Source organism: Aedes albopictus, chromosome 2, assembly GCF_035046485.1.
Source record: "Aedes albopictus strain Foshan chromosome 2, AalbF5, whole genome shotgun sequence".
NCBI lineage: Eukaryota > Metazoa > Arthropoda > Insecta > Diptera > Culicidae > Aedes > Aedes albopictus.
The window spans coordinates 2102870-2174958 of NC_085137.1; the positions used below are offsets into that span (position 1 = coordinate 2102870).

Genomic DNA, 72089 nt, shown 5'->3' on the forward strand with positions numbered 1-72089 from the left:
GGGGTGGGGTAGACAGTGGTTGTGGAGGGTGGGGTCTACCCCATGAAAAAAAAAAAAATAATAATAAATAAAATAATGTTGAAAAAAAAAACTTGAAAAAAAACACACACACACACACACACACACACACACACACACACACACACACACACACACACACACACACACACACACACACACACACACACTCCCTAGCGCTAACACCGACTAGTAGTGGAATTTCACACCAAACAACCCATCGCCGGCAAGTCCTCCCCCGGTCAAACCATTTTGCCGAAGACACCAAAACTCCCAGTAATCAGGGACCTGCGGTAGTAGTTATATGTATGCAATTCTGCGATTTCGGTGATGTCCGAGACTAACAAACGTAGCACCAACGATGCTTCCTAAAGCGACAAAACCGTTGGTGTCTTCGGGAACGTTGTTCGTGCTGGTCATGATTCGAAATCCCATCGGAGGAGAAGGCACTATAGAGGGCATTTCAATTTTCAATCTCGTTTATCTCAGGTTTCTGATTGTTTAAGAAAGATGGTTGCTGTCAGTTGAACAGCCGTTTGGTTTGACTTTCTGCCACAGGGCGGCGCTAGTTGCAAATGTGCCAAAGCATGCCTGTTTTGTCGATTATCTAGAACATGTTCAACAAGCTGTAACTTTTCATAGATTGCACAAAAAATTCTTAAATTTTGACTGCCAGCTCTACTACTAGATGGCTACAATTGGTTCCAATTTGGGCTTGCTTGGTAGACACTACACGAAGCTAGAGCGTTTCTAGTAAATTGTGTCTTATTTGACTGCTGTTCAATAAACCACTTTATCTCAGGGTTGAGTAAACCGAATCACGTGAAATTTTGGCCACTTGTGGCTGCTACATTGGTCTTTGATTACCATTTGACTCGACCCAAGTATGTCCAGAGGGAAAAACGTTACAGCTTGTTGAACACTTTTTGAGAAATTCTAATCAATTGCAAAACATCGCAAATCTCCAACTAGCGCCGCCTAGTGGCGGAATCCTGCATCGAACCGCAAACCAACTGTAAACCCTTGACATACCAAACAGCTTTGCCGAAGAAACCAACGTTCCAAGTTATCAGGATCCTGCGATATAGGAAGTTGAAAATTTCTAAGGCACATTCTTCGGCCAAACTTCTAAGACTAAGAGAACAAACCCGCCAAACCAACCCAAAGTCTACTTCGACGTTGTCTCACAAATTTTCTTGTTCTGTTTCTCAGGAATCAGAATCCTGATCGAGGGAAGAACCATGGAGCAGTGTTGCCACATTTAAATCTGTATTTTGCCTTTCAAAAATCTTCATAATCTGTATCACCATTTTTTGTCAAAAATCTTTATGAAATCTGTAATATTTCGCGAAAAATCTGTTTGAAATTCTGTAAGTTTCTGAAAAATCAGTTGAGGCCGACAAATCCCACCTTCCACCACCCACCCACCATCTTACCTAACAGCCGCAGCAGTGGTTCATCATCAAAAATTGCAGCCAGGCCAGGACTTGCTTTTGTTCACTTCACTTCACTGAACTGAACTGAAGATAGCTAATAATAGGGTCTTAGACGTTCGTGACTCCCTTTCTCGCATCCCATGTAGCAGTAGCGATGGATTAACTAGCTCTGTTTTATGATCATTTTGACATCGCAATTACGTGTCTGTGTTCGTTGCTAGGGGTTGGGTGCTAGTGATGGACTTTTTATATGTCCCAAAGCGAAATTTTGAAACCTACTTCAACTGATGATGAAAAAAAATAGCGGTGGTATATACGACGCTAGGTTTTCTCATGTTCTAGATCTGCTTAGTAAATAATTAGTAATGAATTTATAGTAAATCTGTAATATGACGATTGTTTTCTTGTCCTTACTGATACTATGTTGTGATTGGATCCCGTAATTTTGAAAATAAACTATTAAACTATCACGGTTCTAGCATTTTATAATCACGCTAAAATCGATCGAAATTGCTGAATCCTATTCTATCCCTTCTGTCACGAGTGCATAATGCAAGAAACAACATTACTGTTTGACAAAAATGATTGACAAGTCAAATATTGGAGCATTTTTTTAATCTAATTACTATTATAACGTCTCTGTAAATACCTACAACAAACCTCTTTCTAGCAGGAATATTATTGAGGTAGGTCGTTTTACCCTAGTGGCGCGTATTGAACCGATTACCCCTACCTATGCCTCATGTCAACCCAACGTATCTAAATACCAAGGGAAGAGATTCCCGCAAATGTCAATAACGAGACTCACCAACACATCTGCGTTTGCTATGAAAAGTTGGTGTTTTTACTCTAAAATGTCATTATTTCAGTAAAGTTTGTAAAGTTCTATCAGTTTGAATGTTTCCAAATGCTGAAAAAAACATGTTTAGAACCAATTAAAAAAAAAATGTCATCGATTTTCAAATGGCGATATTTCCTGTTTTATTGCATGGAAGTCACTTTTAATCCAGTGAGATGCAATTAAATAATTGCCTCTAAGATGGGAGTGCTTAATTTCTTAAGAAAGTTTGCTAAATAGTGATGCGCTCATACAAATCAGTGCAAACTTTATAACTATTTTTTGCTTTTTTCCTTTTCTCACATGAATATTAGCGGGAATCTCTTACCTTGGTATTTAGATACTTTGATGTCAACCTTGCTCGATCGACACGCATCTGCGATCGGATCGGATCGGATCAAAAAGCGAAAGCAACGCAGTTGCGTTTGCGTCGAGCATATCCATCGATAGCGTTTTCTGTTCCCTTCTCAACTGCCTGTAGTACCTGAACCAGTTTAGGGCGGATCCAGTTGAAGATGCCCATCTGGTTTGAATCAAGATCAACATCCATCCTGATGCACTGAGGCAAGAAAACTTAGGAAGATCATATTGCGCTATTGCGCATTGCGCAGTTAAAAGTGCGACGAGGAAGTGCGGAATCTCAAATAAAAGTGCGATTTGGTGTCAGATCGTTTCGGTGTCTTCATCGCACTTATTCATTAGCTCATGATGAATAAGTGCGGTGAAGACACCGGAACGATTTGATGCAATATCGCACTTTTATTTAAGATTCCGCACTCTGTCGCAGTCCAGTTAGCAATGCAATAAACTATAAGATCCCCTTAAGATTTGGTGACACTACGATTATTGTTGAAAGCCATTAATTTCACTTATGATTTAGAGAGGAATTTTTTTATGTCTAGTCAGTAGTCACTTACCAAAATCATAAGTTTCGCTTAGGAATATCATTGGATCAAAACTATAACTATCGTATGTTTGCTCTTATTGAAATCAACTACTGAAACTTATAGAAATCAATATTGGTAATTATGAATGTCATGTCGCAAGCAAAATGGTATTCGTATTCATATGTCGTAGATTTGTTGATGAAATATTGTCGGGCCGCCACCAAACCGGACTTCGCACAATCAAGTCGCGACGCGACCCAACTCGCGACGTTTTTAAATCATGTTCAAAGTAGTGCGCATCCTTCCCGTTATTGTCAGCAACACAGCGCACTAGATGCGAAACAGTTGCGACACTTGTGGACCAAGAAAATGGTCATTTTTGATTGAATGTCGGTCTTGGTTTCAACCGGATAGACAATAATTCTGCTCCAACTCATGTCATGTATCTTAAATTACTACGTAAGTAAAATAATCGATTTCTTTCATCGAGAACATGGAATAAAGACTTTAGTGAAAAGGACTTAGTCAAAAGGAGCGTATTTGACATTCATGAATGCAATTTTGCATGCAAATTATTTTAACCACACAATGTAGTCAAACTTGCTTCTTGTCACTTTTGCGAAAAGCGATGGGATCAATTAAGAGAAATCGATTATTTTACTTACGTATAATTCCATTGTTGTTGTTGATTTCAGAGAATGTATGGACACTTAAAGAAAATCAACTTGATTTTAGAAGTCCGATAGCTCCGAAAACAGATCTGTGAGTAATGCGTGCTTGTCTAAGACGAAGCTAGATGGAATCCATACCCTTATTGTAAAGATTCACCTTAGGTAAAGTGAAGCAAAGTATTGAGATTTAATTATTGATATTATTCTTTTACATGTATTTATTGGGAAAACAACGATAAAGTTTATCCTCACTTTACGTAGGGTATAACTTTTTTCACAGATGTTGGATCACTTTGCGGTCTTCGACAAAGTTGTTTGGCATAGTCACCTACAATAATACCGAAGGGTTTGATTATTGAACGCTTACATCGCCACCTAGTGACAAAATCCGAAAACTTAAAATTTCTGCATATATTTGGCTAAATTTTCCCATACAAACAGCGGCAAAATTCGAAAACTTTAAATTTCATTTGGCCAAGTTTTCCCATACAAACTTCAAGCGTTTTGCTCGCCCCCTTAGGCTTAATTGATTTTGCTCGAATTTTGAACGTAGCTTCTGGGAGTCCAAAACAACTAATTTAGGAGGTAAGACTTGGCATTTTTCGATTTTTTTTGTTTTTTATATAAGTGTGGGCCACCTTAATGTACATATTATACAATGTTAAATCTATTCTTCAAACTTTCAAATAATCACGCCGTTGTATTTTGTACAAAGCGTTGAAACAAATCTAGACTTCTCAGCATTAGCATGATGCTGGCAGTGGTGGCCAACTGACTTAACTGACTGAAGGTTAAAAAATATTTTCTGTTTTCCTTTGAGAATTTCTTAGGAGATTTCTACAAGGATAAATCCCGGAGTTCCATCAATAAACGTAATTTTTTTTTCTAAGAATTATGACGATTTTTTAAACAATTAATTTATGAATTGCATCACCTGTATGAATTCTTGCAAAGATTGCTTTATCATTTTCTATGAAAATATCTTTCTTGAATAATAATTTGTCTTCAAGAATGTTTCAAGTAATTAAGGGTGTCATTCAATATTTCTCTAAACACTCTTTCATGTATTCTTACAGTGTTGTCTCCGAGGATGTTTTCAAAAGTACTTCAGAGTATTTCAAAAGATTCTTACAAAGGATTCAAAGTCCTTTTAGATTTTTTTTTAACATTTCTCCATAGTTTTTATCAGGAGATCCTCCAAATATCCCTTAAATGATTTTATCACGGAAGTAAATCATTTCTCCATTGATTTATCCAAAAATTTATCTTGGCATTTCCTCAAGTATTGATTACTTATCTTGGCGTTCCTTTAAAGATTTCTCAAGAATTTCTTCCAGAGATTTTTGTTTTGTCTATATTAACGAGATTTTTAACCCTTGGCTAGTTCATCTCGGGACCCCCGTTTTACTTTCCTTCCAGAGATTCTTTTAAAAATTCCTCCAAGGATTCCTTCAAGAATTACTACAACGTTTTTTTTTCGAAAGAAATTTGCAAGGACTCTTCAAGGAGTTTCTTTATTGTTTTATTGATAGATTCATCGTAGAAATCCTCCAAGAAATTTCAAAAGAACCCATTGAATAATATTTAAAAAAAATCTACTAAGGATCCCCACAGAAGTTCCTCTAGAAAATTCCGAAAGAAACTTCTGTTGGAATTCTTTCCAAAAATCCTTCAGGATTTCTTCCAACGAATTCTTTAGGATTCATCTATTCTACGAGTTTCCCGAAGGATTCCTTCAGGAATTTTTGCTAGCATTCCTCTAAGAACAATTCTAATAGTTTCTATTGTGACTTTTGATCAGACTCCTTAGAAATTCTTTCGAAAAATTCTCGTGCTCATTCAAAAAAAAAAAAAAAAAAAAAATCACTCAAAGTTACCTTCAAGCATCTCTCTCAGTCAAGCCTTTTTTATTGATTCCTCCAGAAGTTTTTTCTGAAAATTCGTTCAAAAAAATCTTCGAGGATTCCTGGTAGGGTCAACGTGGCTTAGTAATCCTACAATAAGTAAAAAGAAAATCGCGTTAAGTACTGTTCCTTTGAATTCCACTAAGAATTTGCATCCTTTGACAGATACGTATTTCGACCTCAACTGTAAGGTCGTCTTCAGTGTCTTGTACTTGACTCGACTCAAGTACAAGACACTGAAGACGACCTTACAATTGAGGTCGAAATACGTATCTGTCAAAGGATGCAAATTTTTAGTGGAATTCAAAGGAACAGTACTTAACGCGATTTTCTTTTTACTTACAGATATTCCCCTAACAAGCCCAGGTTAATCATCATAATCGTACAATTCCAAATTCATCCTTTTCGAAAACAAAGCGCTTCATTCCTTTGTTATCAGTAGGATGAAAATTGGATCGTATATGCTTACATAATAAGGGAATAGATCCCTGATTTGATAAGATAAAATCAATTGATTTCTTCAGAAGTTTCTACAAGGATTCCTCCTAAGACTGTTTTGTCACTTTCTTCAAGAATTCCTTAAGAATGCCTAGTGTCGTGACCTTGATAGTCTGTCGACCAAAATGCCGACACATTCTTGTCGACTCCGCTGCTCCTCGACGCTCCGGCTAGCAGGGGGCGGTGCCACCCGCTTACCCGCTGCCGGAACGGAGATCCCGGCTGGCTCCGCTGCTCCTCGACGCTCCGGCTAGCAGGGGGCGGTGCCACCCGCTTACCCGCTGCCGGAACGGAGATCCCGGCTGGTTCCGCTGCTCCTCGACGCTCCGGCTAGCAGGGGGCGGTGCCACCCGCTTACCCGCTGCCGGAACGGAGATCCCGGCTGGCTCCGCTGTTCCTCGACGCTCCGGCTAGCAGGGGGCGGTGCCACCCGCTTACCCGCTGCCGGAACGGAGATCCCGGCTGGTTCCGCTGCTCCTCGACGCTCCGGCAAGCAGGGGGCGGTGCCACCCGCTTACCCGCTGCCGGAACGGAGATGCCGGCTGGCTCCGCTGCTCCTCGACGCTCCGGCTAGCAGGGGGCGGTGCCACCCGCTTACCCGCTGCCGGAACGGAGATCCCGGCTGGTTCCGCTGCTCCTCGACGCTCCGGCAAGCAGGGGGCGGTGCCACCCGCTTACCCGCTGCCGGAACGGAGATGCCGGCTGGCTCCGCTGCTCCTCGACGCTCCGGCTAGCAGGGGGCGGTGCCACCCGCTTACCCGCTGCCGGAACGGAGATCCCGGCTGGTTCCGCTGCTCCTCGTCTGCTGCTCCTGGTCCAATTCTGCTCCTGATGTGATTCGCCTCATATCTGCCAATAAACTCTAATGCAAAGTTTCAGATATTTTTGAAATGGTCGCTCAGGATCGACTGACATGACTCCGTGGAATTCCTCACCTAGATTAGTAAGAATTGAATTTGGTCTTGGAGTAGATTGATATGAAATGGCTTTTGGATTAGACTGGATTTGATTTCAACTTGTATTATACATTGTAATAAAATATGTATTTGATTGATTTTGGAATTCAATTCTAATTATAATTGAATAACAATTCAACAGTATTCAAATCAAGTGTCATATTGATTAGGGTTAGCATTGGATTCGATTTGAATTTAGTATGGATTTCAATATGTTTGGATTGTATACCAATAAATTTAGTTTTATTCAATTTGAGCTGGTTCGAAATTTGATTACCATTGGGTTTAGACTAGGTTCGGAACAGATTTTTTATTGGATGTGATCAAATTGATATTGGATTTGGATTTTCGTTAGACTGTATAAATAAGTAAAAATGAACTCACTAGTGGGAAAGAACACAAATCGAATGTTGATTAGTTAGTTTTAGTTGAAAGTACGACACGCAAAAACAAACGTGAACCAAACTATGTAATGGTATGTATCAGTGATTGAGATTTAGATGAGATAAGAGATGAGTGGATGTGGATTTGAATTGAATTGTATTTTGGTGGTTTGAATTTGTATAAGATTTGTAGTTGGGTTTGATTACATTTCAACTCGAATTTTATCTGCAGTGGATTATGCTTGGATTGAATTTGGATTTGTACAGATACCCAAAGGTGTGTGATTGATTTTCAACAAAATTAAAAAAATGCTTTTCATAAGATTTTGCTTGGGATAATGTTAAATTCAATTTGAGTTTGAATGAATTTGAATAAATTTGGTTTGGATTTCAAAGGAATTTGGATTTAAATTTAAGGGGATTCGAATTAGAATCGCATTGAATTCAATTGTGATTTTGGTAACACTTAACAAGATTGGAAAACTCACGAACGAGCTATGTGAAATTGCAAAGAATCAACCGCCTGAAACGGCTGTCATCCCCATATAACTGGAGTGAAGCCAAACAATTGGGTGCTGCGCGTAGTGCTGATTGGAATAGGCTGTTGCATTAAGGACATACTTGTTAGAATCCCAACATGGCCGCCACAATGGCCGACTTTGGCACCTACTCACGATTTCGAGAGCACAAATCTCTTCGTAAACAAAACCAGCGCACCTGATCTTTTTATTTGATGCTTATTACATGTGAGCAAGCACAGAATAATATAATGCACTGTTGTTTGGAGCTTGCTTTTTGAGATTTGTGCGTCTGAAGTTCTGATGTACTGTTGAAACGGGATTATAAGACGTTTGTCCTTAAGCTGGGAACAGTGATTTTTTTTTCTGCGGAAGCAGGCGCTATTTCCACACTTAATTAACTTCTGCGTTGTTTTGAATGAGTTGAATGTATTTATTTCCATGTGTTCATGTATTGTAAATTTTACAAAGAAGACAATGCATTGTATAATATGTGAAAACTATCGTTTCACAATTATAAGAGTTTATCTTAGTACGACAAAGTCCGCTTTCGCACGTAGTGAAAGTGTGCAGAGCCTGAACATTCCGAAAGTTTCGTAAACACCTGGCGCAACATCGAACGTGGCGGCTTCAAAAACTAGTACTTTCTTCAGCGGGTTTAAAGAACGCCAGCTAATTAATATTTTGTGAAAGTGCGATGCAGGAAGACAAACATGCACAGTAACATGAAGCCGAAAAAAAAAACTATGATAAAAATCTTATTGAGTTTGGATTGGATTTGGATATGGGCATCGATGTGATTTATATGATCTTCAGATTGGCCTTTGGATTTTGTATGGATTCCAATGAATTTTGGATTGGATTGGAATTTAAATTGAAATAAACAGGATGCAGATACCTTTAATTTGAGTTTGAACACATGTAGCTCGAATGTGAATGAAGTCGGATTGTATCTGAAATTACTTTGAAGTGGGTGTGGATACCAAATTGATTAAGCCATTTTACGAACCGACAACAATAGGGGTACTCACTAAACAGATTAAATTGCTACGTAAGCCATGATTTTCTGCTTATTTGAAATGTTTCATGATTTTGCGAATGAAATAATCGAAGATTGCCTTGGTGATCGCGACGTTTAATCAGTTTAATCAGTTTACGCTGTTAAGTGAATCCCCCTAATGTTAATGATGATATTGATTTTTACGTTATGACTATCTCCTTTCAAACTTGTATTCAATATGAATTCAATTTTAGTTGGAAATGAATTGTGATAGGATAAGATTTGGATTTGGCACGAATTCCAATAGGTGTGTAAGATCGATTTCCAATAGATTGAGAATAAGATTTGGATTAAACTTTGAACGGACTTTAATAATAATCGTATTGAATTTGAATTGGGTTTTGGTTGGACTTGTCAAGTAGAAACAATTTTATGAACAAGCTATGTAATAAAGCATAAGAACGCCAACTAACCAATATGAGAGTAAAACTTGGGAAATAACGCAATCCATGTCGGAAGATGTTTATCTGAGGGAGAAACAAATCGCTTCAGCGTGTGCGCAAAGTTAAATGAGAAATTCAAAATCTAAAAATTGTGGGATTTGTTTGTCATCATGTTGAGAAATCTCATTTGATCGGAGTTTGGTTTGTGCTGAATAAACATGCACTTGAAAAAAAACTTGAATATGATTTGGATTAAAAAATAGAACGGACTTGGATTTTGATTGGAATTTATTGGGACTGAATTTGTGATGTAAAACTGTTTGATTGAGACTAAACAAAGATTGCTTTATGACATAAAATGAATTTTACGTTAAAAAAAAAAAAGTAATAATTAATATTAGATAAAGAGTAAACTATTCTATAACTTTGAACAACTTTTTTCATTCGGAAAATATTTATAACATTAAACATTACCAAATATTTGGAGAGTAGAAGAAGGGGCGAATGTAGTAGATAGAATAAGTAATAAATTAAGATAAAATTATAGGAACGATTCATAAACTGATATGCATATAATCTCGCATGTGGTTCAAAAAGAACAAAACAGAAAAAGATATCTTGGAAAAAAAAATAATAAAATAAAAACTATTACGATCAGCATTTGCACCCACTGTGCCACGAATAGAGCAAAGACGTCACCGATGAAAATCGAACGACACGCGGAACGACATCATGTTATCCATCACAAACGGAACACGTTTGTGTCGGGCATAAATATGCCTAATCGGACAAAGTTTCTTCAGTTTATTGGCAGATATGAGGCGAATCACATCAGGAGCAGAATTGGACCAGGAGCAGCAGACGAGGAGCAGCGGAACCAGCCGGGATCTCCGTTCCGGCAGCGGGTAAGCGGGTGGCACCGCCCCCTGCTAGCCGGAGCGTCGAGGAGCAGCGGAGCCAGCCGGCATCTCCGTTCCGGCAGCGGGTAAGCGGGTGGCACCGCCCCCTGCTTGCCGGAGCGTCGAGGAGCAGCGGAACCAGCCGGGATCTCCGTTCCGGCAGCGGGTAAGCGGGTGGCACCGCCCCCTGCTAGCCGGAGCGTCGAGGAGCAGCGGAGCCAGCCGGCATCTCCGTTCCGGCAGCGGGTAAGCGGGTGGCACCGCCCCCTGCTTGCCGGAGCGTCGAGGAGCAGCGGAACCAGCCGGGATCTCCGTTCCGGCAGCGGGTAAGCGGGTGGCACCGCCCCCTGCTAGCCGGAGCGTCGAGGAACAGCGGAGCCAGCCGGGATCTCCGTTCCGGCAGCGGGTAAGCGGGTGGCACCGCCCCCTGCTAGCCGGAGCGTCGAGGAGCAGCGGAACCAGCCGGGATCTCCGTTCCGGCAGCGGGTAAGCGGGTGGCACCGCCCCCTGCTAGCCGGAGCGTCGAGGAGCAGCGGAGCCAGCCGGGATCTCCGTTCCGGCAGCGGGTAAGCGGGTGGCACCGCCCCCTGCTAGCCGGAGCGTCGAGGAGCAGCGGAGTCGACAAGAATGTGTCGGCATTTTGGTCGACAGACTATCAAGGTCACGACAATGGCGCAACAGGTAGGATTGTTAAAAAAAAAAGAAACGATAGAAAAAATGAGTTCCGGTGGAGAAAGACGGAACTTAAACTAAAGATTTGCCTCCGGTGGAGATAGACGGGGTGCGCAAAGAAAATGAATATACGAGTTCCGGTGGAGATAGACGGAACTCGAAGTAAAAAAAAAAAAAGTTGCCTCCGGTGGAGATAGACGGAGAGAACAAAGAAAATGAAGATAGAGTTTCGGTGGAGATAGACGGAACTCGAAGAAACATTTTGCCTCCGGTGGAGATAGACGGAGAGCAAATGAGAGACACAACTAAACGGTTTTTCGTTGGAGCACGACGAAAGCTTGAATAGCTATGTGGCCTCCGGTAGAGATCAGAACAAGAAAAAAACAGTTTTGTTCGATATTTCCTATGATGTAAGAATGCTTGAAAACTACTCAAATTTAAAATGAAGGTGAAGACAAGAATTATTTTTCTATAAAGAAGTAGAAGTACGTTAGTATTTAAAGGAAGTATGAAAGTTCAAAATTAGTAATTGATTCTCGTGAGTGTCATCGTCAAAATCTTGAGATTTCTATTAGGCTGGATTGAGATCGAACCAATATTGTACGGGTGAAAATTTGGGCGAAATTGATTCGGAATTGATTGAAAGTGGATGTGGATTGAATAGAATCGAGACCTGAGCGATTCCAAGCAACAGCATCAAAATTAAGGAAAATTTTTAATTCATGATTTTCTATTGAACTGAAACTTTGCACAGTTTTTCAGTTCCATCTAAATCGCCATTTTTCGATATCAAATTTTTATTTAGAGCCACGACTAACTTTTCAAAAGGGTGTATGTGAAAATGGTTCAAAAATATTCAAAAATATGCACAGCAAAAACGGATTGTTCGATTGTTATGAATTTTTCAGCAAAGTTAGATAGCTAAATGGTGATTTCTAAGAAAATATACACTGTGAAAAAAAATCTATTTTATCATTGAAAAACATCATTTTTGTCACAAAAACTCAAATATCTCAAAACCCTATCTTTTTACCAACTTGAATTTTTTAGGGAAAACGGTCCATTGTATTAGCAATCTACCATAAAAATTTGGTGATGGTAAACTAATAAACAAAAAAGTTATAACATTTCAAAAATTTCACAATTTTTACATTTAGTAAAAAAAATTTTTCTGTGTAAATTATTTCGGCCGGGAATCGCGATTTGATGCTGATTTTATTGTTCAGCAAAGTTAGATAACTAAATGGCGATTCCTAAGAAAATATACACTGTAAAAAAAATCTTTTTTAACATTAAAAAATATCATTTTTGTCACAAAAACTCAAATATCTCAAAACCCTATCTTTTTACCAACGTAATTTTTTAGAGAAAACGGTCCATTGTATTAGCAATCTACCATGAAAATAAACAAAAAAGTTATGACAATTCAAACATTTCACAATTTTCACATTTAGTAATAATTTTTTTTAGTGTAAATTATTTCGGCCGGAAATTGAAGTTTGATGCTGATTTTATTGTTAATGGCCTTGCGTGAGTAAAACAAGTTGTTTTTATTATATATTAGTTCTGGAACGGAGATGCCGGCTGGCTCCGCTGCTCCTCGACGCTCCGGCTAGCAGGGGGCGGTGCCACCCGCTTACCCGCTGCCGGAACGGAGATCCCGGCTGGTTCCGCTGCTCCTCGACGCTCCGGCAAGCAGGGGGCGGTGCCACCCGCTTACCCGCTGCCGGAACGGAGATCCCGGCTGGTTCCGCTGCTCCTCGACGCTCCGGCAAGCAGGGGGCGGTGCCACCCGCTTACCCGCTGCCGGAACGGAGATGCCGGCTGGCTCCGCTGCTCCTCGACGCTCCGGCTAGCAGGGGGCGGTGCCACCCGCTTACCCGCTGCCGGAACGGAGATCCCGGCTGGTTCCGCTGCTCCTCGTCTGCTGCTCCTGGTCCAATTCTGCTCCTGATGTGATTCGCCTCATATCTGCCAATAAACTGAAGAAACTTTGTCCGATTAGGCATATTTATGCCCGACACAAACGTGTTCCGTTTGTGATGGATAACATGATGTCGTTCCGCGTGTCGTTCGATTTTCATCGGTGACGTCTTTGCTCTATTCGTGGCACAGTGGGTGCAAATGCTGATCGTAATAGTTTTTATTTTATTATTTTTTTTTCCAAGATATCTTTTTCTGTTTTGTTCTTTTTGAACCACATGCGAGATTATATGCATATCAGTTTATGAATCGTTCCTATAATTTTATCTTAATTTATTACTTATTCTATCTACTACACCTAGAAGCATCTTTTAAGTGATTAATGCATGTTTAAGATTTCATATAGGGTACCCATCGAGAATTCTTCAGGAATCGCTTCAAAAATTCCCATGGGATTTTTTCTAAGAATTTCTTAATTTTTTCTTCAAACAAATCTTTTGGAATTTCTTCAAAGATCTTATTAGGAACCTATGCGAAGGTTTTATCAATCGGATAAAGCAGTCTTTGCTTAATTTATTCAATAATTTCTCCAAGAGCTCTATAGAAGATTTCTTTTGGGCTTTTTCCAGGGCTTGCTTTAGGAATTCTACCAAGGATTTATCAAAAATTGTGAAAGAATTCCTTCAAAGAAGCCTTTAAACCCTCCTAAACTTTCTTCATGAGTTTTTCTAAAGATTTCTTTATTAGTTCATCCAATAAATTCTCTTGCACTTTCTTCAAAGATTCAACTGATTCTAATGAAAAATTGTAAGAATGCTTTCAAGAATTCTCACAGAAATTCCCCAAAGAACAGTGGCAAATAAAAAAAACTACTGGTACTCCTTCAAACAATTTTTGTGTTTTTTTTAGGAAATTGTTTGTGAATTTCCTTAGATTTTCGGAACTTTCTTAGGTAATTCGTTAAGATTTTTTTCGGCCGATCCATTGTAAATGCTTGTTTTTTTTTTTAATTCACAAGAGAGTATCTCATAAAATCTCAAAAGTAACAATAGACGGAAATCCGTGAGGAATTATCAAATAAAATTTCCACTGAAACTACCGAAGATTTTTTTTTGAGAAATTAACGGAGAAATTTTCTAAAATTGCCGCCCCAATTAACGAATTAACTAAGGAATTTTCAAAGTACCTGCCTAATGAATTTCGAAAGGAACTATTGAAAGAATTACAAAAGTCAAGTTAATTAGCAAAGGGACTGCCGTTGAAACTACCAAAGATATTTCTGAAGGGAATATCGTAGGGATTATCTGAAAAATTTTTAAAGCTATCGCCCAAAGAATTTCGAAAAGTTATGCCGTAGATATTTTTAAAAATAAAAGCCTAAATCAGTTTTGAATATTATTGCCCAGAAACTTTCGAATGAGTTACCGAACCAAATTTCAAAGGAACTGCCGATATAGTTTTCGAAGACAAAATTCCAAGAAACCCCCAAAAATATAAGATTATTTTTGGGGGTTTCTTGGAATTTTGTCTTTGAAAACTATATCGGCAGTTCCTTTGAATTTTAGGATCAAATCCAATAAAAATGGCTAGAAGGATTTCCAAAAGTTTTGTCAAAAAAAAAAAACTTCGCCAAAGGTAATATAAAAAATTTCCACGGGGTAGCTCACAGGAAATTCGCCGAATGCATTTCCAAAGTAAGTGATTCCCAAGGTAATTACCAGAGGATTTTTCAAACGAATTGTCAAAAAGAAAAACCAGCGAGAAGTTGTAAATGGAATTTCCAAAGAAATTCCTGTAGAATGAATATTCTGAAAAAGTTCGCAAAGCCATTGCTGAAGCATTGCCGAAAACTTATCAAAGAAGTTTCCAAAGGAACTAACAATTTCTCAAAAGAATTGCCGTAGAAATTTTCAATGAAACTTGTAACAAAGTTTCTAAAGAAAAATCTCGAAAATTTTTACCAAAGGAATTGCGAACACAATAGCTGAAACAATTGCCAAAGAATTTCTTTAAAAATAATGAAGGATGTCTGTTACGAACAAAATTTGCTAAGCATACATTTTTACTCGGGCACCGCACGCGCCCGACGTCGAGCCAACCGTCGTTGCCACGTGAGCGGGCTGCCGTCGTTGTCGTAGCAATTAACGAGCCAACCGCAATCGCAGCAAGCGTGGGCTGAATTTGAATTTTTGAGATAGAAGTGGAAATTTTCTCGTGCGGACAGGACGCGCATTGTCGAAGCTTAGAATATAAAATTAAATTGCAAAGACATTTGTTTTTATTGTAATTAAACTTGTAATAAATTGAATTAGTTAAAATCAAATGTGCAATTCGTGAGTCATAAAACCCGAACCGTGTGAAAACGTGTCTCTCTGTGGCGGAAAAGTTAGTGCGAAAACCTAGTTTTGACGGTGCGCGACTGTTGAGCTAGGCGATTAGCAATTTGAAAGAAGTCGAATCTGGTGCTTCCCCCCAACACGCTGCCAAGAAACCACACATCCGCCTCGCAGGTGAGCACTGGCGATTTCGAGGTCGAGCGAACCTTCTGGAACAATGTCGAAATAGTTTCCAAATAAATTTTCAAAGATATTCCCTAACGAATTGCTGCATGGGTTTCCAAAGCAATTACTGAAAAAGATGCAAAAGAAATTTCCAAAGGAAAAATTCTAATAAAAGATGTAGAAGTTCTTTCAAGAATTCTCAATAAAATTCGTCTAAGAAATTTAATTGAATTTTATTCAATGAATTCTTAAGGCATTCTTTCGAGGTTCCCATCTATTGATACCAATAAGGATTTACTTAGCGATAACACCAACTTCGTCCGAATTTTCTTCACGAAGCTTTCAAGATTTTTTTCTAAGGATTTCATCAAGCATTTGTTCTAAATTAGGAACTCCAAGAACTCTTTCTTAGATATCTTTCACGACTCATCTAGGAATAACTTTAAGGACTTCTTTACAAATTCCTCCAAGATCTGTTTCGAAAGTTGCTACAGCGTTTCCGATGGAATTTCTTCAGTAATATGTATTCCCAAGAATTTCATAAAGAGTTTCTTAAATATTTCAACAAACGATTCCTTTGGGGCTACCGCACATGATCCCTTGAGCAAATTTCTCAGAGGAATTATTTAGGAATTCTTTTTTGATTTGTTTTTAGAACTGCAAGAATTCTTGTTGCAATGACACAAATGGTTTTTCTTGAAGTCCTTTCAAGGATTTCTTACGAAGCATTGTTCAAGCTTTTCAAAGATTTCTTCAGAAGTTCTTCCAATAATTGCTGTATGAAATCGTCCAAAGATTCCTTAGGCATTTTTTTCAATTGCCCTTTCACGATTCGATCATGAATTCTTTAAGAAGTTCCAGTGAAGACTTTTTTACAAAGATTCCTTCAGGGTTATCTCAACGTTTTCCTTCAGATAACCCTGCAAGGGTGAACACATTCATTTCCAACGGATTCCTGCACAAACTCCCTCAGGGGGTCTTAAAGAAATTCCACCAAGGCTTCCATCAGAAATTTTTCCACGGAAATCTATAGAAATTGTTGTGCAAATCAACATCAACGAATTTGAGAGGAATTATTTGGGGTTTATGCCATTGATTTCTTTGAAAAATAATCTAGGCATTCCCCAGCATTCCCTCGTTTGTGGTACTGAATCTGCATTGTTATTCGACTAGACTTCCAATGCATGCTAGTATCACATGGTCTGCCAAATGCACATCAAGCAATCTAGTAGGCGCGCAAACTGTCGTCTCGTGCGTCACTATTTCGCGAACGTCAAAGTGTAAACACAAGTTCCTGGGGGCACCCGCTTGTCCACAATTATTCCAAGCTCCATGTTTGGCGATCCTGCCAGGAGAATAACGAATCTTCTGGGTGATGACAGGCGGGTGCAGACCCGGACGAGAGTGCTCGTTTGTTTTAGTACGGTTTAGTTTTCCTGGCGTGTGTGTGAAAAAAGTTAGTGAAAATGGAAAGTGTTCCGGAAGATCGGAAAGGATGCCTAGAGCAAACGGCCTAGGCAGTGGTGAGTAGGGTAAAAAATATAATTTGGACATGTATATAATTTGGCCATGCACTGCGATGTATGCCTTGTTCCGTAGAGCTAATAAAAGTAGATGCTTCTGAATATCGATTATTGGATCAAACAGACCCTATTCTGATGAATTACGTTGAAAATACGCTTAACAATTGAGAATTTACTTCAAAATTATCGAAAATGTTTCACTAAAACCCCTCAAATGCACTGCACAGGTATGCTAGACGACATACACTACACAATCACATACAATACATATTCACCTCAAAATTGTTGAATTGATAATTGTAAAAAATTTAAATGCCTTATTGCAATGAAAACTGTTCAATAAAGAAGCATTGGGTAGCCAATCTCTTAACATTCATCTAGAACGCCTAAAATAGGTGGTGTCCAAAATACATTACAAGTTTCCTACTGTAAATATATTTTGGTCATCTGACGAACTACATGGGGATGCTGTGCAACTGCATACTTGGAGGCGTTTTATAAATTTGATTATTTACAAGAAACTATTTGTTAATTCTTGCTACTTGCATGATAAAGCAGTATTGATGGCTAAACATGGATATAATTGCCCTGTCCATATTATATACACTACCCGTCATAAGTACGGACTCACAAAAAGTATTGCAACAATATTGCATCACCCTGACTCACCTCGGTATCTCCAAAACCTGAGGACTTACAAAGATGCTGTCTTCAGCAAAGTTATTCAGGAGCCAAAAAGCAACAACTTTTCTGAAGGCGGCATTTTTGTAGGTGAACTGGTTTTAGAGATATCGAGGTGAGTCAGGGTGATGCAATATTGTTGCAATACTTTTTGTGAGTCCGTACTTATGACGGGTAGTGTATACCTGAGGGTGTCCAAAACATGCATATATTCGGTGTCCAAAATGCAATTCTTACAGGCAATCGGAAATTGTGATTTCCTCAGCACAAAATGCTTACGTTAAGGTTTTTGTCACCAGGATCGCAAAGTACAATCATATTATAAGAGTATTGGTAACTTTGCAACATAATTGGCATGGGGAGCGTTAGGGGATTTCTTCTTTCTTCAGACAACATGGAGAGAAACATCATGAATTATTTCACGTTTTTAAGATACGTTACATAAACACTGCTGTTATTAGCTCAATACGATAAGTTTATTTATTTATTTGATTGCGTGTACATATAAAAAACAAAAACAATTCTGCACATCTTCAACGAAAAACACAGAAGAAATCATATTTTGTTCATGAGATTTTTGGCCTCTAAGTCTATTTAAAAATGTCCAACCCTGTTTTTGGCCCTGGCACTGATTATTTGGTGTTAAAAGAAGCATGTTTTGTTATGATGATGCTTTACAGGTTTACATTATGGGATGTTATGATAAAATTGTCGGAGTGAAGACTTGATGTTGTTGATCAATGTCTTCATAATTCGAAGGATTATTTCCAGTTGTTTCCGTTGCCAAACTCAAACTTCCTCCACGATCAGTTAGTTCTCGATGCAACAAAAGAAGAGTGAATGGTCGTAGTGCTAAATTAAATATCGCAAAAACAGCTGATAAAATAGCGCCTTTACTCGGGAAGTACAATATAATGCCGAATAAATCCAATAGGAACCCAATCACATTGATAAAGCACGCCTAGAATAGAAAAATAAATAAAATGACCAATAACTTAGAAACTAATACTTTTTGAATTTCACTCACGATTTGAACAGCATCTGATGATTGCCTTGAATGTATTGCCCAAAACAACGTTATGATAAATATGATATTATAAAACTGATATGCTGCGGGCAACCAATAGCTGTTCAGTGCTGCAGCAATTAAACATGTGTGAATCAATGCTATCAGCTAAAAATAAGATTTATAAGAATTGAAAACAACTAGAAATAAAAAAAAAACTACCTTGACTCTTGTATGTGGAGTATTTATAGCACTTTGGACATCCATATCCGATAAAATTATGATGTTTTGATAATAGTTTTTGCAACGTAGTAAACAACAAGATTTATTTTTTAATACTTCATCTCAACTTTCTGACATTTGCTACTACGCTATTGAAAGAGATTCCAAATGTTTTGATTCACTTACGAAAAACCCTGCAAGGAAGTGTCAGAGTGTGTGTGTGAAAGAACCCCCGCGCAAATTTCATATGTAGTTGTGAATAGGCCTTTTCATGCGACCAGATCGAGCGATGTGTACTAGCACAGGTGTGGTGCATGGTGTGGTAATCTACTATTTTATTCCTATGGCGTTGGTGGTCCATATCGAAAGTAAGTACCGCACAGTGATCAAAAATATCTTTTTTTTATTTTGTTACTCAACACATTTGAATTTACGTTTGGGTATTTTAAATACCCAGTGCTATGGTGATTTATTGTACAAGAGTTTGGTGAGAAAAATGTCGGTCCAATTGTAGTTGAATGTTAAAATGTCACAATACAGTAGGTACGTACTGTATTGCTTATCGAGAGAAACCGTCCAGCCTGGTGGAGTGAAGAAGACAAAAAATACTTGTTCCGCAATCGTCAAACTGCTGCACACTTGCAACAAAAATAAAATGTCAAAAATTTGAATTATGCTACACCAAGTTCAGTTTAAAAATAAGTTACATATTGTAGCAGTTATTGTGATGACTTAAACCAAAAATGGAAAATTTTTCATTTGCAACCGAATGAGTGAGCGCTTTTTTGCGTGCACCGAGCACTTTCACATTTGCGGAACAACTGCGGCGGTCGAAACCACCGCAACCCCGTTGGATTTTTTCCGCAATAAAGTCGACTTCTAATTACCGCAAGAGAAACTACACGTAACCGCAAATTAGCCCAAAATTAACTTTTTACACACTCAAACATAATCTGACATGATATTTCTTAATGGCTGGCATACCAATTTCAGTACTTCTTCATTTTTTCTACTTTTTTAATTGATTTCCATTGAAAATTTAACTCCTTTTGGTCAAAGGATGTTACTGCAGTTGCAGTTATGTGGCTTTTAGACACTTACTGTAGACTGTTTACTGTACTGCCCGAATAAAAAATACAGTAGAAAAACCGAACGTTGTATTGTAACAGTACTATTTAGAACCATATTTTTACAATAGACACCACTGTAAAAATAAAAATACAAAAACAATAAGATGTAATGTAGACACCCATACCGTGAATTGTAATAGTAGTTTACGCAACAAGGTGCAGAATGAAGATTTTTACAGTACGAGTCGTACATTTATCCAACGAGGCTTGCCGAGTTGGATAATTACGACGAGTGCTGTAAAAATCGAGTTCTGCATCGAGTTGCGTACAACGTTTTTTGCAATTTCATAAATTACTATTAGAGGATAGTTTATTACCAGAACTTTTTCATCAAACTGCACACTGATGTATATAGCCATGTTTATGCAAGTCTGATCATAGCAAGTTATACTGTGCAGTTTTCACAATTTTTTAAACCTGTGTCCAGAAAGCATCAAGAAGTTGATCATAACTGAAAACAGTGCTGTAATGGTTCAATACGCAACGCAAATCAGTGCTGTAATGAACCATTACAGCACTGCAGTTTGGTGTGGGAAAGTAGGCCTTTTCCTGTCAGATTTGCGTGAGGTAAAACAGCCTATTACGATGAGAAATTGCAAAAATAAGATTTTTACAATATATTATACAGGTTGTTAAGTATCGTAACAATATAAAAAAATATTTTTCCCCATATATATTTTTTTGCAAAACCATACATTTTATTGTTAAAGAATTGTTCAAAATACTGATACGTGGGTTTAAATATACCATACGTTGTATGGTACATGAATGGTTTCAAACAATAAAATGTACCGTAAATAAATTGTTTTTAATTGTAATTTCACTACTGGTTGTACATTTAATCAAATGGTTTTGGAATGGTTCTCTTTTGTTATGTTGTATTGTTTTACATTACATAAGCCATATATAGTTATATTATCTTGTCATTTTCCTTCTCTTAATGGCATCTTAGGCTTACTAGATTTATTAGAATGCGCTTTGGGAATTCTCCAGAGTGTTTTAGATAACCCTTCATATATAGGATCGCTCACGTCTAAGTCTGAGTAGTCTCTGATTGCATTAACAGTTGAAGCTTAGGCTCCCTTTGCCCCACCAGCCAGATAACCGGGTTTTGCAAACTAAGCATTATTTGTGGCAACACTATGAGCGGCATGATGGAACTATGCCGAGCGTGCTAAGTGTTATTAGACCACTAATGTAGTTGCATGAAGTGGGTGACGAGGTACATAAGTATCATTACAGCGTGCTTAACCGTTATTGCAATATTGAGGCACCAGTTTGACTAAAGTTTGAAACACATAACAACTCATGAGAAAACTGTCAAGTTCGATTCAAATATAAGTTAGGTTAAAAAGCGAACCCGCAGACGAACCTATATTAGAAGTCATTTCAGTGTTCAGTCCAGTCCATATGTTAAAGATGGCTCTACGTCAAAGATAAAGTTTGTCAACCGCATTTGATTCGATTGTGGTCGAAAGCAAGTTCACATGAGAGAAGAGGAGAAAACTCCCCTAAATGCAAATACAGAAAGAATAGTGTTGAACTCATCCACTGATTTACGGTAATCTAACCTGCATCTTTCCGGGTTGGCCTACATCCGTATTTCTCTCATCGCACTCTACACACCTAGCCCGCCATATCTCTTGGACCCCTGCTTGGACCTGCAGTTCTTAGGACATCTGGTTTACCACTGATTTAAACATTTTATTGACTTTAAATTGATGTTTATACTTATTCACTTTTTTCTCTTTCCTTTCCTTTGCATAAAAAAAGTCATAAACATCAACAAAACAAAGCACGGAAAAAAATCTTAAACTGAATAAATAATTAAAAATTCACGGAAAAATAATGTTTCGGAAAAGTGAATGGCTCAAACGTAAGAAAAACAGTATAATATATTGTTACATAAAAATTCAATGTAAATGTATAGTATAGCGAACCATTTCATTACAATACACTTTATTGTAGCTGGTACACTGTATGGTGCAGGAATGGTTTTCACCAAACACCCTATGATTAGTTTTTATCCGGGTGCCCTATTACATCGTTACGTACTTGATTTGCGGTCAAACTATGAACTCCAACTGATATCCACCTTCATTTAAAATTGGTAGTGGTAAAATTTAATTGTTCGTTCGAGTTACATTGTTTTGGTTACCGTACTGGCAATTCATCCTAAAGATATATTATTTTCTTATAGCAATAGGCTATTCTTCCGAGGCCTGTTTTTCTATTGGTCTAGTATTGATCTAGCCTAGCCTCTAGGCTTTCTATTGTTCTAGTAATGATCTAGATTTTAGCCTAATGATGATCTAGATTTAGCATGATGATACCATGACCAAATGTCTTTTTGGCCTTATGGGGCAGAAATGTCATCATTACCTTAGTTAGAATTCGAATGGCCTTTTCTGTTAGCTATATCTTATATTTGTGCAAGTCGCCCTTTAGTCAAATGAGTAGTTAGGTAAAAAGTTGAGTTACGACTTGCATTGGACTTGTTATCTACAAAATGGGAGAAACAATGGAAGGTTAAGAATAATTTGCTCTTGAAAAATTTTGAAAGTTTTCGACCTTTCATTATTTTAGTGAAGCGGGAATCTCAGTGAATCTTTATATCTGAATTTATGAAAAACTTATCAGCTCTTTCAAATCTTCAATCATGTGAAATGTTGTGGACACTCCTAATATGGAGGATAACGTGCCTCTGAGCCGGCTTTCTGATATCACCTAATATATCAGGGCTCGTGTCTATGCCTGCAATTAGGTAAAAAGAACTTAGTTTTAACCAGACACGAATGCCACATAAGTGGTAAAGTGTCTTTAATAAATATTAATAATAATAACTTATTTTTAAGTACTTTTGCCATATAGCAATTAATAACAAGATTACATAAATGTTCCATTGTTTCTGTAATTCGCAATTTAAAGAATTTTGTCTCGTGGAATAAAACGTAGTATATTTTCGTTAGAAAAAAAATCGACTGCAACTTATTTTATTCGACGTAATAAAACGTAATTAAATTTCCATTTCTTTCCAGTGGTGGATCGACACAAAGAATTTTGAAGTAATTAGTGATGTGGCGTTTCCTAACTATGGTTATCCAGTGTGATAAATAAGTATAAAGACAGAGCCATACAAAATATTCATGTTTAGAGATAAAAATCTCTTTTTCTAGCGATTAGATTATAATGAAATTTTGGCTGCAACCTTAAAATAACTAGAATTTTGGCTAGTAATATAAATCATCACCCATGCAAACCTTTACATCGACTTTTTAGATTCAAATAAGTATAAAGACACTTTTTTTGTATGAAAATCGTGTCTTTATATTTATTTGAATCTGAAAAGTCGATGTAAACGTTTGCATTGATGATGATTTATATTACTAGTCAAAATTCTAGTTAGGTTCCAGCCAAAATTTCATTATAATCTAATCGCAAGAAAGAGAGATTGTATTTCTTATTTCTCGTACTGTACAGATATAAAAAACTATTTTTCATTAAATTTAATTTGATGAGCTCCATAACGACCATATCACGGTATCAAATTAATTTACATTTATTAACATACACATACAAAAAACATTCCGTTCCACTTACAAAAACTTTAACCCACTATGATGCTATGTACATATTGCATCAACGATAGGTTTGCCATCTGGGCTAATCATTTTCTTGCTTTATTCATTCCTTCGGAACAAGCGTGTTCCTTCTGTCGCTGATTCATCAATTCGTTTTGACGGAGTTGGCTGAGCCGCAATGCCTTATTTCTTCCCACAGGCCCACAGGGATTCTCATATAAGTGTGTGTAAAATAAAAACAAAAAACCTTCCGTCCTTCACTTTCTCACGGAAAACCACAAACAGAATCGATGACACCGTCAATGCGAATGCTTGACAGCAGCGTTCATTGTCAAACGTAGAATGTTAATGTGTACATTTTCATACCTCATCTACAAATCTATCTGGAAGAGGAAAGTTTGTTATATATTTGACTATTTTCGGTAATACATGAAATTTTTTGAATGCTTTACACTTTTGATTGAGTAAGTATCACCTTTCGCACAATGTTGTACATTAATATATAAGAATAACGTTAACATTAAGGTGAGTTTTGGTCTTGAATTGTTGATGATGATCTGTGATGACTATTTGACTTAATAATTATTTTCAATGGTCTAAAAAAACAAATTTGTTTTGCAAATTCATGATTAAATGAAATTGTCGGACGTGATATCGTAAAATAGGTCACAATTAAATACAATATTGATATGAGTGGAAATGTTTGGAAGATCATCACATCGCAGCGCAGATTTCTTTTCCATTTTTGGCTACGTCATTAGTCTGCCAAGTTAGATATGATGAATTGTTTTGATTGATTGGAACAATGCTAACTTTTACAATAACATCAACACAGAAATTCATGATACTTTCTTATGTTTACAGGTAGACCAATATGGCATCCAGTGAAAATAACAGCGATGAAGGGGGTACGTTATTAAAGAAAAAAATAAAAATTAAAGTGAAATACAAATTATTTTTCTTTATAGGAACCGCTGCTGATTATGAGCACATGATTCAATTCGAGTATTTAAAGGAAAAATATCGTGAAGTCCTTTCAAAACTAAAAAGTGTTTCTAATGACAAAGAAAGGTATATATGCAATGTCACCACATATCATTCATTTATTATTTCAACTATATGTATCACATATGCTATTGAAGATAGGCATTCGTTTTGCTCATTAAATTCTGAGTATTTCTATTTATCTCGTTTCATGCTAAGACAATAACTTTTGATGTAAAACTTTTTTATTTTGATTTATACGAATTTGAATTTGAAAGGTAAACTTGATAGAATTGTTTTTTTTTTAAACCGGGGTGGGCTTATCGCGCTGGTAGAGAACAGAATTACCATATTTCTGTTGGGGAGACTTTTGCCTAGTTCAGTTACAAAAATAAATTTATTTATCTGATTTTAAATTTCTTCTTTACATGCTTTGCGTTGTATAATTTGTTACAGAGTATTTTTTTTTCTTAAAAATGCATTGAAATTTCCAGTTTTTTTCAAAAGATGGGAACACTGTATGTAATCAGTTATTGCCTGGTGCTGAAATTGAAGTAATCCGTGTTAAGGCGAAACTGGAAGCATTTTCTCATTTTTTCTGTTTTTGATTTTTTATTAAATAACGAAGCAATATTTTCAAAATCGGTTTTCGTGCACATGGATCAAGGTATCTTCTGAATTTTTTTGAGGTGGAAAATGTTTTCCATTTTTGCGGACCCCATTTTTTCGTGAAATTTTGTTCAAAAATGGTTTCTGCAAAAACGAAAAACATTTTTCACTACAAAAAAAATCAGAAGATACCTTGATCCATACTCTACATGTGCACGAAAACCGATTTTGAAAATATTGCTTCGTTATTTAATTAAAAATCAAAAACCAAAAAGTGAGGAAATGCTTCCAGTTTCGCCTTAATCCGTGGGATTAACTTTAAGGACTTCGATGCCTAATTATTATCTAGCTCTGTGTATTCTGTGTGTCAGTGTTACAAGAGTTTATCATGTCGATAAATAACTTAAGTGTATTTATTAAATGTTTCACTTTGTTGTTTATTATTTCAGGTTGGAAAAGGACTATCAGTTGGTTAAAAAAGAGTTGGATACCAGTAAAGGAGACTTCTTCAACACATGTCATGATTATAACATGTTGAAACAAAAATATGATAATCTTCGTCTACGCTTTGATGAGTTTTCCCATGATCCCCCTGATTGCACACATTGTGAGGAATTGAAAAAAGAAATTCAAACCGTTTATTCAGAAAGAGAATCAGTGTTCAAAGATATTCAATGCCTGGAGCGTAAACTACAAGCAGCAGTTCGCAGTCGTGATGACTCGTTAAAAAACTATGCTGCACTGCAAGAAAAGTTGGAAATGATAAAAAGAGGAGATTTTCATACAAATGATAGTAGTTGGAACAGAGATCGTGCTGAAAGTAAAGATAAATTTGAAATTGTTTCTGAAAATTTGGAATCCGCAAGCAGAGAAATTGAAAGGTTGAAAAAAGCCCTGGATAAGGCGAAAGCTGAAATAGCAAGATCAGTACAGGAAACTGAAATAGCTAAAGGACGAAGAGATTGGGCAATATCTGAACGAGAAAAAATAGTACAAGAAAGAGATAGCGTTCGAAATCTGTGTGATGAAATTCGAAAAGAGCGCGATACAGCAACATCAAAACTGCTGGCTGCTATACGAGACAAAGATGAGGCATGCAAAGAAATTGAACAACTTACCGAGCGATTGGATTCACATAATTTGATGAAGGATAATTTGAGCAACAATAACGCAAACCCTGGAAAGCTGTTCAACTCGATTGATGATACAGAAAATAATTCACTGTATAACACATCCAGTTTAGATTCAGTATATGATTTAGATATGCTTTTACAGTATGAAACTAAAGTGATTGAAATTGATTCATCTTTACTTGAAAATAATACTTCCAATTGGGGATTAATTCTTAGAGAAAACATCGACGAGTATAACGACAATAATGTAAAGGGTCGTGTAGCAGGCCCATCGGTTCTATCTGTAGAGCATAACTCTATATTTTTCGGAAGATTGTTGCCGAATGACATTATTTGTCAAATTGATGGTTTAGATTGTGCCAAGTTTCCCAAGCGGAAAATATTTAAGGCAATCAGATGTAGTCTTCCAACATGTATTATCACGATAAAACGTCCAATCAAGCGACTGCTTCCAATACAAGTCAATTACATAAATGGAAATAAAAATCACGGCCTATATTTGGAAACTGGAATATTTATATCAAAAATAGAGTCCAATTCTCTTGTGGATTGCGATGGCAGACTTAGTACAGGTGATCGCATAATATCTATAAATGGAAAACCCACTAGTGGAATGAAGAATGTTAACGAAATCAACACAATTATCAACGACATGAGACACAACTGCTTGAGTTTAATTGTTGTTAAAGATTTGATGGGGTGTTCTAATGATATGAGATATTTTGATTCGAGAAACAAGCTTCTGCATTGCAGTAGCAGCTCCACTCAAACGGAAAATATAACGGACAATGTTGGAAGTGCGCATAAAGAGGCAATGAATCAACTTAGTTTAGATTTGGAAAAATACCACTTTCTACCATCAGCTATGCCGTTAAGTATTCTTACTACAGCCAGTACACCAAATTCAATAATTGCCAGCACACCCACGTCTTCCAAGTCTGCTTCTATATTGACAGGAATGCTCCAGAAATTGAAAGGCAGAATGAATATAAGCACACATAAAGATTGTCAAGAAAACGACGCCATCGCAGCTTTGGATTCTGTGCTTGACAGTGATGATCAGGACTCTAATCTTCCGATGTACTCTAAGGTTCGTGAAAAGAAAACCAAGAAGAAATCTAAGGAATCTCAAGATGTACCCCGAGGAACCTGGCCACGAGTAACAATGACTGTTCACTCAAATGATAATCACGTGGGTACAGTTTTACATCGACCTAAACGAGAACGTCCAAAGTTAAGCATTCCGGTGGATAAATTAGATAGTACCAACTATTACAATGTTAATTTACCTACTGATGAATGTGGCCTTATATCACCACAATCTTTAACAAATAATCCAACTAGTGGTGTGAAAAAACGAAACTCAAACCCAGGCAATAATTTTGATGCGAGTAGAACAGTACAATCTTCCAAATATGGATATGACTTCAATGTATCAAAGTCAAATAAATTCCCACATTCAAGAACTTTTGCGTATGATACCCACAACAATAATCATATTTCAAACATCAATAGACATAGTTTGAATCTATCATCACTGAACAAGCAACAGTTACAACACCAGCATACACAACATTTGAATACCACTGATTTCATGCCAAGGAAAAGCAATAATTCAATCGACTCTACAATATTGCCCTCTAAAAATACAACAAGTTACACATTCAGCAATAAGACCTCTATGAAGGATCCTTCAGATTGTTATCTGTCCACTAAGATATCAAAGCATTCATCCAAGTATTCGAGCGATACCGATAGTATTGATATAGAAAATGTTTCTCTTTCAATGGCAGTACATACACATACGTTGCCCCACTCTCACTCAAGAAGGCAATCAATAAGTAATACTAGCAATGCGTCCTCAACGAATAAAACTAATTCAGCTATTGGTGCTAGTGGAATGAACTTCCCTAATGCTTGCGGTTCATCTGCGTATTCTACAATAACTCCGTATCATCAAAGCACATGTTCTCCACAGGGAGGTACAATGCGTCCAACGAGCACCATCATACCGTCTGCAGAATATACCATTTTGCCACAGGCACCCCATCATTCACAGGGATCGTCTATTGATTATCCATTTAACCGATACAGTCAAATTCAATCTTCGAAGGAAGAGGTTCCTTCTGGTTTGTTGGGACATAGCTTTGAAGGCGGAACTTTTCCACGAAATAAAGTACATCAGGGATATCGAATCCCTTCAAATCAAAGTGTAACCAGCCGCTGGAGTGGATTCAAAATTAGTAATGGATCGATTGATTACTGCAGCTCCGGACGTGCCTCGCCAACATTTCAAGTGCAAGTGATTGATCCTGGCCGTATATCAACTTCGAGCAAGCGTACTTCAATGCAAGACTACAATGCCAGATGCAAGCCAAACATTGGAGAAGTACGACGTGTGCACATTGATAAAAGTGAAATGTCACTTGGCATTAAAATATGTAGCCGTGGAAATGGAGGAGGAGTTTTTGTCTCAAATGTTGGAGAAAATAGTCTTGCTAGTAAAGTAGGGCTTCAAATTGGTGATCGTTTATTAGAAGTTTGTGGTATCAATTTGAGAAAAGCAACTTATGATTTAGCCGCTAATGTTCTAAGGCAATGCGGTAACTCTATTACAATGCTAGTGCAATACAATCCAGACGTTTATAGCAATCTTACCACGAGTGAAGATAACATTGTACATTCAAGTTCACCAACACCACAGAATTCACCACGTACTATAGGAAGGGCTATAATGTCCTCTGTCAACACAACAACAGTCAATTCTGTATCAACAATTGCACCAAAAACAATATCGACTAATGATAATCATCCATCTCAGTTGTCAAGCTCATCTCAAAGCAGTCATTACAAAGAACAGCCGAGATTAATATTCATAGAAACAAGAAAAAGCTCAAACCTCGGCATAAGCCTAGTTGGAGGAAACGCGAATGGTATTTTTGTACACGGGGTACAGAAGGACTCGATAGCTGATAATGCTGGATTGCGAATAGGAGATCAGATTTTGGAGTTCAACGGAACTGATTTGAGAAGGTCTACTGCAGAACACGCTGCTCTGGAAATCGCTAAGCCGGCAGAGAACGTTGCGGTGCTTGTTTTCTACAATTTACAAAGTAAGTTGCACATATGAAACACGCGTTGGTTTTTGTTTTCTGTATTTATCTTCATATTCATTTTATTTTATATTTAATCACTGATAGTTTAATGCTCGTCCCTCAGTACCCCACTATTTGCTTGTCTGAAACGCTTTTCAAATTTAACTTGATTTGATTAGATAATGGTATGATGGTATGGGCACTCGAGTAGTTATTGTGGTTATCATACTAGTACATAAGCTTTGTCTCTTGGCTGTAAGCCTAGAAATTTAAGTTAACTTTGGAAGAAAGTTAGGCATAATTTGCATCTAAACAAATCATTAACAAATTTTGAAAACGACGTATAATCAATGGTGTAGCATTGATTATACGTCGTTTTCAAAATTTGTTACTGAAATGAACTTTAAAAAAGTTTTCTGAATTATTCTTACTACTAGTACATACATTCAACACTTTCTGCTCTGGCATTTGTAAGCATTACCAAGTTACGACAAATATTACGCAATGTTAGGCTACTCTGACAAATTTTTACTTTAACACTTTTTTTACACTCAACCGCAATATGGGGTTAATACGACTGCGTTGTATTTTGTTTTTCCGTTCGTGCGTGTTGTGGCAACAGGAAACTTTGAATCGGTGGAAAACTTATTATTTAACAATTTCAAAAGGCTTTTATTCTGCTTACATGCTATACAATTTAAGACTGCAAATACAATCTACTTCCATATTATATTGAGTGTAATAATAACAATTAGTTATTCTGTACAATAACACACATTTCTTTTTTTTTTTTTTGCAGAATTCAATCAAATTAAAGATAAACCTGGAGATGCATTGTATATTAGGGTAGGGTTCGACAGAAATTGCGATCTAGGCGAGTCTGAATTACCATTTAACAAGGACGAAGTTTTATATGTTGACAACACAATGTTCGGCGGCGTCCCTGGACGATGGCGTGCTTGGAAATTGGATGAATATGGCCACAAACTCCAATGTGGAATTATTCCAAACAAGCTAAAGTAAGCACAAAGGTTATGTATTTGTACAATTTCAATAATGTTAATCCGTATTCTAGGGTGGAGGAAGAACTGCGATTATTCGGTGACATCCAGGATGTGGAAACAACTAGGCGAGGCTCTACATCGGCACGGCGTTCTTTCTTCAAACGAATCAAACCACAAAGAAGCTCGTCAAGGGACTCGAAAGAGTTGGCTAGTTTCAGTAACACTCACCTAAGCTTGTATTTGGAGACAGGCAATATCGGGGAAGATGGATTTACAAGCTATCAACGGGTTGAACGACTTGAGTGTAAGTACCAATACTTGCGTGAAATGTACCCTCCCGATGATTTTTTCATCTTTTTAAACTTTTCAGATAAATTTCGCCCAATTCTGATTGTGGGGCCGTTATCTGAATGCGTAATTGAAAAGCTATGTATAGACTTTCCTGAGCATTTCCATCGTTCACAACTACGTCAAATGCGGTGCACAAAAGAGGATATGGAAAGCGGAGTTCAAAATAATGCAATCGCTGATTATCGAAGGAGGGGTAGTGTATTTGAATACACCACAATCCAGTCAATTCTTGAAAACAAAGTATGTAATTTTTGGGTCTTCAGCGATTTTGTATTACATTAGTAAATTTATTTTTTTTAGCAACACCATTATATACTGGACGTTTGTATTTCGGCAGTTGAACGTTTGCAGCGAAATCAGATATATCCTATAGTTTTGCTATTACATTTTAAATCATCGAAACAAATTAAAGAAATAAAGGATTCTCGTCATTCTACTGACAAAATTTCTGCCAAAGCTGCGAAGGAAATGTATGAACATGCGCTTAAGCTAGAATCGGATTATCGACAGTATATCTCAGGTAAGTCTTAAATTGTTTAAAGCGTTTCAAATGTGACCGTTCCTCATGTATTTCAGTTGTAATATCTGGAGTGAATATTGCGCATATGTGTACGCAAATCAAATCAGCTGTTGATAGCGAACAGAAGAAATTACTATGGGTGCCAGTTACATCAATGGCGTAGAAGTTAAGGTGTGCGTGTGTTGTCGTATTTTACCATGTTTTATACCTGCATAGCTATATGATAAGTATGGATCAAATCTTCCGTATTGATTCGGACCCCGATTATATAAACTGATTTTTCACTGACAGCAATGAGTAAGTAATAAAAGTCATGCCCAGGAAATATATATACTGTGATTCTTATGATGCACCATTTTTTTTATTTAAATATCACAAAATAAGTATACATGAATATGCATAAACGTGACTTTCACGTGGGATTTGATTACGTTTTGATTTTTTGTCTCTGATTGAGAACTACAAAGGTGATGAATTTGTTTGCGGTTTTCTGTGAGAAAGTGAAGGAGGAAGAAAGAGTGCTTCCCGGCTCATCAAGCTTACTTCTAGCAAGTAAGTGTTTATTTGTTAGAAATAAGTCACAGTGACTTCTGCGCAACAAAAACTTGCGCCGCCGCTACTCTTTTGTGACAAGTGTGTTATTGGGATGCGTAGTCGCGAATAGCACAGACAAACCTGTCAAGGGATTGACGACTTTCTTTCATCAGTACTAAGCTCACGTCTAACATCAAGGTTTCACTTGATACTAGAAACGGCCATCGTGTAAATGTCCAGCATGGAAACAAAGATCTACTCACTTCGATACAGTTTAAAGATCTATATATAAGTTGATCATTTAATATCTTTATAATGTTGTTCAACGATTGCACATCAAATCGCGACGATTTAAACAATAATAACATCAATACCTTTATTAGAGAGACTTCCCAAGTAACCTCGCTACTCAAGCCGCAATGACTGCATAAATAGGGTTCAAAAAATGCAAGCATTACTATGTGTATAAACAATTCAAGTTGAAATGAAGTGGACAAGGGCTCAAATAAAGCCAAATTTAAGATAGCTACATTGTGACTGCATTGGGGCCCTTTCCTACTTTAATCCAACTTTAAGGACAGACTTGTAAGAATCCCAAAATGGCCGCCACAATGGCCGACTTTGGTACCTACTCACGATTTTGAGCGCACAAATCTCTTCGTAAACGAAACCAGTGCACCAGATCTTCTTATTTAAAGCTTATTGGAAGTGAGCAAGAACAGAGTAACGAAATGCACTGTTGTCTGCAGTTTGCATCTTGAGATTTGTGCGTCTGAAGTTCTGATGCACTGTTCAAGCGGGATTTCAAGACGTTTGTCCTTAATTGTGCAATGTACAATGTACATACACAGAAATGCTTGCTTCATTTTATGTATGCATTGTGGCTTGAGGAGCGTGATAACATGGGTTTCAGCCCTTAACTAAGTTAAAATTCACGCAAAGGAAACGATAAAGAAAAGTTTTGGTACAATTAATTTGATTTTGACCGTGAAAAAATTAAAAAAAAATACTTCAGACATTAATGATTATGTTGTTTCAGTTTTGTGGAGTGGATATGGTGTGTTAGAACACGCGACTATCACGTTGAGGACCTAGGATTGAATCCCACTCCCGACATACTCACAAAATATGAGTTCTTCCTTCTGGAGGAAAATAAAGAGTAGGTCCCGAGACAAACTACATCCGGGTTGAAAATCTCATTATTAAACATTTAAAAAAAAAAAATAGTTTCAGTTTAATCGTTTCATAAATGTGAGAACAAGTATCTTAGAGTCAGAACATGGCGGTCATAATGGCTGACGGAGGCTATTTACGTTATTTCAGTGCACAAACCTCAACAACTCATATATCAGCGCACCTGATCTTCATTTCTCCATGTGTTCCGAAATCTATCAGCAATTGTCTGTCATCCGCAAGTGAGTAAAGTCAGAATGAGAAAACGTACTGATTTCGAATATTTCATAACGAGTGAAACGACGACCTTTAAATATTTCATAACGAGTAGAATGGATTTCATAAGGTTGTTCTATGATGCAAAACTGACTTACAGCTTAGTTTTCATACGTACATATTTAGCAACACGGTATCTTCAAGCGTCGATACCCGTGTGGATTGGACACGAGCTCAATGATATCATCAACAACATCATTTAACGATTGTTCTGCTCTTTTCATAAGTCTATCTTATTCAATTAGTTATAATAAGCACAACCAGTTGTCATAAGGTAGGTCATACGTCACGGTGAAAATGTATAAGGTATTTTGATGAATTTCGCTAGTTCACTTCACTAAGAGTAAAGTTTTACGATTTTATCACGGTAAAATAAAAAGAAATACCGCGAAATTACCGAATAAATTTTATTACTCATTTTGTTTACAAAAATAGTAGTTTTATGATTACATTTCAATGTTCTTTGCTATTCTGTGATATTCTTAATGGACATAATATTTTCTGGATGAATCTGTGGAGGAATTCCTGGAGGAATCCCGGGAGAAAATCTTGGATAAGTTCCTAAATTCCTGGGGGAATTCATGGAGAAAACCCGTAAAAAATCATCGAGGAAAAATCCTGGAGAAATTGCTGGACAATAGTAATACGACTGGACGTTACGTCTCATAAATATAAGGACTTTTATACAAATAAGCGTTACGGAGGGTGAGACGTGGTCATAAAATGTAAATTTTAGCGTTAAGTCGTCTAATATTTTTTTCATGGAAAATTTTGAAAATTTATATGGACCACATTACTCAAAAACCTTCCCACCCCGTATTTTTTAAGTTTAAGCTGGAAATCCTTTCGATCATAATTACTACCATTAATGCAAGTATGGCGTTGCATAGCGCACTACCGGCGTTCTTGAATGGGGTTACGGTGGCAAACTACAAATCACTCTTTAGGAAAATCTGCTTATGGATATTTGGTCGAATGGAATTTCGGTCGAAAGTAACCTATTTTATGACATTTGGTTGGAAGTACGTATAATCGAGGGGACATATGGTCGTCATGCTTAATAACATTAAACTAAAAGCAAATGTTCCATTCAAGTGTGTTCATTATTTTCCGTCATATTGTAGCTTGTTTCCCAGAAGTAGTTTAGCGTTGTTAAAATAGCTGACTTTTCATTGGAAATTTCTGCTTCTTTTTAACAGTGGATTTTCATTCGAGTTTCCTCATTTCATTGTGCTTTTGCGTAGTCATTGTGTTCTGACATTGGCGTAGCTAGTTTTTTTTTTACTTTTTTTCACTCATTCTTCTTGATCGACACCAGAAAGAGCGGGATGAAAAAGGGAGCCTTGGCCCTCTCTTTTATTTTTCTCTTTCTCGTTTTTGTTTAGGAGAGTGAGTAAGAAAAAAGAAAAAGCTAGCTACGCCAATGCAAACTGACTTCAATGATTCCTCCTTTGTTTGAGCATATATTTTTCTTTCAAGTTTTTTAAGTATGTTATATAGTTGTTAATTTTTTATCAGAGATTTTCTTCCTCTGTTCTGATCATAGGCTGTTCCCTGAAGTTTCGTTATTGTACTGAGTTTGAATGTAAAATCTATTTATTAGATACATTTTCTTCTGTTAAACATTGGCTGTTTTTTTCAAATTTACAGTCAGGTTTTTTTTACGCGGTTTTCATTTACGCGGCCGCGTAAATGAAAACTCCATACAAAAAAAAATTTCATCGTCTTATTTTTGCATGATTCGTCGAGAAATGGTGAGACTTTTTTTACGCGGTTTTTCGGATTTTGAACTGAGTTTTTTTTACGCGGTACGTATCCCCCGCGTAAAAAAAAAACCTGACTGTACTAACTTCATTGCGTGATTTTTTTACCATGGATTCCTCCTTATTTTGTACACAGGCTGTTCTTCCGTACTTTGATTGGATGTTATAGCTGCAGATTTTTTCATTATAAGTTTTTCCTTCTTCTGGATTTTCCTTCATGTTTCCTAATTTAACCATTTCACAGCGTAACAAAAATTAACTTTTGGTCTGTCTCTAGAGCAAACTTATGTGTCTCTGACAGATTTTGGGTCGCTGAATCCGAATCCAGGCTCAGATTTGCTCTAGCACGTCACAATCTTGAGCTATACTCTAATTTATAGGGTAAAATATGCAATTTTGGGCTTTTTTGACTGCAACGCATTAAGCATGGAAATATTTTTTAAGCAATCAAAAGGTAAATTGCTCAATTAACATCTAAACTAACGACTCATGCAAAATATTTTATTTTTTTCCAAATCAAATTTGACTGTTTTAAGCGATTTATGTTAGGTACGATATTTCCCATACAAGTCACCCTCCAAAAGTTGCTTGCAAGTTTCGATACTAACATAAAATGCTTAAATCTATCAAATTAGATTTGGTAAAATGAAATATTTTGCATGAGTCGTTAATTTAGATGTTAATTGAGCAATGTACCTTTTGATTGCTTAAAAAAAATATGTCCAAGCTTTATAGCTCAAAATTGTGACGTGCTAGAGCAAATCTGAGCCCAGATTCGGATTCAGCGGCCCAAAATCCTTCGGAGACACATAAGCTTGCTCTTGAGACAAAAAATGTTGCGCTGTGTTTTCATTCATGGATTAGCTGACGCTCATCACACTGGCGTTATACATATCAGCGATCATGTCGTGGTCCTAATGCACGACTAGGGTTGTTAAGTCTATAGACTGTTTCAGAAATTATAAATACACTTTGTTTATTCAATTAAATGTACTGTTCTAATGTTTTTTACCAACTTGTTTCAGAGTATAGCATATTGTACTCCATATTTTTATATTCCCTTTCAATTGTCTTGATATTTTAAAGAACGGTCGAGTTTTCTAACAAATAACTTAATTTTTCAAATTTGCATTTGCACAAAGGTGTTTTTTAATGATTTCAACATTATTTCTCACTAAATACCAAAAATTATCTAAATTTTTATCACATTCGCTTTCTCAACAAGTTGTCTAAGTAATGCCTTGATCAAAATTTGGGAAAAATCGATAAAGGCATTCCCACAACATTTTTTTGGAGATCAAGTTTCTTATTTTTTAAGGTTTTCTACGGAACATAAGAACTACCACACAGTTTCTTAGCTTTCCTGAACGCATTTAATCTAAACAAACTTATTTTTTCAGCTTATTCGATCGTTCAGATGGCAAAGCTTGTCATACCATAAAAACGAATGCAGTAAGCAGTAATTAAGGGATTCGTTTGCTTAACGTTTGTTGCTACTGGTGTTGTTGAGAAATTTGAAACAAAAAATTTTGCATTGAGAAGGCCCGTAATGGTGGCTCTGGATCAAATATTCCAGTAAAAATTACTCTTACCAATCGAGAAATATCTTTTCCTATCAATACAGCCATTTTTATTGTGTTTGGAAATTAAATATTTTATCTGTGAGATTTTTTTCTTTCCTACTATGCTACATTTTTTGACCACTTTGTGCAACTTCAAATTTTAATCATCTAGTTTACAGAGCCTCATTTTTTAACTTTTACCAGAAACATCAACAAAATTGGTATTATTTGCTTCGTTAGCATGTTTGCAATAAGAGCTAGAAGAAACTTTTTTGGATATTATGGTCAAATTGAAATGGCAGTTAATCGTTAGTGTATTTATAATTTCTGAAACAGTCTATATGGTTGAACTGTTGTAGCAGCAGTTGTAGGGTGCGATACCGTTTGGGTAGTGGGTCCAATTTGGATCACTTTCTGCTTTCAGGCGAATTGGTATAAAATCAAAGTAATTAAAAATCGTCCCTTGGCGTCAAAAAAAAAAAAAAAAAACAAAACAAAAATTCAGGCATTTTTCTGAGACGGATTATCTTCACTGCCACTTTTGACATTACATTAAATTACATTAACTTGCTTGCAACATTTGGAGGCCGACTTGTATGGCAAATGTTCTACCTTGCAAAAAACCTTAACACTATAAAATTTGATTTGTTTTTTTTTTTTGTTATAAATCGTTATTTTAGATATTAAACCAATTTATCCTTCGACTACTGAAAAAGATACTTCAATGCCTTGTGCCCTGCAGTCAAAAAAGCCTAAAATACGTATTATGCCCAATAAATTGGTGGCAGGGTTCGGAGTTAGATTCAACGACTCAAAATTTGTCAGTGAAACAGAAACTTGGTTTTGTAGCAACGCAAAATGTGAGTGCTTCCTTTAGAAGGGAAGTAAAGCGTGGGTCCCGAGATGAACTAGCCTAGAGCTAATATCTCGTACAGATAAAAAAAAGTTAATTTTTGTTTAGCTGTTATCGACCGGAACACTAATGATGTTTGGATATTGGCCTTCAAGATCTAGGGTCAATCTAAACGGCTAGTTTAGGATTCAGTCGTTTTTTTTGCCCCTTATCAAGGGAAGAATATTTTATTGATTTTTGCATGACAAATGGGCCTAATGAAACCGGCAGAAATGTCGAGTAATCAAAAACGAGCCATTAAGGTAAATCCTATATGGAGAAATTCAATATCCAAACACTTTAAAATCAATTTCATTACATTGTAATGCTCAATTGAAAATAAAATAAAGATGTCTTTTCTGACCTTATTAGTTTTTTGTCAAGAAGCATTATAAACTTGTTCGATTTTAACCCTAGTCGTGCATTGGGGCCATTATGACCCAGACACAGGGCCGGATTTAGAAATGTGGGAGCCCGGGCCGTAGTGTTGTGGGAGCCTTTTTATAAAGGAATTTTTTTTAATCTTTATTAACGTGTTTTTTAACAGATGTTAGTTCAACACGGGATACTTATAAAGGAAGTACTTTTGAAAAATTTCTAAAAAATATTAGTTTGTTTTCAAATATGTTAAAGAAGGAAAGTATTGATATCTTTAGGAATGAATTTGAATATAGAACAAAAGACAATGCTAGGAATGTTCTTGATATCCACTAAATTTATTCATAACAGAATTAATAATCTAGCGTAGAAATTTATATGAAGTAAAATATGCTTTTGCTTTTCACGAGTGTATTCACAGCATTAGATTCTAGATTTAGAGGAAATTCATGCCAGAGTTCATAGAAAAACTGCAAGAAGATTTTATAGCTAAAATTTTCAAAAAAATCCTAGCAAAGTTTGTAGCACAGTCGGCCTTGTCGTTTTTGCGAAATCCCAAAAGATTTTCTAGTGGATTCTTCTGCAATCTCTGGAGAAGTAGCCATCACCATGAAAAAAGACCACTTAACAAAAACTTTTTCTAACGCGGATGCTTGGGGAGGTTCTGGTGACCTCTCAAAAGTCTCCACAAAAATCTGAAATCAAAGAGGAAATTATAATAGCAAATGCTGAAGAAATTTTAGAGGGAATCCATGATATGTTACTGATTGAATTTCAGACTTAATTTTTAATAGAATTTTTAGTTTACCTTAGTAAGATGGGGGCTGTCCATAAACCACGTGGTCATTTTTTTGGGACTTTTCAACCCCTCCCCCCCCCCCCGCGTGGTCATTAGTCCATACAATTTTTTTATTTGTCCATACAAAATGGTCATTGGCCGAATCCCCCCCCCCCTTATGACCACGTGGTTTATGGACAGCCCCATGTTGGGGTCAATGTGACCCAGACAGGCACGCTGGGTGTGCACTACGTCAGTGTGGTGCACCAATCCTAACATCCTAGAAGGGTTAAATTTCTTGAAAATATTTAGCGGAAAACCCGGATAAATTTTTAAACAATTTCTTCATAAATTTATTCTGATATGTTCTCTAGGATGTTATGGATTTTATCAGTTCGCAATGGATTCATCTTTATTTCAGCAAGCAAATCTCTGAGGTCCTGGACCCCTCCCCTCCCTCCCTAAATCCGGCACTGCCCAGACAGGCACGCTTAGCGTGTACTGCATCAGTGGGGTGAAGTTTTCCTAATACACGAAAAAAGCTAATGGTTATTGCAAATTTATATTATTTTTTGGTTTGGTTTTGTCATAGTAGTTTACGCAACAAGGTGCAGAATGAAGATTTTTTCAGCACGAGTTGTACATTTATCCAACGAGGCTTGCCGAGTTGGATAATTAGGACGAGTGCTGTAAAAATCGAGTTCTGCACCGAGTTTCGTGCAACGTTTTTTGCAACTTCATAAACTATCACTTGAGGATAGTTTTTAACAAAACTTTTTCATCAGACTGCACACTGATGTTCATTGCCATGATTAAGGAAGTCTGATCATAGCATGTTATACTGTGCAGTTGTCACAATTTTTCAAACCAGCGTCAAGAAAGCATCAATAAGTTGATCAAAATTGAAAACAGTGCTGTAATGGTTCATTACGCAATGCAAATCAGTGCTGTAATGAACCATTACAGCACTGATAATTTGGTGTGGGAAAGTAGGCCTTTTCCTGGCAGATTTGCGTGAGGTAAAATGGCCTATTACGATGAGAAGTTGCAAAAAATAATAAACAGACTATCGTACAAATCGAATGGTATAGTAGTTTACGCAACAAGGTGCAGAATGACGATTTTTACAGCATGAGTCGTACATTTATCCAACGAGGCTTGCCGAGTTGGATAATTAGGACGAGTGCTGTAAAAATCAAGTTCTGCACCGAGTTGCGTACAACGTTTTTTGCAAGTTCATAAATTACCGCTTGAACAAAATTTTTCATCAAACTGCATACTGATGCTCATAGCCATGTTTAAGAAAATCTGATCATAGACTGGTTATACTGTACAGTTGTCACAATTTTTCAATACTGCATCCAGAAAGCATCAAGAAGTTGATCAAAACTGAAAACAGTGCTGTAATGGTTCATTACGCAACGCAAATCAGTGCTGTAATGAACCATTACAGCACTGTTAATTTGGTGTGGGAAAGTAGGCCTTTTCCTGTCAGATTTGCGTGAGGTAAAACAGCCTATTACGATGAGGAATTGCAAAAAAATATTAACAGGTTTATTATAATAATCTGAAGTTAGGTGTTACTGGAAAGTAGCCAAATAAAACAAAATATATAAGTTTAATTGATCAGACGTTTTCCAGTTAGACCAAGCATACTTAAAATAGTTTCCTTTCAAGTATCGTGCTGTTAGAATCAGAAACTAAATGATATTCGTAAGGAAACTATTTAACCCTCGTGCGATCGCGCTGTTGTATTTATAATGAACCATTACAGCACTGATAATTTGGTGTGGGAAAGTAGGCCTTTTCCTGGCAGATTTGCGTGAGGTAAAATGGCCTATTACGATGAGAAGTTGCAAAAAATAATAAACAGACTATCGTACAAATCGAAAGGTATAGTAGTTTACGCAACAAGGTGCAGAATGACGATTTTTACAGCATGAGTCGTACATTTATCCAACGAGGCTTGCCGAGTTGGATAATTAGGACGAGTGCTGTAAAAATCAAGTTCTGCACCGAGTTGCGTACAACGTTTTTTGCAAGTTCATAAATTACCGCTTGAACAAAATTTTTCATCAAACTGCATACTGATGCTCATAGCCATGTTTAAGAAAATCTGATCATATACTGGTTATACTGTACAGTTGTCACAATTTTTCAATACTGCATCCAGAAAGCATCAAGAAGTTGATCAAAACTGAAAACAGTGCTGTAATGGTTCATTACGCAACGCAAATCAGTGCTGTAATGAACCATTACAGCACTGTTAATTTGGTGTGGGAAAGTAGGCCTTTTCCTGTCAGATTTGCGTGAGGTAAAACAGCCTATTACGATGAGGAATTGCAAAAAAATATTAACAGGTTTATTATAATAATCTGAAGTTAGGTGTTACTGGAAAGTAGCCAAATAAAACAAAATATATAAGTTTAATTGATCAGACGTTTTCCAGTTAGACCAAGCATACTTAAAATAGTTTCCTTTCAAGTATCGTGCTGTTAGAATCAGAAACTAAATGATATTCGTAAGGAAACTATTTAACCCTCGTGCGATCGCGCTGTTGTATTTTGTACAACATGTTGAAAAAATCTCGCTTTTTGTACTCAGCATTAGCGTGGTGCTGACGCAGGTAGTCAACCGCGCGAGTTACGGAAGGTTAAAGTAGGCTTTGTCTAATGGAAAACCAACTGATCAATTTCGACCCAGAGATTAATTTGACCCCGGTATACGGTACCATAATTCATTTCATTCCCATAATAAGTTAATACAAAGAAACATACAAGAATCTCAATACCATTTCGTTAAGTTTAATTTGTAATCTATTTTAAAGTGACATATTTATGTTGAAAAGGTTTTGTCGAAAGCACGTGTCTTAACGTTTCATACTTGTGCAAGTTGTCCAAACGAAATCGATATTGGTGATATTTTTACCTCATCAAAAAATCACGTGTTAGCCTGTATGAGAAAATTTCTCTTGTAAATATTTGATAGATTATTCAGTTGTTTTCACTTTTCTACCATATCATACGAACACGCACGCCAAACAACGATTACGTTCGCAAAGTGCAACGAGCACCGATCACATCGGCGGATTGACGGCAAAGCGAGAGCGCTACTACTGACCTACTAAATAAACTTCTCCAGTATATCGTATTTTCTCCCGTCTCTCGTGCTTTCAAGTTGTCAGTACCAACATTATGTCTTGTACAACAGTTAATTTTGAACATTCAAGACGTGTGTATCGCATTGGAAGATATTTTATATTACGAATGTCATTCGCGAAATATTTTGGATACAGTGTTTCGGATTGTGAATAAATACGACAAGAAGCATTCTAAACGACAATCGTTATCATAATTGCTTCTAAGCCTAATTAGTGATCTGAATCATTGCAAGAAATATACACGTGCTCTATTATCCATTGTAGTGGTTTGTGCAGTATGAAAACGTTGGTTTGGGTAGTGTATTAAGCTATGTTTGTGCTGAGAAGGTGTGAATAGAAAGCAAGATTATGTGAGATGTTTAAAATACGAAGAAATGAAACGAAAAGGAGAAAGTTGAAAGTGTGCATCTTCTTGCTCAACTGCCCTGAGTGGATGTTGCAGTAACTTTTCATTTCTACTGCAAACCATGCCAAAATCAGCTGTGTCTGGAATCGTAATTCTGGAACTCTAACAAGTAAATTCTTGGTGTTTGGCATATAAAATATCGAAACCTGAAATGTACAGATATTGGGAGAAGAAATTATTTTTTTTATTTTACGATTGTGACTAACGATCGATGATATGAACCAGCAAAAACGAGCAGAAGTGGTAAGTTTACAAGTTCAGCATTGATAAATAATAATATAATAAGTTAAATCGAAAATTAATAGCTAGGCTACTAAAACGTCCTACAATTTCGTACAATCTTCATTTACCTTGGAAACTTCTGAATCCCACAGTTTATTATTTTATATTTTAAAGATTCAAGTGACTTTTTTAGTTAAAGTGAGATTGAAACATTCTAAGGGGAGGATGAAGAAGCATGGACATGAATGTATTGTTATCTTTAAACGCTTAATTTGATTGATTAAAATGTGCTTCTAAATTGTAACAAATTTGGAAAAACAATAAGAAGTGAAGCTTGAGAGAAAATTATATACAAATTTGTTAACACAATGAAATTTAAGAAAATAAATTTTCTTGTTAAAGACATGATGTTTTTCAAGTATTGCTAAAATCTGTGCATTCTTTAGTGTAGTCTTATTTTTTTAGTATAACATAATAGACCCTCATTTTTTCAGTGAAATACAATCTAATGATGATTAGATAACGAATTCAATGTTTCTTACACATGTTGAGTACAAAAGTGAAAAGATATTGGTGCAGAGCACTGACTACAAATTAAAATTCACAAACAATGTTGAAAAAAAAAATGAATATAAATTTGAAGACTAGTTCAAACAAATGTTTATAAAACATACTAATCTCTATTATGTTTTTTTTAAATATACAGGGGATTCCATAAACAGCTTAAGTCGCTGCGTAAGTGATATGCTGCTCAAATGTTTCCGGAAATTGCGAACGAAAAATTTCGGACTTCTAAAAATTGTCGTTTGAATAATCAATAATAGTCTTTGTGTAATGCTATGATGATGCAGGATAATATTATTCTAGTGAAATCCCCAGTAATCGTGGTCAGTGGAAATCTACATTATATACCGCATCAATTACATGGTTTAAAAATAGAAAACCCCAGAAATACTCGGGTTCAGTTGAGACGCATGGAAATTTTGTTGGCCTCTTCATACATTTTTACACTTAAGTTATTATTATTCTAGTCTATTGAAAGTAGAGTTCACCTATCGAACCAAACAGTCGTGGGAGCCACTAACATAAGCAATAAAAGTACAACATGGGGAAGAGATAACTTTTAAATTGTTCTACCAATTGTGTGAGTGTCAAAAACAAACTTGTTGGGATATATGTAAAGCCTGTATCCGCAATAATCGGGACACAGAAGTACGGCTGTAGCTTTGTAATGAAGCGGTAAAATTGGCCAAATAATTGACTGAGAACTCTTTGGTGTACACTGAAAATATTCTACACTTTTGAATTTAACGTGTCAAACTAGTCGTAGATACACTTTTCGAAATCATGTGTAAAACACGTTAATATGCCATCGTTAATGTCAATTTTCTTCAGAATATTGGTAACAGGCACCCAGCTTTGGGCTCCTGTTCTCCAAAAATGAAGCATGTTAAGACATACTCGACGCGAGCGAGTTTGGTGATGTACATTAAGTAATAGGCGAACCATGTCCATTATCGATACATAAACACACTGTCAAACACGATCAAATCATGTGTAAAAGACAGTGGTTCAGAACCTAAACTATTCAACATCTGATTCAAAAGAATTACACGTTAATATAGCGTGCTGTTTTAAACGATAAATTAACGTGTAAAAGAACATGGATGAGGCGTGTCGATTATTTTCAGTGTATGATTATTATTTGTGCCAAATTTCATAAAAATCAATGCATTACTTTTAACTTTGGATGAAACACAAACAGACGTGATTTTAAGCATTTTGTACAATAATGGCCAATTCGCACAATAGATGGTTCTTTTACGCTACAGTTCAAAGGTCTGTGATGATAATTATGAAATTTCGTTAGCAGTTATGATACTTATAGAGACACTTTCTTGCCCAATTTCATTAACTTTGATCAATTGTCTTTATTTATTTGTCTTTATTCAAGAGGCTTTCAACTTGATCAATTGGTTTGAAAGCTACTGGTGTTAATAGGAGTAAGTGTTAGTGAAAATTTTTCGTGTTTTTCATGTGCGATGTTTGCCTATTCATAACTTTTGAATTTCTCTGCCAATTTTCATGAAATTTCCTCAGAAGCTAGTTGATTATGTGTATATTATGTTTGCGAAATTTGATGATTATTGATATAGTACTTTCAATAGTACAATCGAAACAATAAAGGGTGCTGACTAATTGCTGTCTGAGGGGCTAAAATCGCGATCAGTTCCAATACATGATTCGACTATAAAATTGTTGATAGTACATCGATTATTTTGAAATTTTGCCTATAAAACAAATGTAGATTGAGAGGTTTGTGTTCAAAATGTCAGCCATTTCCTTTGTCAAATTCAGAAGTTACAGCGTTGACAAGCAAAACAAAGGGCTGTACAAAATTCAATGGCGCACATTCTACTCTTTCATTGCTACAACATCAAGTAGTGCACCGATTCACATTATCATCACAGACCTTTGTACTTGTAGGTGAAATGAACACAGCGTAAGATGTTATTAGGTCAAATTTGAGCAATTTTAATGTATTGTATTGCAAAGCTGCAGCTGTATTTCTGTGTCCCGATTATAGCGGATACAGGCTTTATGAGCTGAAACAAACGTTGTGTTGTTGATGCAACATCACGAATAACTTCTGTAAAAAGCGCATTATCTCGCATATTTTAAGACCCATTGATATTAGAAAAACTTTTTCAATAATAAATAAAAGAAAATCGGGTTAAGTACGGTTCCTTTGAATTCCACTAAGAATTTGCATCCTTTGACAGATACGTATTTCGACCTCAACTGTAAGGTCAATGCAAATGCAAATGCAAATTCTTAGTGGAATTCAAAGGAACCGTACTTAACCCGATTTTCTTTTATTTACAGATATTCCCCTAACAAGCCCAGGTTAATCATAATTTTTCAATAATGTTTGCTCAAGGTTACACTTATCCTTAAAGCATCCGCCTTTCTTTCAAAATTATGCCCTGAAAAATAAAAGAAAAATACCGTATGACCGTTTTTGTGCTTATATTTCGTAGAATAGCAAATATTTATTTCAGTGTATATTTTTTATCACAAATCGCTAGCATTCTCTCTTTGACAATCTTGAGTCTGAACCTTTAAGGTGTCTTACTGCATCACTAAGTTTTCAAACGAATCATTGACTTTTTGCTTTTCAATGATTGTTTGCCTCGCATTTTTGAAGTGATAAAAAACTGTCAATTCTGCAGCAACGTAGCAGAAAAAGTATCATCTACATCACTGCGAGTGAGCATATAGGATGGTACTTTTTCATACGAATATTTGTTTTGGTGACAGAGAATTATCACTTTGAAATTTTGAGGCGCATATCCAACATGGCTGCCGATGCTGATGATGCCGTAAAATGCCTTAAACGAACTTCTCTCACATCAAAAGACTTATTTATTAGTAGTTTACGCAACAAGGTGCAGAATGAAGATTTTTACAGCACGAGTTGTACACTTATCCAACGAGGCTTGCCGAGTTGGATAAGTACGACGAGTGCTGTAAAAATCGAGTTCTGCACCGAGATGCGTACAACGTTTTTTGCGATTTCATAAACTACCACTTGAGGATAGTTTTTAACAAAACTTTTTCATCGAACTGCACACTGATGTTCATAGCTATGTTTAAGAAAGTCTGATCATAGCAGGTTATACTGTGCAGTTGTCACAATTTTCCAAACCTGCGTCCAGAAAGCATCAAGAAGTTGATCAAAACTGAAAACAGTGCTGCAATGGTTCATTACGCAACGCAAAACAGTGCTGTAATGAACCATTACAGCACTGATAATTTGGTGTGGGAAAGTAGGCCTTTTCCTGTCAGATTTGCGTGAGGTAAAACAGTCTATTACGATGAGAAATTGCAAAAAATATTATACTAAACTAGCTGTCCCGGCAAACTTTGTCTTGCCAATCTTGTGGTGGTTTGACAGCTTTTGAGCTCATTTAAGCACCGCACTCTAGATTGGGTTTCTTGCAATCATGTTGAATTTCTTCCCCACTCATGAGAAAATCAGTAATTTCACATTTTTTATGTTTTTTAACTGTTTTTCATAACTATTTCTACATATAAACACAACCACCACGAATACGAATCGAACCATGCAAGAGTCATGCTGATCGGTTCATCCGTTCTTGAGTTTTGTTGCCTCAAAGGAACTTCAAACTCATTTTTATATATATAGATAGATAGACTAGCTGTCCCCGGTCCCCGGCAAACTTCGTCTTGCCTACTGTGTTTTTTGATGTTCCAAGGCCAAGTCCCCGATCAAAATGCATGAACAATTTTTTTCGGAAAATCTCAATTTCTCCATGTTTTTTTTCCTCATAAACCTTCCTTGGGTGAAAACTTACAGAACAAAACAAAGACGACCCAAATTCGACGTTCCATTCATGAGTTTTGCGCACAAATTTGGAGCCATGGGGACATTTCTATTCCGATGGACGTCTGGGTCAAGAGGGGTATTAGGCCCCATTAGTTCAAATTTGGGGTCTCTAACACAGTTCAAATTTGGGGGTCTAACAAGGGATTAAATTCAAATATTTTTGTATTTCACGACAAGCCCTGAGATTCACTTTTTAAAGACATCAAAAACGGCAGCCTATTTAATGCACCCATAGATCAATGAAAATCCAACATAGAAAAATAAAAATGCACCATAAATAGTTAAGAAATGTACCTAGAAAGTGCACAGCTTTCTTCATTCGAAATGTTCCATAATCAATTAAAAATGAAGCGGTAAACCAAATGAAAATCTAGTTTAAAATGAAACATTGTATCGATAAATAAAGTCAATAAAACACCATAAACAAACAAGTTTGCTTCATAAAACAATTAAAAAATATTCATGAATAATAAACATTTCCTCCATAATGATACCATATATGCTCCATAAAAATTGAAATTACACCATAAATATCATCAAGTAGCACCTTAAAGTAGTCGTCATTTTGTGGATTTTTGTAGATTTATCATTCTTTGTGGGGAAATTAACATTTTTTATGGTGCAATTAGATGATGTTACAATTATAATGGGCCAAGGGCTGAAAGTCTCTTAAATAAAGACAAATTAATCATTTAGTCTCTTTAATAAAGACAAATCAATCAATCAATCAACAAATCAATCAATCAAACACAATTATAATGGAGCAAATATGGCATAAGAATGGAGCAAATGTTTACTATTTATAAACATTTTTTAAAAGCATAAACAAACAATATGGTGATTGATTGCTATTTTTTTTTTATTGATATAATGTTTCACTTTTAACTAGATTTTTTTTGGTTTACGACTACATTTTTAATCAATTATGGAAAATTTCGATTTATTTATGGAGAAAACCGTGCATAATATCGGTACCATTGCTTAATTACTTATGGTGCATTTTATAATTATTATAACCGCAAAAGCCTTTTACCCCTCTGTGGTAGTTTAGCAGCTCGATGAGTAGGCCGAGCTCTTGGAATTATAATTATCAGTATTTATAACTGTCGTTTGCTTTCGAGCCTTCGAGCCTTCGGTGGGCTACAGAAGTACCAAACCCCTTCTGGCCAAAGTCTACGCTCCATGCAAATTTCGTAAATTTTGTGTGAACAAAAGTCTGCGAGGGGAGAGGGGTGTCTGAGATGGCCAAAAATAAGTCTACGTAGTTTATGGACAGTGCCTATTAGGAGACGCAAAGCTTTCAATTGGTGGCAGGCTTCTAGTGATACTGATTTTTAAAATAGGGAATCGCGCCACTTGGGCGGTGGCTTCTATATTCGTCTGTTTTCCACTATAACTCAGTCAAATTTGAACCAATTGACACAACTTTTGGAATGTGGTGAGATAGGTATAGTATCTATCCGAGTACAACATTCGCGCCCATGTGTCGCGATACCCTATGTAAACCAAGTTACACGACAAAGTAGCGATGGAGACAAAATTAAGATTTAGTAAAAATTGTAAGAATTTACGGATATAGAAAAAAAAACTGGCTCCTGTCTTCAACTAATTTTAAAATGTTTAGGAACTAAAAGTCGACAATTTAGCAATCTTAATAATCATAATAAAATCTTTTTCACTTACAGTTATTGTTTCACTTTCTAATTTTGGTGACGCTGATACCAATACTGACTACAAATGGGCTAGGATATGATTCGGCATCATCATGCGATCCAAATGTTTCACGGAAAGGGCGTTCGGCACAATTAATTCAAACAATTCCATGTGATTTAAGCATTCAAGCTTATTGCAATCTTCCAGGAACATCATATCCTTGGCATGCTGTGCGTCGATTTGTGCATGAAAATCAAGGCCTTATGCGTAGAATGTATGGAGATATACGACACATATCTGTGCTGAAAGAAGAGATTGATGATAATGAAATTTATTTGGACGACATTCAGCATACCGCCGAAAAGTATTCTCGCCTGAATGCAGGAAAAAAAGTCAAACACCTATATTCTCCTCATCATGAGTATAATCGTGAGAAAGTGAATGACATCCTTACCGAGCCTCATTTCAGACCAACGCAGAAAACTACAACAACTACTGCTGCGTCTACTACTACCACCGCTACTACTACCACTACTACTTCTGTTCCCCCTACTTCAAGCGCAAGTACAACGGAAACACATACTGCCAAACCATCATCGAGTACACCAACAATCACAAGTGCCAAATTTGTTCCAATAAAAACCACCAGCAAGCCAACATTTTTAAATATCACATTAAACAATATAAAAACAGATACTACAGAATCAACAGCAAAGCAGAACAAAACTAAAATAGTAATGAATACAGTCAACGGAAGTTCAATCGACATCGAAAAACTTTCAACTATAGCTATCCTTGAAACAAATGAAACTTTGCTTGGTAACTTGACGATTACCGAGAGGCACGAAAATAAAGTTTCAAATCTAACGGTGCCCACTGAAAACAATGATATTCCAGATGATGCAAGTACTCCATCATATTCCACAACGGAAACTACGAATAATGGAGATAAACCACCGGAGGATGTTGTGGACACTTCAAAAGAAAATATGATAAGTAATATGCCAGAGAGAAACACTACAACAAAAGATTCTGTAAAAAACTCAAAACCAACGAGCGGGCAGCTTTTTCAAGATGTTGCCCAAAAAGAGCAACCTCCGGTTGGAGTTAAGGGAGTGTAAGTAAAACGCAAAACAAAAATATAATATCACGATAATCTATCTCAGGGTCCATAGGGAAGAGTTGAACTGCGCCGGAATTCAGCAAGACCATGCTGAGGATGACGGGTTCAATTCCCGGTCGATCCAGGAGCTTTTATGTAAGGAAAATTTTCTTGAGTATCTTCGATCCTGCCATCCTTATAGTATCAATGTGAAATAGGGTATCGCGCCACTTGGGCGGTGGCTTCTATGTTCGTCTGTTTTCCACTATAACTCAGTCAATTTTGAACCAATTGACTTGAAATGCTGTACACGGGTAGATACTATACCTATCTCACCACATTCCAAAAGTTGTGTGGTTCAAATTGGACTGAGTTATAGTGGAAAACAGACGAATATAGAAGACTTCGCCCAAGTAGCGCGATTCCCTACCTGCAAAATTAACTACTTTGAAAGCTATGTAAGGTGTTTGAGCAGAAGTAGTCTGTGGTTATTTTATTCTACGGTTGGCGTGGTAATTTGGACAATGTTCTTCAATATAATTTGTCTTATTTACTGTGAACTTATCATTGCCAATATCAGGGCGTTATTGAAGCAGCAATGAGAATTTAAAGAAATAACAAGATTTTATGTGATTTTCATCGGGTGCTCATATGGCCGCATTTTCCGACTACTTCTATGTAAAACGATTATTTTTCCCAGAGCGTAGGGTAGTGGACGTATTTAGGCCCGGGGTAAATATTTCGACCCACCTTGGGAATTTTATTACACTTATCATAAAATCTCTACAAAATCTTTGCAAATTATTATTGGAATTTCCAATAAAAAATGGCAAGGATTTTGTAATATTATATGATAAATGTAATAAAATTCCCAAAGTGGGCCAAAATACCTGACCCGGGCCAAAATACGTCTACTACCCTATTTCATATTTGTTGCCCTCGTCGCACGATGCTTTCAACCGTGGCGTATTTAGGGATTGCATCAGAACGATTGATACCCGGTTTTCCTAGATGCTCCCGGATCCCACATCCCGGTTTCAACATATTAATACATTGTACGCCAACAGTAATGTGAAAAACCACAGAGTGATTACACGAAGCTGCATCGTCGCTAGCGAGACTTCTGATTAGATTGCAAATTTGCAGGCAGTAAAGTCAGATTCTTGTTGGCGCTATTGCAAATACTCTGTAAAAGTTCCTAGATTTCCATTTGTCCCCTTTTCACAGATGTATCGAAGAATGTTATTGCTTACCTGAAATATGGTGGAACCACAGAAAGCCAAGCTGCCTGTTCGTTTCTCAAAATAATGTGGCAATGATTTTTCTGCTTCATGTGCATCTGCGAATGTTTGGCAGCTACTGAAGCGGACTTTGGTGTTTTGGTTTCATAACAACGAAAACTTAGTAAAATAAAATAGTGTAGATTTAGCTTATGTTAAAATACACATAAATAAAAAAAGTACAATGAAATTGATTATTAATAGTCGGTTATTGCGGATTTTTTCACTTTCTCGGTAAACTGTTGATGCTACTGAAAAAAAAAAACAGATCCTTAACTTACCAAACTCTTTAAAATATTGTTTATTTTGCTGAAATTCGTTTTCTCGACGACAGAATTACTGATGCATCGCCAAATCTGTGGAGTACAATTCGAGCCCAGTTCAAAAAATTACCGAACTCTTAAATCTAAAATATGTGGTCACGCGGTTGGTATTTAACTTAGTTAACTTAGCGAGGACAGCTACAAACTGTTCAGGTCAAAAGCGTAGGAGATAAATCAGTGCAAATAGGTATAGCATAAAACGATAAAACGCGTGCCAAAAAGCTAGATTTTTATGGTTACTACGATACAGTAGCTCGCAATCATTGCGCAACACGTGCACCGCATCGGGCGCCATCTCGAAAAATATGCACTTAGACTAAAAAACTTTAATTCCATATTATTCATTGTTTAAATATCAAAAGTGTGTTGAAAAGTGCAGTGGCGCTCACATCGACGAGATTTTTAGCCCCAGGCTAGTTCATCTCGGGACCCACGCTTTATTTCCCTTCCGAAGTAATAACTTATACTCTGCGAGTTTGTCGGGAGTAGGTTTCAACCTCAGGTCTTTAGCGTGATAGTTACCTGCTTCAACCAACTCCAAATCAGTTAAGAATCTGTTTGTTGTGATGTTTCTGCGCAATTAATTGTTTTGTAACCATACTTTGATTCTGCCATCTGTTTCAATGATTTTCACGGCTGCGATAGGACATTGACAGTTGCGGACACTCGGCTACCGCAGAGTGTAACCTTATATTGCCCGTTGTGAAGATTTATAGATTCCAACGCAAACAAATGATTAGGCTCATTTTCAGCGTAGGTGCGTTATAAATGTTTGTTCACAATGCAAAACTATTACCACATGTGTACCTAACAACACAGCGTAAAATATTCAACAGGACGCGGTCTGGTTTTATATCTGTGGACCCACGCAAGAAAAATCCACGCAACTAATTTTCGCGCAGGAGTCTAAACAGGTGGAATCTCCGCAATATGAAATTCAGCAATAAATTGCCCATTGCACGGTGACGTCATCAAGAAATCGCTCTCTTTCTCTCCTACGGGAAATTAGAAAACAACAGGACCAACACCTGTCAAATTTGACAGGTACTGGTCCTGTTGTTTTTAAACTCTCTGAAGGAGCAAAAGAGATAGAATTTCGCCGTGAGGTGGTCTATTGTAATTAGGGGAACTGGGGGTAAGACGCCCACGTTAAGGAAGAGTCCAATTTTAACCACGAAACGCTTCAAAATACACACTTTTTTTGTACTTACATGAAGCACCAACATGTTTCCTTCCGAATGGAAGAAACCATCAACCATTTTTATGTTTTACTACTGAAAAATTCAAATTTGAAAAAAGTTTGATTTTCAGAATTTTTGTTTTAATGCGGGGTAAAACGCGCCACTAGCCACAGCTAACGCCAGGATGCCAAATTGTGTACATATACTTGCGCGCCTGGTTTATTGTCAACTGTTTGTGGGGGTAGCGAGAAAAAAAATCTTTTAAATTATGTAAAAAAGTGCAAAAAAATGACAGGCTAAAATTACATCAAAAGTAACAAAAATCTTTTTTTGGAGTTTTTATACAATTTTTTTTAGTAAAAATATGTAAATTTATATGTAAAGAAGCATTTTTCTTCTTATTTCAATGGTTGCAGTCGAAAAAAGTACTGAAAACAACGTGGTTTGTCTAAAACGAGGGTGGCACAACTTGCCCCCTATGGGCGTTATGGCCGCAGTTCCCCTATATAGTTTGGGGTAAAATGCACAATATCTCATGTTACTATAAAATAATGTTGACCAATGAATTTGAAATTGGAATCGCGGGAGATTTCTACGTTTTGTAATTCAACAATAAAGTGGTCTAATGGTATTTTCTTTTATTTTTTAGTAACGCTTGTCCTGTAAAAGAAGAAGTCGTAGCTCCGTTTTGGGCCAATAACACTAGAGGAGAGGTGCTTGCACTATTGAATCTTTATCCTTTTGAGCAATACGTACACTGGGAGAAATGTGCTTATGAATTAAAGCAAATGTACTGCAGAGAAGGATGCCGTTGTGAACAACAGTACAGACTCCATCGTCTATTAGCGTACGATCCGCACAACGAATGTCGTGGTATATTCTCTGATTGGTTTAGATTTCCATCTTGCTGTATTTGCAAATGTTACGACATTCCGTTCGATTTCCGTGTAACATCAAGAAGCCCAAGGACAATAAATAAAGAATCAATACAAATAGTGGAAGACGAGCTACAAAACGCTATTTACGATCACGCCGCCGACGAATGGTATCGACCAAAAAACAATGATGGTTTTTGATATTAAAGGATTCATGTAATAAGTACTTCTAATTAAATTTCAATTTATTTGAAAGAAAATGTCCATTTCACGCCGAGAATCTGTAGGATCATAATAGGAACAAGCCTCAAACGTTTAAAGTGAAAGGTGTTTAAAACTAAGATTCTCAGTCATCTAAAATTGTAAAATAAAAATACAAATTTACAGGTAATATTTTTAATAAATTTTTCAAATTGTTTTGGGAGACCACGTTTAGTCGAGATTTCCCATTGTATACCGTAATTTTCACTGAAGTCACCAAAATTCATATTCTGCTTGGAATTTCTGTCCTAAATTGGGAATTCAATATTCGTATTATTTTTATTATGATTCTTCTGGCAGATTCTTGACAAACATGTTAAAATAACAAAATGCAAATGCAAATATTTAATGCCCTCTTCCTCCCTCCGTACTGGTTTTTCCTATAAAATAGGCTTGTCGTGATTACACTAGTTTCTCTCTCTCGTTTGTCGGATGAAGATCACTGCGTCCAGATTTTAGAACTATTGTGATATACCCTTTTGCTGTGAGGTACGCAAGTTATCTCAGTAACATATTTGTCACTGAGATACCTTGGTATCGACTGAACTCAAGACCATCTATTATTGAATAGAGATCCTGACTTACAGTATGTGACTCCCCCATTCTGGCGAGACTAGCTTTATGAAGCCAACCACGTCCTTGGGAGATAAGATAGTCTACAAAATAAAACAAAAGTTGTGAACTTCTATCAACGATAAAAATTTTTGAAGCACAATTTAGCACTGATTTTGAAACCGCGCTTCAAAAATTTTTAAGTAGAGCAGTTTTTGAGTTTTAGTTCAATATCGAGTTTTACAACTTTTAAAAGTATGGAATTTACTAAAATTCAAATAGGTATCTTGCGTTTTGTTCAACCAATTTCAAATCTTTTTCCATAAATTAAAAGCTGAATACAATACCATTCGATCATCTGAATGCAGGTTTTGCGTTATATTGATGAAATTCAAGATATTGGCGAGTTTTAGGGACGATCTCCTTAAATTTTAGTCAAATTTCCAAAAAATATATGAAGAAATGTATTTTTTTCAATAAGAAAGAAAACAATCTAACAATTCTTTCTCAACGTTTATTTGACATACATATGATGCGAGTTACAGTAAAAAATTCAGCTCAATCGGAGCATTGATAAAGAAGAATGAGATGTGTGAAGTGAGCGACGTTGCTTAAAAATAGAACAAAAATCGATTTCAAATCATCAACCTTGTATGGAAAGTCGAAAAAATTTGCGCTCTACTGTATTTTTTTTCCTTCACGTTTTCGAACTCAGGGCATGATTCTACACCAAAAAAGATCATCAGCTTACCGAGTTCAAAAATGCTGTTAGCTAGTGTTATTGATTATTTTTATAAAAATGATTTCCCTTAGACTGGCTAAAACCGTTGTCCGCACTCTATAACTTTTTCATTTGTATCATGAAGTTTTGAGGCGATTGATTAATTGTATAACAGTTACTATTCTGAATGACGTATTACGGATTTCATTTTGGGTCATAGACATCCCAACAGTTGCAATGGATGATAGATTCAACTAATTCAATATAGATCTTTAGAAACAAGTGTTCGATTGATACATATAATTAGAAAATTTGTCAAATATTTATTCCTCAATGCCGCAGTAGTCCCCTCTTTACAGAAGTTTGTGTTCTTTATGTGTTGTGTTATGTTTTAACGAAGGCGTATTCTACAAAATATATTTTTCCTTCTATTTTCTTATTTAAATATTATTAATGATTTGTGCTAAAACTTTTTGAAAATGTGAAATATGCTCACAAGGCGAACCAGCGACCAGGCTGAAAGCCTCTCAAATACAGACAAAAAAAAAAAAAAAAATATGCTCACTTGTTCCATATATTATGTAAACCAGACTGCCACTAACTCTTGCAAAAGAAAGTATTTATGAAGATGACTCACGGCTGCTAAAATATCTCAGAATCTAAAATACGACCTACCAACGATGCTCCAGAGTAGAAATATTAGCATTAAATACACAGTTTACACCCTGGGCCATCTAATGATGCTTGCATATAAAACATTGTAATATAAATGAGTTTTTAAGTGAACAAAAAACTGTAAATACACATCCTTAATTTACAACCTGTTGGTCAGTCTGAGCTATTCAACTTGGTTACTCTAAATAGTAACTGTGAATAATGTGTTTGTTAAAAATTGAAGCCACTCAGGTACAATTGACGGTATTTTTTCAGATTTCGAGGCTTTAACAAAAAAACACTTATATACAAAGGTAGATGATGTGGAGCGGACTTGGTGTGATGGTTAGAACACTTGACTATCACGCCGAGGACCTGGGATCGAATCCCACTCCCGACAAACTCGCAAAATGTGAGTTCTTCCTTCGGAAGGGAAGTAAAGCGTGGGTCCCGAGATGAACTAGCCCAGGGCTAAAAATCTCGTTAATACAGATAAAAAAAAAGGTAGATGACAATGAAACTGTCACTGCACCTTCAGGAATATGATAATCTTTTTCGGCGATGTTCAAGAAATATTACAGTCACTGTTTACAAATTATCATCTTTTATCTTTCTTTGAAATATAAGAACTTTTACATTCATTTCCTTTAATTTCTTAACACCCCATTTTCATATTTTCAAAAAAAAAATGTTAAATATCTTCAATTTCTCCAAAAAATATATGCATAGCAGGCAGCAAGACAATGATCGAACTGCTTTTCCTGAAAGTTTTAAGATGTAGAACCCATGAATTAATGGGGATGAATTTTTTTCCGTCCCTTAACACCCCATTTTACGGTAATTTGATTTACACGTAATTTGTTAAACATACATTAGATACCGTCGTGCGAGGCTTCTTTATACACTTTTTCGTGTTTTTTCAACTTTAGAGTAGTGAATGGATTTCCACAATTTTTGCACATAATAATCGTGAGTGTATATGTAGGGTGTATGCAAAATTTGAACTAAATCCATCAATAAACAAAAAAGTTGTTCATACACCAATCGGACACATCTTATATAGAACCGGATGGGGGCTACTGTGGACATTTGTATGTATAACAAAAACTGCACTTCAAATTCGAGGGTTATTAAGAAAACTATTTTGTACCAATGCTGTAGTATACTATATCAGACATGATTTCAATAAATATATGCGTTTTAAGATGGTTCTGTGCTACTTTTGGTATTATGAGCAGCATGATATTACTATATAGATAGCCTGAAAAAAGGGGCCATCAATCCTTTATTTAGGTGAAACGGTCATTTATAATGTATAACGATACAAATATTCGATTGTATATGCTACGTTGATACATTTTGAATAAATTGATCAACCCCTGAAACGAGACTGGACAATACGTAGCTCGATATGGGGCCAAAACGGACCAGCTGCTGATTGGTTAATTTTATGCTATTAGAAAAAAGGAAAAACCATCCGACCGTTCCCGACCGCCTGTTGGCAGTGTTGTCAAAAGCGATTGAAAATACGATCTGCATGCATTTTCATTATGATATAAGTGCATTATAATAATGAAAGAGATTTAATTTTCCCATTCGTTATAATTAATTAAATGTATGAAGAATTAAATAAGAAATTCAATATTCAAAAACTGTTATTACGGAGATTGTTTCATCTGCAGAGTTACAACATCTGGGTGACTATTTTGTATGATAATCGTGAATTGTGATCAATTTTGAAGAAAATCTAGCTTCAGCGTTAAGGTATTTTTACCAAAGAATTATGTTGACAAACATCATTTAGAAATAATCCTTCATGAGTATTTATTTACGAACACGCTATGGACAATCAATCAAATTATGGAAGTTATCTCGCTTTGCTCGTTCCCCTAAACTCATGACAACATTTATGGGCTCCTCTCATTTTTGTTTCATCCGTCCTGTATTTCAAATTACTTGAATAAAATAGTTCAATGGTATTTACCGTAAAAAACTTTGATCTTGAAGCAACATAAAACATTTGGCAACACTAGCCCGAAAGACGATCGAAGCGAAACGTAAATAAACAACAAACATTTCAGAAGAAAAGAAGATCAATAGGAAGCCAGTTGTCCGGTCTCGTCTCAGATCAACCCTTGGAAATTTATGAACTGTAGAAACAATGCTTACAGACCAAATGTTCTGATACGTTATGTATATTTTATTGGTTTAATCGATGTTTTTTCGCGTCCTGACAAGCAATAAACGGTCTGTTTGAAAAATAATTTCAACCAAATGAAGGGAAAACTATTGCTTCATAATAGTCCCAAAGGCATCAAACAGATTTGAACCATATTTTGAATTCAAAAAATCCATATTCAAAAGTGTCCAAAGTAGCCCCGCATGTCAAAAGTAGCCCCGCACGACGGTAACACATTGTCTCAGTCATCAACTAATAGTCCAATTTACGAGCCGATTTTATGAATGAATTTTGACAGGAGGGAGCGTCCAATAACCCGTGAAAATCAATATCATCATCAACATTGTTGTCACTTCGTAAAATGGCTCATTGCCGAGAAGGACAGCTGTTCTGAACTGAATGATGACTGAACAGTGAACACCTGAAATTGTGAACTTGGCGAAAGGTTGTTAGGACACAATCCTAACCCATAACCATCTCATTGTAAATTAAACGTATAACAATCCAAGTTACGAGAGGCCCCAATGTATTCCATTTATCTGTTTTCTGAGTACATTACGTTAACATGAATGTTTTCTCCCTTGAGAAAAAAAACTGGAGAGATGAATCTGACAGGTGGGTCAAAATATGTCCTCATGTGATTATGCTGAATATATTGTGGACATACTTCAAACAACCATTTTAGTAAATGTCACCGCTCCACCGAACTTCAAACAGTTTATTTTGAGTTCTATCAAGGCTTTAACTACATTCATATCATCTAAATGTTCATTTGTGAAAAGTATTACCTCTTCGAAGCTGACTATTTTATAATAAATGAAATAAAACTCCCGAGGTGGGCCAAAATACCTGCCCGGGCTGAAATACACCCACTACCCTATTGTATTCGAATCAAATGGTAATCAAATACCAATATATTAGTCATAAATGTTCAATAATTGATTTGATTTGAATCACTTGGTCCCAAGGTATAAGAGTTAAGGACAAACGTCTTGAAATCCCGCTTCAACAGTGCATGAGAGTTTCAGACGCACAAATGTCAAGAAACAAGCATCAAACAACAGTGCATTTAGTTATTTTATTCTTGCTCACTTGCAATAAGCTTAAAATGAGAAGCTCAGGGGCACTGGTTTTATTTACGAAGAGATTTGTGCCCTCAAAATCGTGAGTAGGTGTCAAAGACGTCCATTGTGCCGGCCATTTTGGGATTCCAATAAGTCTGTCCTTAATAGAATGACAGTCAAAAAATACGTATTCTGCTTGAAGCGCTCCAACTTCGTGTAGAGCTAACCAATCAAGTCCAAATTTGCAACAATTACAGATAACAAGCTGAGAAACTATCAATCAAAATTTGAGAATTTTTGATAATTTTTTTGCAGAAATACGGTTTGTTGAATGTTTTTTTAATAAAATTGGTATGCTTTAGAAAATTTGCAACTTGTGCCACGGTGCGGGAGGCATTTGAAATCATACGGCCCATCAAGTGAAAGCTCTTGACCAGCCAAACAACTTTCGAGGAGTCGAGGACACCAATTGTCTAAATAATAAGGATCTTGAAATATATGGGATGGAAATTATGTCAGCGTTACGTCTGTCTTTGATAACACAAGAATCGCCGACTCATATATCTCAGGCCCTGATTGCTTAGAGAGTTGTATAATTTTTCATGGGTCTTCAGTTTAAAAATCGTTTGGTTTAAGGTTCTACTTGCCTAGTGGTAGTTGAAATTTTGACAAATCATATACATCATATTTATTCAGAAAAGAAGTCGAATGTAACATCAACTTTGCAGGGTTATTATCTTATGCCCTGCCCGCAGTATCCGTCCAGCTTTGGCCACCTTCATGCCATCGGTTGGATTCCCCGTAGAGTGCAGCGAGCTCATGTATCATCCTTCGCCACCACACACTGTTCTCCTGCACACCGTCTAAGATCATCCTTAGCAAGCACACGTTGCTCGAAAACTCCAAGTGCTTGCAGATCCTCCTTAAACATGGCCCATGTCTCGTGTCCTTACCGTCTTATAAGCGTTTTGTACATGGCACATTTGGTGCGTGGGGGAATCTTTGTTGACCGCAGTTTTTTTTTCTGGAGCCAGTAGAAGGCACGGATTCCACTGTTGATGCGCTACCGTTATTCAAGGCTGACGTTAATGTCAGCCGGTAGCAAGGAACCGATATAGACAAATTCTCCTATAATCTCGAAAATATCCCCGTCTATTGTTAAATTACTGCCAATGCTTGTTCTGTCTTGCTCAGTTCCACCCACTAGCATATAGAGTGTTAGTTCCCTTATAAAGCATGTGGCTCTCATTTTCATCCTATGAAAAACAAAGGATTGAAACGCTGTTCGCTTTTTTTCTTTTTTCTTTTTTGTTAGAAGTGAGCACGCATGGAAACAAGAAGAACGGAATCAATCGGTGCCGTAATCGCTTGTTTTCGAATAGTGATGAATTTGGGTGCGTGAGATTACTTATGGTACTCATACCCTGCTTTATTTTAGACGCATTCACCACCAGCCCTACTTTTGCTGCTTCACGTTTCAGGCGGGAGTACAGTTCTGCCACCGTTTCAAATGTTCAAGTAATAAAATTCAGGTACCACAGATAGATAGAGAGAAAGAAAAAAGCGAACAGTACACCTATGGCATCGGGTACACGGGTTCAGATATTTGTCAAGGAACGAACTAAAGAGCAAACATCTGTTTGACACAAATGAAAATTCGATCGACTCAGTTCATATGTTTGAGCATTGGTTTGTTATTGGTCAAATATTATACTAGGGTAAGTGTACCAATTATGGCTATAGTACCAATTATTCGCCATAGTTGATTTTCACCCTTTAACTACATATATCAACAATAAAAAAAATGTGAACAACAGATCACGTTCACAAAAGATGATTGCACTCATTTAAACTCCATACTTTGCTCAAATTATGGTAGAAATAAATCATTTTCCTTAAAATTTCGGCTTCCTTGCACCCTTTTTCGCCATAGTGTACCAATTATGGCAAATCCCATAAGAAATGCATGCAAATAGTGCGAAAAGCAACCGAAGTTAAAAAATGTAGCCATAACTGGTACAGGGTTCCTATCATTGGCACACGCTGTAATAAATACTAAACGCAGTTTTGGCTCCGTTTTTATATTTTTCCTGTAGAGTATGGAAAATAAACAATCTTTTAACATATTGGTGACATTTGTTGGTCTTCTCGTTATTTTAGTACAAATAGTTTTCCTTAGGTAGTGCCATAATTGGTACAGGCACCCTAGCATCTTTACATTTCACAATCACGATATGTGTGCTTGTCTAGGGTTAGTAGCCTTCGTAGAACTACTTCTCCCTACCCCAAGGCGTTAAGTCCAGGACGTTTAACCAGAAGATCGTCGTTGTGATTGCGTTGCTCAAAAATGGCCTTCTGTTAATTTCAATATCTATTCAATTTCTTGCGATTCTTCTATCTACTGTGTTCGTTCATTACTTTCCTCACTGCCACAGTAGTATTTAAATTTCGATTGTCTCTTATGCCACCCCTCTCCCTCGGAAAATTATGATCGGATGTCAGCATTTTGAAGGGGGACAAAAATAATTAATTGGTAAAATTTAAATAAATTAACTGCAATCTGGGTCGCCAGAAAATCTCCTAACAAATCCGATGAGCTTTATGATTTGGCCTGATTGTTTGGGTAATGGGTATTTTTCAACTAATTTCATTAACTATTTATCAACCCCCCTTAAATGTTATTATTTTTATAGCCGAGTTGGATAAATCCGAGGAGTGCTGAAAAATCGAGTTTTGCAGCAAGTTGCATACAACATTTTTTTGTAATTACGTAAAATACCCATCCTGTATGATCTTTTCTGCCTACGCAGAAAAAAAAATACATGCAAAAGTATCCATGCTTGTAAGGGTAGTGTTTGTTCAATCAGGTAAGTTATGTTGTAAGCCGGTGTCACCTCATCGAGCTCCCGTCGTCAAACGGTGGTGCATAGGTAAATGCAGCTTCAACAACCTACCTACATCTGATTAACAGTTTGCATTGGAATTCAAATCGTACTGTTTCGGATTCAAGCCGTTCAATAGATATAGAGGCAGTAGTTGAATCTACGGAAGGTGCAACAACAGTAAGTTAAAAGTGCATGTTGGTAAAAGTGCCGAAAAGTTTTACTTTTCGGCACACTTGCTACAGTGGTAAAAAGTAGGCCATTCCAGCATACTTCAGCAAGTTAAAATGTCAAATTCTTCATGTCTTTTTTTGCAATTACGTTGTGAAAACGTCAATTTTTCACTGAGAAAAAGTGCGCTAAACCGGCCTACCTCTTTTTTCATTACAACAAATGTCCCGAAAAGTACTACTTTTCGACACGTGTGCTGAAAAGTAGCACTTTTTGGCACTTTGGCCAACATTCTTTTTTATTCATTTTTGTACGTATACTCAATAGTAGGATGGACAGCATGCTAAATTAGATTGATTGACCATGATACTCAGTCGTACATTATTCTGAGGCTCGTTGGATAAGCTCGTGCTGAAATAGTTATTTATGCAACAAGTTTCAAAATGATGATTTATTCAGCACGAGTTGTACGTTTTTCCAACGAGGCTTGCCGAGTTGGATAAATACGACGAGTGCTGGAAAAAGCGAGTTTTGCAACGCGTTGCATACAACGTTTTTTGTAATTGTAAAAAAAAACCGCGTACCTACAGTATAATCTTCTCTACGCACACAAACGTGTATCAGCAGCAACCACGAGCGAGCCTCCATGCGCGACAGGGACGTAGTGTATACACGGAAAAATATTAAAACCCAAAGAATAAGTTTTAAAAACTCAAATTTGGCTAAACTGCTTTTAGTTTTAACTCAAAGTTGGGTTGTTTTCTCCCTCGCCCCACCGCAATGTTGTCGAAAACAAAGAGAGAAGCACCGACGCATCCGCTGCTCTTCCGTGGAAGAAGCCAAATTTGGGTTTTCTTGAGTTAACTCAAATTTGCGTCATTTGAGGCCTCCGTTGGGTTAAAATAACTTACCAGTGGGTTAATTTTTTTGCCGCTCTCAAACGAGAACTACTCACTCACCACTTTCGCTGTTTGACGCAAATTTGAGTTATTCCACGGAAGATCGGGATTGCGTCAAAACAACTTAAATTTGGGTTGATTTGTAGTTCCGTGTAACTGTATTGTATTCACCAGGGTGCGAGGACGCCATCTTTTAGAATCCAACATGTTGTATGTCAACATTTGTGTTTCCACAAAGGATTCCATTGTGGATACACGATAGATGTTGGCTCCTGTCAGATGCATTAGGTTGGATTAGGGTTGCCACATACGTGATTGTATTTTCTTCGATCGGGTACACTATGATAGGCCAACTGTCGCAAATTTTCAAGCTCATGTCGTCGCCAAGCAGTTACGTGAATTTTGATTTGTATTTAATTGATTGAGCTCTGTTCACTACATCAAAAGTTACAGGTACACGAAACGACAAAATAATAGGACCACTTTCAGATTGCCATTACCAAAGCATGAGAGTATCTGATATGCTTGATAAACAAGTACTAAAATTAATGATGCCATTTAAACTTGGGGACATTTTTATTGAATTCACCACAAATAACCATCATAAAAATTCGGTGCTAGAATTTTGTCGCACCGTATATATGTACCTTTGTAAGTAGTGAACAGAACTCAATCAATTTAATACAAATCAAACTCCAATTTCAGCCTAATCTTTACTAGAAATCGAATACCATATCGTCAAACTTGGCCATTTTGTATAAAATAAGACCGGTGGTCTTATTGTTTTGTCCGACGCTATATGCATTTGGAAACTACTGAATCGATTGGTGTGAAATTTTGTTTGTTGGTGCTTTTGGGGCCGGAGAAGGTTTTTAGCTTGGTGTGAGTGCTCTCCGGTCTCGGGAACGGGGAGCTCCAAGGGAGCTCCCATACAGATGACTTTGCGGGGGACGTCCCTGTAGAGCTGCATGTTAAAACAGCTAGTACTATATAAGTCTTTGAAATAAAGAATGGCAATTCTGATTTTCAAAAAAATAATCATTTCGCTTGGTCTTTTATCACAAAGATTACACTTAAGTTTTCAAAATTTTCTACATCATCTAAAAATTTGAAATTGCGAAAACTGTGGGAAAACATTCAATTTTTTTCTTGTTTCTGCGCAAATACATTCTTTTCCAGAATGCTCATGATATAGGAAAATTATTTTTTTCAAGAAAACTTTCCTCCGCATTTTAAACGCAATTCTTAAATAAATGAAAAATGGTTATTTTCCGAAGAACCTTTTTTTTAGACGTCTCCAAAAAACGATTACGCAAATAAAAAATACAGGAAGTTGAAAATTCGCATGCATTTAATTTTTTTTTTGATGTTTTTAGCTCGCGTTTAGTATCATACAGGCGTATCTACAAAGATCCATTTCTCTTCGTCGATTTTCTCTTTGGATTATTCCGGAAAATACGACCAACATTCGGATGATCTCTCGGTGTATTTCGGCGAAGGACGACTAGAACTAGCATCTAAAACAACAAAAAAAAAACAAAAATGATTTGCAGGCCAAGTTATTAGCCGAAGAGAAAATCGATAAAGAGAAATCGATCATTGTAGATACGCCCGTATGATACTGAGCGCGAGATAGTTTTATCAGAGAACGGAATTTTATAACCTATGAAGTTCGACAAAAAAGAAGGTGTTTTTGGGATAGTCCGTTTTCTAAATGTTGGAAGTTTTTCTATCCAAAATAAGAATATTATTAGTCGGTATTGAGTGATATATTATGTGTACATAACTGCTAGTAATAATTATCATTTTCCAGATTTTTCCCCGTACTTTTTTTTCTCTAAAAAGTATTGAAACACTATAAAAACATAGCATTTTGTTCAGATTGTTATTTTGTGTGATGTACTCATTGATCCATATTTTCAATAATACTAAACATTTTCCCAATTTCTTCAGGCTGTTCTAAACTTAACTACATTGTGAAGATTTGACAGAAGAACCGGAATAAAACGACCAACCATGTTTCAAGATGTTATAGGGTATTGGTTCCCTTATTAAGCATGTGGCTCCCATTTTCATCCTACGGAAAACAAAGGATTGAAGTGCTGTTTGTTTTGTTTCTTATTTTTGTATTTTTTGTTAGAAGTGAGCACCCATGAAAACAAAAAGAACGGAATCAATCGGTGCCGTAATCGCTTGTTTTCGAATGGGATGAATATGGGAGCGTGAGATTACTGATGGCACACATACCCTATCTTTTTACACAATACAGTATACAGTCAGGTTTTTTCACGCGGGGGATACGTACCGCGTAAAAAAAACTCAGTTCAAAATTCAAAAAACTGCGTAAAAAAAGTCTCATCATTTCTCGACGAATCATGCAAAAATAAGACGATGATTTTTTTTTATAGTTTGGAGTTTTCATTTACGCGTCCGCGTAAATAAAAACCGCGTAAAAAAGAAATGACTGTAATCACAAGGTGTAAACTAGCCTTAACAATGCTGTAATGTAGCGCATTTAGTTTACCACTGGACAGCGCACTAAGGCTTCATTAGAGCGAAAACGTAAATAAAAGTGCGCGGTTGCATCACATCAAGTTAATTTCTTCGGCGCACTATTTCTTCACTCTATGTTGAATAAGTGCTCTGAGACACTAGTTGATTTGATGTATTCGTGCACTTTTATTTGCGTTTTCACACTCGGTAAAACCTTGTGCGATAGTCCAGTGGTGAGATAAATGAGCTATATAACTCATCAACATCTTCCTTCACCATCCGAAGATGAGGATGAAGAAAAATCAATAAAAGTATGAAACGGTTTTTTGCTAATCATTTTTAATAAAAAAATGTTATTGATTAGTACACTTTATTATCATTTACTATTTAATTGATTTTTGAAAATAGAACGCTTTCATTTCATACTCATTCACAACTTACGCGCTCAAGTTATTCTACATGGATCGTTCCATGTGGATTGATTTATATATATATATATATGTTTTTGCGTTACCGCGCACTACCATTCGACTCTGTTTGGCAGAAGCTTGGGTTGCTTATCGAAAACTTCGTACGGCTTCAACGGACGAGGAAACGACGCACCGCGCTTTCGGCTTTTAGGGGAATAAAGCCCAAAATGCCAAGATGGGGTAAAATGGCCCATCTCATAAAATCATTCCTGAATGGGACTTGATCATTACTATAGGGGAATGGTGTCAAGATATGTTTGCATCCAACAGTCTTCTAGAAGCTAGGCCACCAAACCCACGAAAAATCTTTTGATTTCCCTATGAAAATTGGCAACTTCCGGTTTTTCGTGCTTGCAATTAAGGTTTTCTGGTGATTTTATTACCAGCCAAATGTTTCCAACGAGATTGAGGCACACATGGAGACGCATGGTTGTTGATGTTTACGCTTTCCATGTTAGGGGTCATTCAAATATTACGATCATCGTTTTGCGGGGAGGGAGGTAACACTCCATTTACAGGGCTGTTACAAAAGTGTCGATTTGGAAACCGCAAAATCCGCGCCAAGCCATTTGAAATCCGCGCCGAGGTCATCAAATCCGCGCCAGTACAAAAACATATGGTTTTGATGACTGAAGCTCATAAAAAGCCAGAGTTTTGTTGCACTCCAGATGAAGAGCATTTCTAACAATAAATTTATTTTTAACCATTATCAACCCTTCAGCGCGCGCGCCGTTGTAAAAAGTACAACACTACCAAAAAACCTCGCTCGTCGTATACAGCGCGACTGCGGTGCAGTTTCAGCTGCTTGATGGCGCGCGTCCTGAAAGGATAATCCATGACTTTAAATGACAACTTATACATCAAACAAGAATTGAAAAATGTTGCAAACAGGCCATTTTTTTTAATTGGAATAAAAAGTTTTAAATCGATAGTACTTTGATTGTTTATTAATCAGTATGTCTGCTATTTTACGAGAATAGGTATTTCTGATCCGAAAAAGGGGTAATCTTGGCGATTATTTTAAAACAATTTATAATCAATGTTATGATAGAAACCCTAAAATAAAATCTGTAGTAAATACCGAAAGATCGTTCGAGAGAATTGAGAGAGAATTTTCAGAAACTTCTTGAGAATTTCATGGATTACTTTCTGCAGAAACTTATTTTATGAAGATACCAATAGGGTAATACTAGTGAAATGTATTGATTAAATCACCAATAAATTTTACTTCTAAGGGAGATATTTATAAAAAACACTTCATAAAAAATGTCTAGCAAATGTTCTGAACATTGCGTAAAAGATATGTAAGTATTATTCCAACAGAAATTTATGATAATAGCTTCTGGCCACACCGCACCCTGGAAAATTCAGTGAAGATTTTAGCAAGAATGTCCTCAGTCTTAAGATTCCAAAAGCGTCAACGATTACTTCAAGTATTCTTCCAAAAAATCTACCAAGAAACCCTTCAATAACTATTCCCGCAACTCAGCTCACAACGAGTGCTCCGACTAAAAATCAAAGAGAAATTTTACAACAGTAGTTTACGTATTTTTAGGATAATTCTTTCGGAATTTTAGCAAAACAAAATCGATTCGACATAAATTCCACAAATAACTGAATCAGGAATTTCGTGAATTCCATTAAACTCATCCATAATGAATGAAAAATGTCCTGCAAGTTGAAAAAAAAATCGCTAGTTTTTCCAAAGCTTTTTCTACGGAATTTTCTAAGAATGCAATCATAAAAACCTTCAGGACGTCTTACCTGTATCTTTTTTCAAGAATTTCTGAATTTTCACGACATACCGTGTCAGAAAAGCAATCAGTCTACAAAACCAATGATTTTCTTTACGAGATTCTATGAAATGTGACTACAAAATTCACGACATACCGTGTCAGAAAAGCAATCAGTCTACAAAACCAATGATTTTCTTTACGAGATTCTATGAAATGTGACTACAAAATTCAACCAAATGTTTCTCCAAAATTTCCGATAGGCGTCTTTTTACAAATTCCACAGAAACAGCTTCAGTATCACCAATAAAGCCCAGCCCAATAACTCTAATTTGAAAATGTTCATTATTTTTTACTAATTGCGTTGAGCTTCATGTCTAAATATTTAATGTAAGTGCATTTGAAAACGATTTCCGCAAAATCCGCGCCGAAATTAGCAAAAACGCGCGAAATCCGCGCGAAACGGAAAAACCGCGAAAAACGCAAAATCCGCGCCACGTGTAACAGCCCTGCATTTATTGAGTATAGTATACGAAAAAAGCGGGACAGAGGGGGGGAAAGGAGTCGGAAATGCCCAAAAACTGATGGACGTAATTTTTGAATGTTTTTATGAAGTGGCATCTTACCCCATGTCAGATGGTCGTTTTGCACCACTTCCGTTTTACGAATCAGTTTTTAAAATCGCTAAAAATCGATGAAAATGCAATAGTTTAGTGAATATTTTTGCTGAAGTATCGAGCAAATATTGTCTAGTTGCTGTTACCACTTTGAAAGCCTAACAGATAAGGCTAATTATCATTGAAAACGATGAAAGTTTGAAAAATGGCATTTTACCCCACTTGACCCTATTAACTTTATCCTTTTTTGAGCACCGGCTTTTGGAGCAAGGCAAGGTGAATATTCAGCATTTCCCATTTAACTAGATTGTTTCCATAGTTATCAGAAGAAGGATACCTAATACACTGCGGTTTTGCATCAAATTGTGTTAGAATATTTAAACATATATTCAAAGATTCATGATAAATAAGTGCACTCCCTACAATAAACATAACTGCGGAAACAGTAAAGTGGTAATATATTGCGTATTTAGTTCACCCCTGAACTATCGTAGGACTTTTCATAAGAGCGAAAACGCAAATAAAAGTGCGCGATTGCTTCAAATCAACACGGTGTCTTTATAGCATTTACTCAGTATAGATCGAAGAACTAGTGCACTTAAGACACCAACTCGATTTGTTGTAATCGCGCACTCTTATACAGGTTTTCGCACTTATGAAAACTAAGAGCGCAGTCCAGTGGCGAACCTTATGCGCAATATTCGACAGGTGCAGACTTAAACCATGCATGCAAACGCCATGGAGGAAATGAACAAACCGCAGCGCGGCGCTTAGTATTAAGGACATATGTGAGCGAATCCAAAGATGACCGTCACAATAGCTGCCACGCACGGATTTCGTCATCTAAACAACAAACAGTGCTGAAAAAGCAATGAGTAGCCTTGCTCACTCGTGGTAAACTTTGAGTAGCATTTTCGTTTTCAGACAATTTGTGGATGATGAGATCGGTGCTCTCGAAAATGCGAGGCAAAAATGCACCCTGGACGCGCTTTCATTTCACCTTAAAAGAAATCAAGCAATATCATTTTGTCTAACAGGGATGAATCTGCCAACTGCAGAAAATGCCAGGATGGAAAATAAATATATTTACTGTCTGTTGATGTGTAAGTATTTTTTCTCAAGAAAGTCTCTCTCGTTAGACTTAATTTGCTGCACAATTTTATTTAGCTTATGTATTTCAATTAAATAACAACCATTGAATTATTTTAAAATGATTTGGTTATTATATTCTAATAAAAAATACGGACATTTACACATACACATTTTCGCACCCACTGACCAAACTTCATATCAGTAGACAAACATATATTTAATAACCCGAAATCAGTAAACTTGCATATCTTATTAAATGGCCAAAGGTACGTTTAACTGTAGAAAACGCCTTAGAATTGATGCGATTTCAAAACATGTTCAGCAGTTTTTTTAGCATCATTGCATTAATGTTATAATTATTAACAGCTACATCAATAAATAACCTAAATTTTCATAGGATGAAAACGTATAATTGACCATCATTGATTGAACATTAAGCATTGCTTTGTTATATTTGAAATGATATGATAAATATAACAAATGAGATTTCCAACCAAAACTCTCATCAGTTGCACTTCAGCCTACAGAATAGGCGCATTCTCAATCGAATTGAATTCATACCTTCCAGACAACTCACGGTGGCAAAGCAAATGCCTCCTCTCGTTTACTCATGCATCCCTCTTTTTAGGTAAACAATTCTTGTATTTTAATAAGAAAATAGTTTCAAAATTATTTACCTATGCTTTTTATTTTATGGATTGGACTAGGTAAAACATTTCAACGAAATTCCCAATGGAAAGCCCAAAAATACAATATTACCTGGTGTTCTGATATAAGCGACGCCTGTGGCAAACCATTTTTCATGTTATGTTCAGTACGCCGTCTGAAGACAGCACCACAGTCGTGTATCAGAGCTCGTCGAAGCTGCATCGTCTCTCTCGAAAAATATAAAAAGACATAAGTGTATAGCTAAACTATTTGTTCAAAACCTCTTAAAACTAGTTCAAATTTTGGATTCAATTAACCGTGCTTAAGTGTTGTCAGAATGAGTGCAGAAAACAAAAAAAGCGAAGTCGAGGTGGAAAATGTTGCCGCTGCCGACGAGAAAGCAGAAGCCAAGGAATTAAAAGGAGTGAAGCGGCCCGCCGATGTAAGTATCAACAGTTATATTTCTGTGAATTTAAATTGTCTATCAGTACAGTGAAGCTTATAATACTTTCTTAAAAAAGATAATTATTTGGTTGCGAATACACACATCTTTTTCCTATTCCCCAAATCACCACCGGCCGGTGGAAGCCTTTCATGGTTCGTTTCCCTCCGATTTGAAATGCTTTAATAGAGCACCGCCATTTCCAATAGGAAACCACGCGGCGTGTATGGAATTTCCTTGCCTACATCACTAGAAGCGACTCATTTCAGTATTTTCAAAAAAGTAATTCTTAAATCCTTGATCCGCCGTATTTCGGCAAAGTATGGAGTGCATTGACCAGTGAAGAATATGGCGGACAAACACGTTTTTCTAAATCGTTCTATCAAAATAGCAGTTAATGACAATTATCATTCAGCATTTTTTTATTATATTAAATGTTGATTCTGAGTTAATATTCGAAATCATTTCGTAAATGACAAACTTCCGCCAAATAATGTATTTTTCGAATAAATTACATGTTTTTGGCTTGGCGTCGCTTTTCATTATTATATTTTCATTCGAAGAGAACGGAATATGGACTTGACCAGATATTGGTACACTGAAAGTGTCGATGTAATAGCGCGCGAATATACCAATACACCCAAGGATACAGCACACGTGAGAAGAGCGGGAAGCTAAAATTGACGCACAGTTTGAAACTTCATCGATCTTGAGTTGTTTATACAGATTAAAAGAAACTGTGCAAAATGCCGGCTTCTAATGAATGTATGTGTGTGTACATCAACGAGTGTTTAACGGAAAACTTGTCCTTCGTTTGTGTGAAATGAATGCTCTACATTTCACAACTACTGAAAGCAATATTTAGTATTAGATTAAAGCAAAAAGATTAATTTAAAAATAATTCACCGTCTATATGTATTTTTATAATCGAATGAATAAAACAGTAATTTTGACATTGTCATCTTTCTATTACAGGAAAAAACCACAGAATCTAAAAAAGTGAAGAAAGACGAAAATGGCGCGGGAGAGGAAGAAGAAGATGTTGAAGATGAAGGCGAGGAAGTGGAAGGAGAGGATGAAGAATATGACCTTCCCTATGGAGAAGAAGAAGATATAGAAGCTGAAGGTTAGTTACTTGTTTTCTATTATTTACTGACAAATTTATGAAAAAAGAACTATTTGATCAAAAATTTCTATTTTCTTTTCTTTACAGATGAAGAAGAGGAAGAGGGCGATGAAGTTGACGGAGAAGAAGAGGATGAGGATGCGTAATGATGAGATACAGTGTAAGAGTGAGACTAAGTAAATAGGAATAGGTGATTTATTATTTCAATTTGCACTAAATATGCAAATAATAAGTATATGCAACCATAAACATTGTAAAATTTGTTTGTGTATATATTTTAAACCCAACAAAGGAAATCCTACCATAGACATCATACGCGTGAAGGTATAAGTTCGCTGGTTGAAATTAAATTTCTGTTTAACGGTCTTTAATCCCATCGATATAGTCAACAGAAGCTTCATGTTTTACGTGACTACGATAGGAATCGTGCGGAGCATTTGGACCTAGTATACAGTACATTATCGTGGGTTAGAATATGCAAACTTCCATTTTAAATCTACCAACGTGATTATGAGTATTGTTGCAATTATTCAAACACAATGAATTGCGAGTGTACCGTGTACATTGTAATGCATACCTAAACATGTTGATAATTTCGACACGATTTATTAGGATTTAATGCTTATGAAACAATCAGTTCGAATATCAAACAGAAAGCTAGGAATCTGTACAACTTTTGTGCTTAATTTATTTTGCGGAAATCTGAGCAGCATTTGTATTTATTGTAGCC

General features: G+C 36.5%; 5 protein-coding genes across 5 annotated transcripts in view; 3 read left to right on the plus strand and 2 right to left on the minus strand.

Moving 5' to 3' along the window:
* Window positions 1-1263, minus strand: part of LOC109420464 (uncharacterized) — a 2913-nt gene extending 1650 nt beyond the window's left edge. Inside the window, exon 1 of the mRNA XM_029864318.2 lies at window positions 1-1263. This exon is cut by the window's left edge and continues 1232 nt beyond it. The gene's annotated coding sequence lies outside the window, so the exon portion shown is untranslated.
* Window positions 1264-18205: 16942 nt separating this feature from the next.
* LOC109420443 (type-1 angiotensin II receptor-associated protein-like) lies at window positions 18206-19024 on the minus strand. Its single transcript, XM_019694787.3, has 3 exons — window positions 18980-19024; window positions 18779-18925; window positions 18206-18712 (listed from the first exon to the last, which is right to left on the minus strand). The coding sequence occupies exons 1-3, from the start codon at window positions 19022-19024 to the stop codon at window positions 18449-18451; spliced, it is 456 nt and encodes a 151-aa protein (XP_019550332.3). The 3' UTR covers window positions 18206-18448.
* A 4977-nt stretch (window positions 19025-24001) lies between these two features.
* Window positions 24002-31731, plus strand: LOC109411839 (disks large homolog 5). The gene is made up of 9 exons (XM_019685450.3): window positions 24002-24154; window positions 24555-24598; window positions 24659-24761; window positions 25733-29529; window positions 30311-30530; window positions 30587-30819; window positions 30886-31106; window positions 31167-31386; window positions 31443-31731. The coding sequence occupies exons 2-9, from the start codon at window positions 24565-24567 to the stop codon at window positions 31547-31549; spliced, it is 4935 nt and encodes a 1644-aa protein (XP_019540995.3). The 5' UTR covers window positions 24002-24154; window positions 24555-24564; the 3' UTR covers window positions 31550-31731.
* A 10107-nt stretch (window positions 31732-41838) lies between these two features.
* LOC109411759 (protein spaetzle 4) lies at window positions 41839-53581 on the plus strand. The gene is made up of 3 exons (XM_019685368.3): window positions 41839-42551; window positions 48627-49711; window positions 53130-53581. The coding sequence occupies exons 1-3, from the start codon at window positions 42525-42527 to the stop codon at window positions 53554-53556; spliced, it is 1539 nt and encodes a 512-aa protein (XP_019540913.3). The 5' UTR covers window positions 41839-42524; the 3' UTR covers window positions 53557-53581.
* A 16345-nt stretch (window positions 53582-69926) lies between these two features.
* The window catches only part of LOC109420460 (acidic leucine-rich nuclear phosphoprotein 32 family member B), a 2512-nt gene continuing 349 nt past the window's right edge, over window positions 69927-72089 (plus strand). The window contains exons 1-3 of the mRNA XM_029864320.2: window positions 69927-70233; window positions 71209-71359; window positions 71447-72089. The exon at window positions 71447-72089 is cut by the window's right edge and continues 349 nt beyond it. Of these exons, the coding sequence (XP_029720180.1) occupies window positions 70129-70233; window positions 71209-71359; window positions 71447-71505 (315 nt within the window). The 5' untranslated portion in view covers window positions 69927-70128 and the 3' untranslated portion in view covers window positions 71506-72089. The remainder of the gene's footprint in view (window positions 70234-71208; window positions 71360-71446) is intronic.

Bases quoted from the DNA above. Each gene is read 5' to 3' on its own strand.
- LOC109420443 (XM_019694787.3), bottom strand. From the start codon at position 19,024: ATGGATGTCCAAAGTGCTATAAATACTCCACATACAAGAGTCAAG. The intron at 18,926-18,979 runs GTAGTTTTTTTT...TCTTATTTTTAG, and splicing joins CTCCACATACAAGAGTCAAG to CTGATAGCATTGATTCACAC. The intron at 18,713-18,778 runs GTGAGTGAAATT...TTTCTATTCTAG, and splicing joins CATCAGATGCTGTTCAAATC to GCGTGCTTTATCAATGTGAT.
- LOC109411839 (XM_019685450.3), top strand. From the start codon at position 24,565: ATGGCATCCAGTGAAAATAACAGCGATGAAGGGG. The intron at 24,762-25,732 runs GTATATATGCAA...TTATTATTTCAG, and splicing joins GTTTCTAATGACAAAGAAAG to GTTGGAAAAGGACTATCAGT. The intron at 31,107-31,166 runs GTATGTAATTTT...TATTTTTTTTAG, and splicing joins AGTCAATTCTTGAAAACAAA to CAACACCATTATATACTGGA.
- LOC109411759 (XM_019685368.3), top strand. From the start codon at position 42,525: ATGAACCAGCAAAAACGAGCAGAAGTG. The intron at 42,552-48,626 runs GTAAGTTTACAA...TTTCACTTACAG, and splicing joins AGCAAAAACGAGCAGAAGTG to TTATTGTTTCACTTTCTAAT. The intron at 49,712-53,129 runs GTAAGTAAAACG...TTTATTTTTTAG, and splicing joins CCGGTTGGAGTTAAGGGAGT to TAACGCTTGTCCTGTAAAAG.